General features: G+C 48.1%; 2 protein-coding genes, 1 long non-coding RNA gene and 2 pseudogenes across 6 annotated transcripts; 2 read left to right on the forward strand and 3 right to left on the reverse strand.

The window, feature by feature from the left end:
- Window positions 1-8155: 8155 nt before the first annotated feature.
- On the reverse strand, window positions 8156-13853 carry LOC139355357 (UL16-binding protein 2-like; annotated as a pseudogene).
- Window positions 13854-22386: 8533 nt separating this feature from the next.
- On the reverse strand, window positions 22387-31483 carry LOC105489012 (UL16-binding protein 1). The gene is made up of 4 exons (XM_024795107.2): window positions 31236-31483; window positions 23658-23921; window positions 23168-23443; window positions 22387-22520 (listed from the first exon to the last, which is right to left on the reverse strand). The coding sequence occupies exons 1-4, from the start codon at window positions 31318-31320 to the stop codon at window positions 22411-22413; spliced, it is 735 nt and encodes a 244-aa protein (XP_024650875.2). The 5' UTR covers window positions 31321-31483; the 3' UTR covers window positions 22387-22410.
- An 11465-nt stretch (window positions 31484-42948) lies between these two features.
- Window positions 42949-57650, forward strand: LOC139363327 (uncharacterized). 4 transcript variants are annotated; one of them, XR_011623454.1, is made up of 5 exons: window positions 42949-43168; window positions 44917-45044; window positions 47790-48060; window positions 48765-48963; window positions 49152-49650. It is a non-coding gene; the product is annotated as an uncharacterized lncRNA (long non-coding RNA). The 4 variants fall into 4 exon arrangements; XR_011623455.1 differs by lacking the exons at window positions 42949-43168; window positions 49152-49650 and adding exons at window positions 43974-44097; window positions 57265-57650 and having other exon boundaries at window positions 44766-45044; XR_011623452.1 differs by lacking the exon at window positions 42949-43168 and adding an exon at window positions 43974-44097 and having other exon boundaries at window positions 44766-45044.
- Window positions 43977-56717, reverse strand: LOC105489014 (UL16-binding protein 2-like). The gene is made up of 5 exons (XM_071096599.1): window positions 56422-56717; window positions 48753-48883; window positions 45886-46149; window positions 44773-45054; window positions 43977-44107 (listed from the first exon to the last, which is right to left on the reverse strand). The coding sequence occupies exons 1-5, from the start codon at window positions 56469-56471 to the stop codon at window positions 43998-44000; spliced, it is 837 nt and encodes a 278-aa protein (XP_070952700.1). The 5' UTR covers window positions 56472-56717; the 3' UTR covers window positions 43977-43997.
- A 7966-nt stretch (window positions 57651-65616) lies between the features above and the next one.
- Window positions 65617-70370, forward strand: part of LOC105489164 (T-complex protein 1 subunit eta-like) — a 10816-nt pseudogene continuing 6062 nt past the window's right edge.

Below are 70370 nucleotides of genomic sequence, written 5' to 3' on the forward strand. Positions count from 1 at the left end.
TAGCTTGGATTACAGGCATGCACCACCTCGCCCAGCTAGTTTCTTGTTTTTCTAGTACAGATGGGGTTTCTCCATGTTGATCAGACTGGTCTCCATCTCCCCACCTCAGGTGATCCGCCAGCTTCGGCCTCCCAAGCTCCTGAGATTACAGGCGTGAGCCACCGCGCCCTGCCTGCATTCTTCTGATGTCAGTGGGGAAGGGGAAGTCCGCAAACCGCAGTGAGACCGTGACCCCAGCCGGTGTCGGTGTCTTGACACCGCTTGGGAAAATGAATTCAAGGACCAGTAGAAAATAGAGAAAGAATGGATATTTATTGTAAAAGGAAAAGTACACACTCAAGTAAAGGGAGTGCGAGGGAACTCAAGAGAGAGGCAGGTGCAAGGGGGTTTGGGGTTGCCACCTTTATGAGTTTCTTCAACCAAGGGGTGGAATGTTCATGAAAATTCTTTGAAAAAGGAGAGGGTTTCTCACAACTGTGGTGCCCGCATTTTTACACCAAATATGAGTATCCTCAGAGCTGCTAGGGAGCTGGTTGGTGTGGGTTTAGTATGTTAATCAGCATATAATGAGGTCCTAGATGAAACCTAGGTCAAATCCAGGGCTATGCTGGGCCCACTCATTCTTAGGCAGCTTGGTCTACATTCTGGTTTTCAGCATCTTACCAGCCCACAGCCTCTGCAGATATTTGAACAGATTCTTTTTGCTAGTTACCTGAAACTGCTGCCTAAAGTTTTCTATTCTTTTGTGACCACCCTGTAGTATACCTGTCTCACTTTGGAGAAATGTCTATTCCAATTCTCTTGCATATATATAAATTGGGTTATTTCACTTTAGAATATTGACTTGCAAGAGTTCTTTGGATATTCAGGATACCAGTCCCTTACCAGATACATGATTTTCAAATATTTTCCTCATTCCATAAGTTTTTTTCTAACCTTCTAAATGGAGTCCTTTTTGAAGCACAAAAGTTTACATTTGCAGGAAATGAAATTAAAATACCTTTTATTTTGCCATTTGTGCTATTGGCATACGGTACCTAAGCGTTTGCCAAATCCGGGGTCACAAGAATTTACTGCTCTATTTTCTTCTGAGACTTTCATAGCTTCATGTCTTAGGTGGACATCTGCCATTCATCTAGAGCTAGTTTTTGTGTGTGCTGTAAGGAGGGGACCCGCCTCATTCTTCTGCATGTACCATCCAGTTGTCCCAGCACCTTTCACTGTAGTGTAGGATGCACCTGCCCAACCTCCTGTCCCTCCCTCCTGCACTTGGTGTCAGAACTGTGTCCTGCTGAATGGTTCTCCCAGGGTTTCCACCAGTGAAATCCCCTCATGTGAATCCCATTTGCTTCTCAGAGGACCTGGACTAAGGAATGGATTCACCAGAGGAAATTATATTTCATGAGATGGAACATTCTGGGAATGCTGACACTCAGCAGACCCCTTACTATATCAAAAGTAAGAAATTGCATGCTTGGTCATTTGGGTCCCACAAGTCCTCTGTCAAATTTGCTCATTTGTGTTTAATTTTTCTTTGTCATTTCTTATGTTGTTTTTGTTGTTGTTTTCTTTGAGACAGGCTCTCACTGTGTCACACAGTCTGGAGTGCAGTGGCACCACCTCAACCCCCTGCAACCTCAAACTCCCTGGCTTAAGTGATCCTCCCACCATAGCCTCCTGAGGAGCTGGGACTACAGGCTTGTGCTACTACACTTGGTCTATTTTTAAAATTTTCTGTAGAGACAGGTCTCACCGTGTTGCCACGGCTGATCTCCAACTCCTAGCCTCAAGCAATCCTCTAGCATTGGCCTCCCAAATTTCTGGGATTGCAGGAATGAGCCATCACTCCCGGTCCAAAAAGTTCCTACTTTTTAGGTTTTACTTTTGTCATGGTTGTATGACATTATGTAGATTTTTAAAATTCTGTATCATTAATGTGGGCAATGCTATACAATAAAATGTTTCTTCAGCCACAGCTTCTTAAAAATAGAAGTGGCATGAAAATGTTGTGCATTTGTCAAATCTTGAAGAAGTTTCAAATATTTAGGGTAATTCTGAACTCTCATTTTGGTTGACACAATAATCCATAAAAACAAGTAAAACGCCCACTCTGATCTGGAAGGGGTAAGGAGGTGAAAGCATTGATAACCCAAAGTGACAGCCTCTTTTGTAGACACCATCCTGCCTAAATTTCTCATGCCCCACAAAAGAGGGTCCTGAACTCCTCACTTCTCCAGAGCTCCATGCAGTCCTTGAAGCACTCTCTGGCTGTCTCTGCAAGTGGCTGAACAGCTCCTCCTGGTCTCTGTGGGGCTGAGGAGGCTCCAGGTCCCCTAGGCCCGAAGCTGTTGTGCTTATCAGGTCCCAACAAGGGTGCACCCCACCATGGGTGGTGGAGGAGACCAGGTGTAGCTGCTCCTGCCCCTACCCCTCTTCTGACTGGCCAATCTTAATTGGAGGAAGGAGTAAGCATGAGTGGAGTCATGGAGGTTGGTGCTGGATAGAACAGAAATGAAGACATTTGTCCAATCCCCCAAATTATGGGGATCCCTTTCTGAGTTCTAGCAGCCCTGGGGTAGTCTGATGATTGGATTCTTCCCATGTGTCTTAAACCCTATCATAAGGCAGCCACTGTGCTAGGTGCTGGGTTTACATGTGGGTGATGGCTGTTTCCTGTCTTCCAGGAACTTAGTATCTAGGGACAGAAACAAACACCCATGTGGCTGCTGCTGCTGATGTGATGTCCTTGCAGTGGTTGGGGCTATCAGAGGGCAGAAGAGGGGGTGATTCATTCTGCCTGGGGAGTTGCATGGAGGCTTTTCAGGAGGTGGCATTTCAGACTGTTCTTGTAGGAATAGAAAGAATACAGCGTGTCCAGATGGGAGAAGACAGGGCACCTGGCAGAGGGACGAGCATGAGGAGGAGGCCTGGGAGTGCAAATATCACAGAAGTTTGAGGAGCTGTGAGAAGTCTGCAGTAATGAATCCTCAGTTACTGGGATAGATTCTTTCCACAGGGAGGAGGGAATGTCAGGCGGGATGATAGGCTAGGTGGATGAAGAAACTTCCTTGGAGTCCCTGTCTCCCTCCACAGCAAATCAACCAGGAAATCAATTCACCATTCATACATGTATGTTATCACACACACACACACACACACACACACACACACACACAGACACGCACACACAGGCACACACACATTGGCACACACGCTCATAGAAACAAACATAAACACATGCACACATACAGACACAGGCACACACACACACATACATGCACACACACACTCACTCACAGACACATATAGGCACACACACAGACGCACGGGAGAAACTGGGTGTCATCTCGAGAACTGTCATGTCCAGCCAAACCTGCCTACTCTCCTGTCACCTCAGGTGCTGTCTCTCAGCTCTCCAAGGATTTCTGAAGACATCAAGTAGGATGTCACTGTGTCATCTGAAACAACTTGGCTCTGGGATGAAGCAGCGTCCTGTTTGTTTTCGCTGCAGCAAAACAGAAACCTCTCCCCTGGGGCAGAACTGCTGGGTCACCAGAGAGCACCCCTCTGCTCTTTGCCCTCAGGGCATCTTGATCTGCAGGATGGGAGGAACTGCCCCAACTCTCCCAAAAAGGAACTCTTTATGGACCCCTCATCTGCCATGATGTCACCGCCTCTTTTGTCCTCTCTCTAGCCCATGGCTGTGGATCCCAGGCTGTGTGCCAAGGAACTCAGCACAAACTCACTGTGAGAAAACACTCTGGGGTTACTGAAATATTTGAAGGATGAGCAGTCACATCTGCAGGACACCTCAGGAAGTGCTAGTGCAAGGTATTTCACAGTTTCAACCTTAAGACTATGCACCATTGCTTTAGATGTAATTTTACAATCTGTGCTTTCAACAGATGGTGCGATTAAAAAACAAGAACCCCTGTAAAAATCTGTATGAAATAGGAAATGATGGCAACTGTGTCCAATCGGCTCCCACGGTTTGAGAAGTTGTTCAGTGCCCAGTAGGTACACATGTCCATTAGTAAACACTTGTGATTATTTAAGAATGAAACAAACATATTACTTTTTCAATTTATGTGAAATATTTTCTTAAACGGTGATGAAATTGCTACGTCATAAATATATATTGTTTCGTCCTAACTACTTAATAGATACATTCTTGGTTATTTCTTTTGTTTTAGGGCTATCTTGAAAATGTTACGGAGGCACCTTCTGGGTTTTCCCTGGACCACTCCAGGCCATTTCTCGGGCTCTGCCTCCTGCGGGAAAGCTCACCTCCATGAAGCCAGGACTCACATGTCACCTTCTTGAGAGACCTTTTTGTTCTGGCTACTGAGGACCTGGGGCCTCCCCCTCTCTCTCTTCCTTCCCACATCCTTGTTCTCCACCCCCTAAGTCATCTGTCACTTTCCTACATTCTGGAACACACCTGCTCATTATGTTCACCTGCTGTCCCCACTGGAGCAGGGATTTTGTCTGTTTTCCTCAGGGAAGCATTTATGGCACAGCCCATTATCAGTGCTGAGGCTGCACTTACCCTGTGAGTGAATAAATGAAAGGACAGTCATTGGAGTAGGGGCCTCTTTGTTGCCCATTTGTTCGCTACACTTTAGATGGTAACTTAGGACATGGTGGAACCAGTGTTTTCTGGGCACAATAAACCAGAATATATTGTGAAGGCAAGAAGTAGAAATAAATGTTAGGAGGAAGAATATGAATTTTCATCCAGGAGTTGAAAAGAGTGAGAAAAAAAAAACAATCAGGAAAGGGGCAAGTTTGTCTTGGTTGTAGATAACCTGGTGGAGAAACACAGCTGTCTGTGATAGAGATTGGGCTCTGTTAGTTTCCTCTGCAATGCGAGACCACCTCCACCACCTGCCCTGTGTCCTCCTCTATCCAGAGGCTGAATGCAGCTCTTGTGCCTTCAGTGCTGAGGAAGCCACAATCCCAGGCCAGAGGAAGGACTGAGGTGGACAGTGAAAAAGGAGGTGGTGGATGCAGAAGGGGAAGCCTGAGGATAAACAAAAAATGTCACTTGAAAATGGGACAAAAAGGAAGGGTATAAAGAACAAGGTGGAAATCATCTGATATTCCATCACACAGTGTTTAATGTTAGGGTTTTGGTGCAATCATATGTAATTTTTATACAATTATGATCATACACCTTAGAATTATTTTAAATCACTAGAGTATATCTTTTTTTTTTTTTTTTTTTGAGAGAGAGAGTCTCTCTCTGTCGCCCAGGCTGGAGTGCAGTAGTGCGATCTTGACCCACTGCAGCATCCGCCTCCCGGGTTGGAGCAATTCTCCTGCCTCAGTCTCCTGAGTAGCTGGGATTATAGGCATGTGCCACCACACCAGGCTAATTTTGTTTTTTTTTTTTTTTTTTTTTTTTTTTGTATTTTCAGTAGAAATGGGTTTCACCATATTGGCCAGGCTGGTCTCAAACTCCTGACCTTGTGATCCATCCACCTTGGCCTCCCAAAGTGCTGGGATTACAGGTGTGAGCCCGACCAAGAGTGTGTATTTTTAGAGCAGGGATAGAGTTCATAGTGCAGAGCTCTCTCTTGCTCCTGTCAGTTAATTCTTCTTTTTTTTTTTGTTGGCCTCATGTGATTTTATTTTACTTATTAATTTTTGATTTCAATTCTTATTGTAAAGGGTACACATGCAGGTTTGTCACATGGGTCATTTGTGGGAGGCTGAGGCTTGGGGCCCCAGTGATCCCATCACTCAGCCAGTAAGCATGGTACCCAACAGGTGGTTCTTCAGCCCATGTTGCCCTCCCCACTCCCCTGTCTAGTGATCTCCAGTGTCTCCATCTTTATATTCATGTGTATTCAATGTTTAGCTCCCACTCATAAATGGGAACCTGCAGCATGCGGTTTTCTATTCTTGTGTTAGGTCACTTATGATAATGGCCTCCAGCTCCATCCATGTTGCTGGAAAGAACTTGATTTTGTTGTCTTTTATGGTTGCAAAGATTTTCATGGTGTGTGTGGACCACATTTTCTTCATTCAATCCGATCTCACACAGTGAAATCCTCTCACTGTGGGTTCAGGACACAGGAGCGGGGAATACTTTAGCCTAGGGAGGTGTGATGTGATGTGTCAACCTGGAAGGTGATTTGGATGAGATTGATGTTTAAATTGGTGAATGTTGAGTAAAGCAGATTACCCCCGTAACAGAGGTGGGCTTGATCTAATTAGTGGATGTTTTGAAAGATCTAAAAGATTGACCTGTCAAAAAAAAAAAAAAAAAAAATTCTCCAGCAGACTGCACCTGCCCCATCAGCTCTCCTGGGTCTCCAGCCAGGTGACCCACACCGCAGATGGTGGGCTTGCCAGCCACATATTGGTGTGAGGCAATTTCTAATAATAAATCTTTCTGTCTCTCTCTCTCTGCCTACACACATGCACACACGCACACACACACACACACACATACAGTTGCTTCTGTTTCTCTAGAGAATCCTAATACAGGAAGGTATGGCTAACCTAATGAGAGGTGACATTTGTGCCCAACTTTTAAATCATGACTGCCTCTGAGCTGGTGGGAAATGGAATACTTGCCAGAGGATGCGCCAGAACAGAAAGCCTGGAGGCAGCAAGATAGGACCAGGAGTAGGCCAGGAGAGTTTGACCATAGAGGATCAGAGAGGAAGAGATGTCAGGAGGTGAGAAGGGACAGGGAGGATGTATGGGAAATTTCTATTATAGTCATGAGTTTCAGGCAGAAAATCCATGGAAACTTACATACACACACAGACACAGACACACATGCACACACACAATGCACACCACATGCACATACCTACACAGCTAAGACAGCTGGTCTAATCTCGGAATAGTTGCTGAGTCTTTGCTCTGATTCGCCTCCTGCCAGCTCCGGCGTTCAAGTGAGGATCAAGGCCTGTGAACCTGAATGACCCCAGCTCCTGTTTGGACTGAGCTGCTTCAGTCTCTAGAAGGGCCTGGGAGTTGCCTCCAGAAGAGGAGAAGGCAGGAGAAGCTGCCCAAAGCAGAGAACAGAGAGTGAGAGGGAAACACCTGGAGGCCCTGGCTTTGGAGGAGAAGGAACCGTAGTGGATTTATTGAGGTACTCATCTCTTTACATCAGTTTCTTAAAAGTATGTTTTTCTTACATTCCCACTTTCAACTAGTAAAACAAAACAAAACAAAACAAACAAGAAAACCAATGTGAAACCACCAAGAATTGCAAAGTATTTGCAAGCAGAATCCAGAGAACTTCTCTGCCTGCACTACTTGAGAGCGAGCTGCCACGCTGATGCCTCATCTTTAATGATGCCACCTCATGCACCATACTTTAGTGTTCTTCCTACAAACCACAACACTCTCCTAATAAGCACAATACAATCACCAAAACAGATTTCACATCCATACATTACATCCATCTCATGCTCAGACACTACTCAAGATTCACCAGTTGTTTCGATTATCTTTTACAGACAAGGATCTGATGGATTTAGGCATTTCCTATCTACTCATTTTACTGAAAATATAGATCAGTGTGCTTTCTTTGCCCCATTATTTGATCTCTATATTTTTGAAACTATGTGGAGAGATTTGGATTCATGTGGTACTTCTTATTGTGTGTCTTTCACAAGTCCTCATTAATATATTTGAAAGATTTAACATTTTTTTAATCCAGCATTTGGGTTGCTTAATCTTTTGCTAGTTCAGATGTTCTAGTCTGACATAGAAACAGAAATGTAATACCAACATAGAAAACATACTGCACTTTAGTGGAATATTTTTCTGCTAACTTTATATTATGATGGACATGCTGCCAGCAAGAATAAAGAGTTTGAAGGAGACCATGCTCACAGTGCCTCCTTGGGAACATGTTCACCCTTCCAAAAAGACACAGCGTTGGTTTATGTTGCTGAAGAAATCCTGGGTCATTTGTCCTGGGAAACCCCTCCATAGTCACTACTCCCCATCTCACAGCCCCTGTCACTAAGGGGTAGGTTTTTCCCTGCACACCCAGCCCTGGCCCTGAAGCCTGTACCAACCATTTCCTTGATGTACCACATCAGAGAGCTTCCCACATCACCTTGAAGTGGCACCCATAACTCTGAATGTGACTGTCCATGGCCTGTGCCATCCATTCCTGGTGAGCTCAATGGTAAGCATGAAACTCCAGCAGCAGCTCACCCGCCCCCATGTGCCACCATATCCCTGGTCTCTGAGTCCACTCTGCTCCAGACAGAGCCATCAGCTGGCTCAGGATCTGGAGTGTGATGGAGGTGGGATGGCAGGGGCATCAGCCCAGGGCCCGGCCAGGAATCCCATGTGTCCAAGGGGTTTGGGCTCTTTCTAAACCTCGTCCTGGACACTCTCTTCTCTTCACTTTCCACATTACTTGCTGGTACCTGAACTGGTTTCTCTGGAATGAAGCCCTGAACTTCTGCCATAGGAATTGAGTGTGCCCAGGAACTCAAAACTCCCTCCTCTTGGGATTACCTCAGATCGCTTTCTTCTGAGCCTCCTCCAGGGATACCCACTTGAGATCCCCATTTCTCTTTCTTCTGTTACCTCCTGCACTTGGCTCCAGGGTGCTGTCCGTGCCCATCAAGAAGTCCCCAAGTCATCTTGTGCAGTCTCCTATTGAGATGTAATGGAAGGACATGGTCACATCCTTGTCATTCTCTCACTTTTCTTTCATCTTTCTGGCTCCAGGATGAACCGTTGTCCACATTCTGTTCTCTGAGTCAAAGAGGAGGAAGACCTGTCCATCGAAACCGAACTGCCAAGATCCACTGCTGTGTCCTTCAGCTTTCTGCTCACAAGACATCCGGGCCTGCAGGGTGAGGGGTTCTGCCCCCATCAGAGACAGATCAGCTCTGGTCTTGACAAATTTTGCACCCCTATCCTGTTCCCCTTACAATTTCCTGGCCTTACTCTCTCTGCCACATCTTAGCCTTGCCTCTAGACCTCTTGAGGGGTAAGATGACCTTCCTATTTGTAATTTTTTTTTTTTTTGAGACAAAGTCTTACTCTGTTGCCCAGGCTGGAATGCAGTGGCACAACCTCAGCTCACTGCAGCCTCTGCCTCCTGGGTTCAAGGGATCCTCCTGCCTCAGCTTCCCAAGTAGCTAGGATTACAGGTGTGCGCCGCCACACCTGGCTAATTTTTGCATTTTTAGTAGAGACAGGGTTTCACCATGTTGATTAGTCTTGTCTCAAATTCCTGACCTTGTGATCGGCCCACCTCAGCCTCCCAAAGTGCTGAGATTACAGGCATGAGCCACAGTGCCCAGCCCCCATTTGTATTTTTATGTGAAAACTATAAATGCCTCTAACCTACCACTGTACCTGCTCCCTCCTGTCCTGGGCCATCTGAAACTTACCCCTGGGTATGTAATTCTCCAGCTGAATGTCAAGCAGTTGCTCTGTGAGCATGTCTACCACCTCTCTCAGTACTGGGTTCTGTGCTTTCCAGGCCTTTGTGACATTTAGTTTCTTCCCCAGGGGACTGATGGGTGTGACTGTCTTGTTGCCACAGTCATAGTGAAGAAAAGTCTTTTTACCCACCTGGTCTTGAACTGCATACCACTGTGGTCCAGGTCTAAATTTAGGGATGATGGTGATGTCATAGCAAAGAGAGTGAGGGTCTGTGGAGAAAGGCAGGTGAGGGGTGGGTGGGGAGAGAAAGACCCCTAGTTAGCCCTCTTCCACACTGTGACAATAAGAGGACGCCTCTGGCAGGCTTGGCTGGCCCAGGAAGGAGAGTTCCTCCAGAACTGTGGTGTCCACAAGTTTAAGGCAAGTGCTCACCCTTTGCATGAGGACAAGGAGGAGGAGGAGGAGGAAGAGGAGGAGGAGGTCTCTGCCTGCTGAGAAACCACATGCCCCCAGACATGTCCCACTGCCCCTCTGTCCACATCGGTCAACACATGAGGGGTGCCAGACCTGCTAGTGGAGGAAGGGCCTGGATGGCAGAGGATCTTCAGCAGCAGCCCACGTAGACTGTGGGACGTGGGAGAGGGTGTGGGTCCATCCCTGAAGGTGCTGGTGCCTGGTAGGATGGAGTGAGGATGGAACCCCGCTGGATAAAGAAGAATTAATTATCATGGTCACAGGATTTAACATGTTGGCAAAGCCCCTGGTGATGGTGCTTATCTGCTATGAGGATGCCTTCCTGAAACATTGGGCAAAGGGATGGTCCACACAGCAAGAAGTAGAAAATCTGAATATCTAAGGCCAGTAGTAGAGGGAGGGAACACAGATTCAGAGAAGTGCCCATGTCAGAGGGATCTGTGTGTGAAAATTCAGAACAATTTCCATCCACTGTGCTCATGGGAAGCCTGGAGGACTCCCGTTTACCTGGCATATAAAGAAGGCCCCATGAGAAGGCGCCAGAATGGGATGAAGCTCAGGGATGCCTACTGCAGAAGGCCAGGGTTGGGGGTAGGAGATGCTGTTCCTAAAATGAACTCCCAGTAGTAATGGGATGAAAAATCCTGAAATAACAGATTCCAGGTGGAGGCTGTGAACTGTCAGAAGCAAGGAGTGTGCAATGATGGAAATGGTTAGAGAAGTCACAATGCCAGCTGGTGACCTCAGCCATACAAAGCTTTGCCCATGGCTCATACAACAAAGGGGTCCAAGATCCAAAAGAGATGGAAACCCAACCCAGGTACTGCTGGATTTAAATAATCACAACAAACACAGATAAAACAAATGATGGATGACCAGGAGGCTGAAAGCAGCCACTCCATCAAGAACAAGGCTGCTTTGCCCAATTTGCAGAATTAAGTCACTTCTCAGACCATGAACCCATGACTAGAAGAAGACACCAGTTTCCAGTGAGGAAGGACCCTTTAACCCCACTGCAAGTGGAATGATTCTTTGTGACCTTCTCCAAAGATATTTATGGCCACTAGAGTTTGCTGTGAAGGGCAATTTTGTAAATATGTAAAGGTGTGCAGGGAATATATTCTCCATTGTGACTACTCAATGCTGCTGGTGTAGCTCAAAAGCAGCCATAGACAATCCATGAATGATGAGTGAGGCTGGACCTGCCTTAAGTGCCCAGTGACCCAAGGCCCCCTAAGATCCTAGAGGTACATGTGGTTACAATGTGTAATTGGTGAATCACAACAGAGATTCCATGTGAATGTTCAGAGGCAAGGCAATGCCACGCACAGCAGGGAAATCTTCACACATTAAAAAGTGGCTCGTGTAGAGTACCGTGCCTTGGCAGAGATGGCCTTTAGCCATAAGAGGGCAGTGACCATGTAGCCTCAGAGCTGTCCATTACAGATGCGCTCCTCACCCTCTAGGTCATTAAGAAGATAGGCCCAGCAGTGAGAAGAGGCAGGTGGTTCTCCTGGGATGGGCAGGAGTAGGGCCACAGGGAAGCAAGAAGCTGCACAAGAAATTGGCCCCAATCCCCAGGACACCACATGGCTGCACCCTCTCACCCTCAGATCACAACTGAGGCTTCAGGGAGGGTCCCTGATGGCCCTGGTGGACCACAGATACCACTCAGCAGCAAAAGAAGGGAGAGTAGACCCCGAACCATGGGAACCTGACTCCCATCACATCCACACCACCCAGAAGCCACAGGCAGGGCAGAACTGGTTCTGACTTTTGGAGTTGCACCTGAGACCCCATCTGGAGATGCCACCCTAGGGGATGGTCCATCCACTGTTGTGTCACTCTGTGTATACTCATCTGGGGTCAGTAACCTAGGATAGTGTCCAATTCTGTTCCCTCTTTTATTTTCAGGTGGTCCTGGACTGCTATTGCTCTACAAACGGATAGGACTTGACACAGAGTCAGAGAACCCATGCCCTGAAAAGACCTAAGTGTCTCCTGCCTTCCTTTTCTAGAAAGGGTTTGCCACCTCCAGCCTACCATTCTATATGACGCTGGCTCCTGAATAGGAAGAATAGGCAGGTCTTGGTCCAAGGGCAGAAGTGGGTGCCTCTACTCACCTGCATTCCCAGGGTCATCCTGTGGGGAGTGGTACTTCCCATCCCCCCTGCACAGGTTCTGGGGTGTGTGGGTGTGTACTCAGCAAGGGGGAGAAGGTGCCAGTTGGTGGGAGAGGTGGTGAGAGCACCCTCATGGATGGGGAGGTGAGGGAGGCCTGTGGGGTGAGAGGGCTGGGCTGAGATTGAAGGTAAAAGGATGTGACCTGTTTGGTGGCAGTGGGTGGTGAGGCGATTGGGAGGGAAGTGTCTGGTGAGCCCCTGGTTGCAGGTGAGTGCAGCAAAGTGCAGGGCAAAGTTTAAGGGCAGGGAGCCCTGGGGGTGCTGGAGGGTTTGTGTGGTGGAGGGCCAGTGAGAAGACAGCATCTCTGTTTGTCTGGGATGTGTGTGCTCCCATTTCTGCGAGATCCCCTCCCTCACCTCTGGTCATGCCTGTGTCCTGGTAGCTCAGGCTCCTTCTGCCCTAGGGCATGGTGGAGGTGCCGGCCTCACCAGACAGTCCCACTGTGCCCTCTGGCCCCCTCCAAAATCTCGTCCCTCCCATCCTCCTGCTACTATAGGAAATAAGAAAGAAATCATTCAGGTAGACAGGGTAAAGAGAGTCCCCAGCAAAAAACTTTCCTTCTAACAAAAAGCAGCTCAGAAACTGCTCCCTTTCTAACCTCAAGCAGTTTAAAGAAATCACTTGTCTTCAAACAAAGAGCAGCCTAGAAGATCAGGCTGTAAAACACAGATAAGCAGCTTGGGCACAGAAGGAGGAACTAGCTGGATAATGATAGAACTTCACATACATAGGATGGGTCCCTGCAAAAACAGTGGGGCTCAGTGAGCATATTCCTGTCCATTTCCCTTCTTCCTTTGTTTTGTTTGTTTGTTTGTTTGCTTTTTGTTTTTTTTTTCTTTTTTTTTTTTTGACGGAGTTTTGCCCTTGTCGCCCAGGCTGGAGTGCAATGGCGTGATCTCAGCTCATCCCACAACCTCTGTCTCCTGGGTTCAAGTGATTTTCCTGCCTCAGCCTCCCAAGTAGCTGGGATTACAGGCGAACGTGACCACGTCCAGCTAATTTTTGTATTTTTAGTAGAGATGGGGTTTCGCCATGTTGGCCAGGCTGATCTCGAACTCCTAACTTCAGCTGATCCACCCGCCTTGGCTTCCCAAAGTGCTGGGATTACAAAGGTGAACCATGGCGCCTGGCCCCTGTCCGTTTCTTTAGGCACACTGAGATAGGGAAGCCGGAAGCGTGCACAGGGTGGGGATGCCTGCAGCTGCAAGAAGGTGCCTGGGAACAGGCACAGAAACTCACCATCCCCTTTTATCACAGGCAGGTAAGTAGCGCAGAGCCGCACAAAGAGCCTGCCTGCATGATTAAGAACGGGGTGGGGGCTGCTAGTGACTGCCCTATGCAGGTGGCATACCTGGTCCTAACCGGCTCTTCGGGCCACATGGGCCTCTCTGTGACAGAGAGCTGTTCTTTCCTTTCGCCTATTAAACTCCTGCTCCTATCTCACTCTGTGGGTGTTCGTCCCGATCCTTGATTTCCTTGGCCGCCAGACCAAGAATTTTGGCATTTATCCCAGACAACGAGCTGTTTTACTGCGCTTAGTTTCTGGCCTCGCTTATGCCACTCTGTTTTCTCAGGCAGGGAGAATCAACCCCAGGGACGCGACAGAGGCAGAAGGAGCCCTGCCTGGGGAATTGAGAAGGGCGCGGCGCGGTCACAAAGATCCGTCCTCCGCGACGCCCCTCTCCTCTTTCTCCGACCCATTCCTGGAACTCACCGACCCGCAGCTGAAGCAGAGCCAGGATGCAATGAAGGAACGTGGGGCCCTCAGCCAGCACCTCTGGGACCGGGACGTGGTGACGGAATGCAGAGGACATCGCTGTTCACCGCGCGGGGGAAACGTCTGAGCCTCCAGCTGAGCGGTCCAGGGCTTTGGTCTCCCAGGTGGAGCCGAAGCGCGGAGAAAATCCCTGTTGTTTCACTCCGCCTTTCTCCTACTTCCCACCTTTCCCAGGAGGTCATTTCACTTCATTGTTTTGCAAATATTTCCTCCCCCTTGAGCGCTGCTTCTTTTTGTTCTTAAATGCCTGTTTCATAAAGAGCAGGGATTGGGTTTTGTACTTCTGCTGTGTTCGTTTTTGTGTGTCTGTGGGTGGTAAAATACGGTCGGGGTCGCTCTAAAGTCATTTTTGTCTCTTGCGCGCCTCAGGGAGGATATTAAAGGCATTTGCGGATTTCAGCTGCAAAAGGCTTTCGTCAAAGTTCGTTGCGGGTGGTTTCAGTTTCGCTCCGCCTAGTTCTTCCGGGTTCCGCGCGCTCCTCCCGTGGCGCCTGCAACGCTCGAGCTCAGGCCGGGTCCTGCCTGAGTGATGCCCCACAGGTGGCGCCCGGCTGCCACCGATGTCCCACCGGGAGGTACTCGGCGCCTGGTGGGTACCCGCGGGGCGGAACCGCCTTTGGAAGATGTGTGAGGACTCCACCCATCGCGGTAGGGGACAATGTTTGTCTGCGGGCTTGAGGAAATGGGAAATCAGAGATAGCTGATGGTTTCCTCCTACAGCCTGGTGCGGGGGGCGGGGAGGATTTTACACGCGGCTGCTGCGGAGATGTGACCTTACAGCTGGGGTCCTTGGGGCTCCCACAGCGAGGCTCCAGCGCGGATCCCCGGCCTGACTGCTTGAGGCTGCTGGTGGGCGGCGCCCTCGCAGGGAGTAGTTCTGTGCCCCGGTTCCTTACTGATCTTCTAGGATACTCTTTGTTAGAAGACAAGCGATTTCTTTGAACTGCTTGAGGTTAGAAAGGGAGCACTTTCTGAGCTGCTTTTTGATAGAAGGAAAATTTTTTGCCTAGGACTCTTTTTACCCTATTTACCTAATAATTTCTTTCTTATTTCCTATAACAGCAGGAGGATGGGAGGGACGAGAGGATTGGAGGGGGCCCGGAGGGCACAGAGGGTCTCTCTGGTGAGGCCGGCACCTCCACTGCGCCCTGGGGCGGAAACAGCCTGAACTACCAGGACACAGGCATGACTAGAGGTGAGGTTGGGGATCTCGCGGAAACGGCAGCACAGACATCCCAGACAAACAGAGATGCTCTGTTCTCACCGGCCCTCCACCACACAAACCCTCCAGCATTTCCAGGGCTTCCCGCCCTTGAACTTCCCCCTATACTTTGGGTCCACGGGTCTGGCCAGGAGCTTCTTTTCGTTCCCTCCCCGACCCCGTCGCCTGTGGTCCAGGGCTCCTGGTTACTCCGCTGGGCTGGGGCCCCTTCCAGGATGGACGTCCTAAGGCTGAGAAAAGCCCGGGATGTGTGGAAAAGCTAGGTTCGGAGAGAAAACGGGAAAAAGGGAAGAAGCAGCAGGTGGCAGGAGAACAAGGAGAAACCCCCGCCCCAAAAATGGGAAGAGAGTGACAGAGGGACAACTCCCACCCCCAGGTTACTCAGGGTTCCCCAGAGTGACTGCACCAACAGGACACAGATATATACATATATGTATATATATATGAGTTTATTAGGGAGAATTGGCACACGGGATTTCAAGGTGAAGTCCAATGGTAGACCGTCTGCAAACTGGGGAAGAGGGAAGCCAGTAAAGGCCAGTCCAAGTCTGAAAGCCTCAATACCCGGGAAGCCCACAGGGCAGATTTCAGCCCCCGCCAAAGCTCCCAGAGCCCCCGGAAGTGTGAAACTGCTGGTGCAAGTCCCAGAGCCCTAAGGCAAAAGAACCTGCAGTCTGATGTCCAAGGAGGAAGGAAGCAAGAACCCCCAGGGAAGACAGAGAGAAGCCAGAGAGCTCCGCCCACAGGGTCACCCCACCCTCTCCTGCCTGCTCTCTTCTAGCCCAGCTGGCAGCCCATGGTATGGTACCCGCCCACACTGATGGGGGTCTTCGTCCCCCAGTTCCCGGACTCAAATGTCGTTCTCCTCTTGCAACACCCTGACAGACACGCCCAGAAAGAATACATTACCAGCCACTTAGGCATCCCTTAATCCAATCCACTGGCCAGCTAATATTCACCATCACAGCCCGCCAGGCCACACTCTCATCCACACTCCACCCCAACTCCAGCTCCCTGCGCTCTGCCTCTGGCAGGGGTGAAGGATCCAGTCTCTCCATGTCCTCACTGTGATTATGATGACAGCCATCCTACTAGGTGTGAGGTGGCATCTTCTTGTGGCTGTGATTTGCCTTTCCCTAATGGCTACAGATGTTGAGCCTCTTTTCATGGGCTTAGTGACCAATGTATACTTCTCTGGAGAAATGTTCATTCAAAACCTTTCCACATATTTATATTGCATTATTTCTCTTTACAATATTGAGTTGTAAGAGTGCTTTATATATTCGGGATACCAGTCCCTTACCAGGTATATAATTTGCACATATTTTCTCCATGCTGTAAGTTGTCTTTTCACTTTCTAAATGCCATTCTTTTCGAAGCAAAGAAGTTTCACCTTTGGAAGAAGTCAAATTAAACTATTTTTCTTTTGTCAGTATTGCCTTGGTATATACTACTTTAGCAGCCTTAGCCAAACCCCAAGTCACAAAGATTTACTTTCATGTTTTCTTTTCTTTTTCTTTCTTTCCCTTCCTTTCTTTTCCTTTTTTCTTCCTTCGTTCCTTCTTCCTTCCTTCCTTCCCTTCTCTTTCCTTCCTACCTTCCTTCCTTCGTTCCTTCCCTCCTTCCTTCCTTATTTCTTTTCTTGACAAAGTTTCACTCTTGTTCCCCAGGCTGGAGTACAGTGGCGCAGTCTTGGCTCACTTCAACCTCTGTCTCCCGGGTTCAAGCAATTCCCCTGTCTCAGCCTCCTGAGTAGGTAGGATTACAGGCACCTACCACTATGCATGGTTAATTTTTGTACTTTTAGCAGAAATGGGGTTTCACCATGTTGGCCAGGCTGGTCTCGAACTCCTGACCTCAAGTGGTTCACCCACTTCAGCTTCACAAAGTGCTGGGATTACAGGCGTGAGCCACCATGCCTGGCCATCCAGCCCCATTCTTGAGGGCTTTTCTCTCATAACATAATAACCGATCAAATCCTCCCTCTCCTAGTACACATTAGGCACTATGTTTGGGGGGACATACACATTCCGTCTCTAGCACCACCTCTGCTGAGTCCTGTCTCCATGGAAGTGAGGAAGCTGAACAGTCTCCTCCACACAGTCCCCCCTTGACTGCCATTGCCTCGGAGTGACACTGAGAACTCACTAAGGCCAATGGCTGGGCTTCCTTAGGGACAGTTCCAGGGACTGGTTCCTTGTTTGTATCTGGGGATCCTTCCCTGCTTCTTTGCACCTCTTGTGTTTTTTTGAGATGAAACTGAATGTTTACAAGAATACAATGTGACAGCTCTGGAAATCAGATGTCCCCTCTCTTCAAGGTGTGTTGCTGCTGCTTGTTTAGTGACTTTCTGGATGGATCTTATAACATCGGTATTCCCTGTCTCAGGTGGACCCTGAAGTCTCTGCTCAGTTAGGTGAGCTTGGACAGAGGTTTGCATCAATGCCTTGAGCCGGCGACTCTCTGCCCAGTGCGGAGAGCTTTGTGTGTGTGGTGCACTCCTGCCCCTGCCGCACTCAGGCAGGCAGCTGATGTCACCACTGCAGCTCCACTTCCTGCCTGAACAGAACCTCCAGGTCAGCCAAAGGTCAGAGATGTGGCCTTCTCAGGTGCTTCCTGGGCATGTGCCAGCCTCTATGCTCATCTCATTGCGCAAATATTTATCTCAATTTCCCCCACTAGCCTCTTGTTTGCCCCACATGCAAACGGTGGGGTTGTACAGTTGCAATTATTGCTTTTAGCCAGTGCTCTGAGGCTCTGGCTTTTTCCTAGAAAGAGACCTCAGCGGGTCAAACAATGACAAGCCCAACGAATGGGGCTTTTCCAGGGAGTCCCAGACAGGCCAAATAGAGTTCTCTGGGGCTGGGGCTTTTGAAGGGCTCCAAACCCCATGTGCCCTTCCAGCAAGTGGAGACTGTGATCTTGTAGCTGTCACTGACATGGTGAGTCCAGTGTTTTCTGGGCATAATAAATCAGGATATATTGTGCAAACAAGAAATGGAAAGAAATGTTAGGAGGAAGAATATAAATTTTCAAGTACGAGTTCGGGAGTATTAGAAAAAAACAATGAGGAAAAGGGCAAGGCTGGCTTGGTTGTAGTTAACCTGATGGAGAAACGCAGCTGTCTGCAATAGAGGGCTCGAGCTGTTAGGTTCCTCTGCAATGCCGAGAGCACCTCCACAACTAGCCCTACATCATCCTCTCTCCCGAGGCTGAATGCAGCTCTTGGGCCTTCAGTGCCAAGGAAGCCACAGTCCCAGACCAGAGGAAGGGCTGAGGATGACAGTGGAAAAGGAGGTGGTGGGTGCAGAAGGAGAAGGCTGACAGCAAGGATTTCCTGTGGATAAGCAAAAACGTCACGTGAAAATGGATAAAAAAGTAAGGGTATAAAGAGCAAGGTGGAAATCATCTGTAATTCCATTATGGAGTGCTTAATTTTAGGGTTTTGGCACTTTCTTATATAATTATTATACAATTATCATCATACAAATTTTTATACAATTATCATCAGACAACTTATGATTATTTTCAATGACTAGAGTTTATCTTTTTGAGCTGGGTTTGGGTTCATAGTGCAGAGTTCTCTCACTTTGGTCAGTTAACCCCATTTGCTTTTGGCCTTGTGTCATTTTATTTTTTCATCTTTAATTTCAACCTATATAATAAAAGGTACATATACAGATTTTTTACATGGGGCGATTCTGGGAGGCTGAGGCTTGGTGTCCCAATGATCCCATCGCCTAAACAGTAAGCATGATACCTAACAGGTGATTTTTCAGCCCAGGTGATCCTCCTTTCTCCCCGGTCTGGTGATTTCTAGCATCTGTGGTTCATGTGAATTCAATGTTTAGCTGCCACTTTCAAATGGGAACATGCAGTATGTGGTTTTCTGTTCTTGCATTAGGTTGCTTAGGATAATAGCCTCTAGTTCCATCCATGTTGCTGAAAACAACATGATTTTGCTGTGTTTCGTGGCTGCATAGATTTCCATGGTGTCTATGTACCACATTTTTTTCATTCAATTCACTGTTGCTGGGCACTTAGGTTGATTCTGTGTCCTTGCTAGTAAGAATAGTACTGCAATGAATATATTGATGCAGTTGTCTTTTTGATAAAATGAATTATTTTCCTGTGGATATATCCTGAGTAGTGGGATTGCTGGGTAGAATGGTAGTTCCATTTTAAGTTCTTGGAGGAATCTCCAAACTGCTTTCCATAGTGGCTGAACACGTTTGCTTTCCCACCAACAGTGTCTGTTTCCTTTTCTCTGCAGCCTCACCAACATCTCCGACTTTATGACTGGTAAGAGATAGTAACTCATTGCAGTTTTGATTTGCACTTATCTGATGATTAGTGATATTGAGCATTTTTTATGCTTGTTGACCAATTGTAGGTCTTCTTTTGAAAAGTGTCTGTTCATGTCTTTGCCCAATTTTAATTGGGTTTTTTCTTCTTGCTTGTTCAATTGTTTAAGTTCCTTGTAGATTCTGGATATTGGACCTTTGTCAGATGCATACTTTGCAAATAGTTTCCCCCATTCTACAGGCTGTCTGTTTAGTGTGTTGCTAGTGTCTTTTTCTGTGCAGAAGCTCTTTAGTTTAATGAGGTCCCATTTGTCAATTTTTTTGTTGTTGTTGCAATTGTTTTTAGTGTCTTCTTCATGAAATCTTTGCCAGGTCCTATGTCTGCATTGGTATTTCTTAGGTTATATTCCAGGATTTTTGCAGTTTTAGTACTTACATTTAAATCTTTCACCCATATCAAGTTATTTTATATATATGGGGAGAGCTAGGGGCTCAGTTTCCTTCTTCTGCATATGGCTGGCTGGATATCCCAGCACTAATTTTCGAATAGGGAGTCTTTCCCACATTGCTCATTTCTGTTGAAGATTAGATGGCTGTAGGTGTGCAGGTTTATTTCAGGGCTTTACATTATTTTATTTACTAAATAAAATAATCATGAATGTAATATTTTCATATTAAATAATTAAAAATTTCTACAACAGGCACTGTGGTTCATGTCTGCAATCCCAGAGCGTTGGGAGGCCAAGGTGGGAGGATTGCTCAAGGCCAAGATTTGAAGACCATCCTGGGCAACATAGGAAGACTTTATCTCTACCTAAAATAAAACAATTTGCCGGGCCTAGTGGCATGCGCCTGTAGTCCCAGCTATTCCAGAGGCTGAGTCTAGAGGATCACTTGAGCCCAGAAGTTGGAGATTACAGTTAGTGATGAGTATGCCGCTTCACTCCAATATGGTTTACAGAATGAGGAACTGTAAAAAGCCATAAAAAAGGATTATAGCAATTCTTGGTCAGCAACACACTAAACAGCTTGTAGAATGGGGGAAACTATTTGCAAAGTATGCATCTGACAAAGGTCCAATATCCAGAATCTACAAGGAACTTAAACAATTCAACAAGCAAGAAGAAAAAACCCAATTAAAATTGGGCAAAGACATGAAAGGATACTTTTCAAAAGAAGACCTACAATTGGCCAACAAACACGAAAAAATGCTTCATATCACTAATCATCAGATAAGTGCAAATCAAAACCGCAATGAGTTACCATCTCTAACCAGTCACAAAGTCAGAGATGGTGGTGAGGCTGCAGAGAAAAGGAAACAGACATTGTTGGTGGGAAAGCAAATGTGTTCAGCTGCTATGGAAAGCAGTTTGGAGATTTCTCCAAGAATTTAAAATGGAAAGGATCCCTGAGCTCTGAAGTCCAGCATGCTATTTTACTAGCGATACTGTTTGGAAGAATAAGGTCATGCTTCAGAGAAGTGTCTGCTTTTCCACAATCAAAGAAGTAGAAAGAAAATGCGTTTTGCTGGGATTTCTTGTTCAGTTAAAACTTGCGCAGAAATTCCATCCGTTAGCACTGAGAGAAAGTGGCAGAAGACGTTAAGAAAGATTGCTGCTAGGATCATCAGCAAAGGTAATGAGTGGCATGAGACGCTGAGTCTACAACGTCCTCATCATCTCCTGGGGGCCGGTGGGCTTGCTAAGGCTTGCACTCCTGCTTTCCAGAAAGGCACAGTGGTGAGTAGACAGGCGGCCTCCCTGAAGGGAGAGCAGGAACCAGAACAGGCTAACAGAGGCTTCTTGATATCATCTTCCACCTTCAGAAAAGATGAAGCGTTGGTTTAAGTGGCTGAGAAAAACCTGGGTCTGTTCTCCTGGGTGATCCCTCCCAGGCCCTCCCCATTTCGGAGCCTCTTCCCCAAATAAGGAACATGTTTTTCCCTCCAAACCTACCCTTGCTTCTGCAGCCTGTCCCAACCTCCACCCTCCTTCACCACACCACAGAGCCAGCCCAGGTCCTGTTACAGCGCATGAGGGCTCAGAATTGAGGCTGGTAATGAGGGTTGTGCACCCCCAGGGAGGGCCTGCTCCCCCTTCTCACGGAGGGGTCTAGAGGACCTGGGGGAGCGCTGTCCAAAGAGAGGTCTTTGTATCCGTGTTCCCTGGCCTTGGGTGGGCTTGCAGGCAAACCTCCTTCTTTCCCCTTTGCTCTCAACCTCTCCTCTCCCTGGGAGCTGCACCCATAGCTTTGAATGGGACTGCCCCTGCCCCGCCCCATTCATTCCTAACCAAGTTCAGTGGTGGGCATGGAACTCCAGCAGCAGCTCAGCTGCCCTGCTGAGTCCACTCTGCTCCAGGCAGGGCCATCAGCTGGCTCAGGATCTGGAGTGTGCAGGAGGCAGAATGGCAGGGGCATCGCCCCAGGACCTGGCCAGGAATCCCACGGGTCCAACGGGCCTGGCTTTTTCTTGAACCTCAGTCCGGACATGCTCCACTCTTCACCTTCTACCTTAACTGCTGGGACCTGAGCTGCTTTCTCTGGGAATGCAGCCTTTGGAATTGGGTGGGAGAAGGCCCTCACAGCCCCCTCGTCCTGGGATTCTTCCAGATCACTCTCTTTGTAGCCTTCTCCAGGGACACCCTTTCTCTTGACATCCTAGATGAAGTGGTCATGCTGCTCCTCTCCTACTGTGCAGACTGCCCACACCTGAGTTCCTGCTTCCTGCAGGCCACATACCGCTACCCTTCCCAAATAGGAACCTGCTCTGAAACAGGCCTGAACTGGCTGAACCCTCTCAAGCTCAATATGCCTTAAGCCTTGGTATGGGCCCCTCCCTTTCCCTCTGGCCTCTGACAGTGAGAATCCATCAGAACTCAAGGTTGAGCTGCCCAGGTCATTGCCAACAGGTGACACCAGGTCTCATTCATCTGTCTCATGTCAGGATGAGAAGTTCCCGGCCTCTGGGACTCTGGGAATTCTCCTTCCACGTCCTCCCATCTCACCCATCTGCCCCTTGCTCCCCTCCCAATATTGCCCACAGTACCTGTCACTCTAAACAAGTCTCCTCAGCTGCCAGCTAGAATGAAGCAGAGGAGGATGATAAGGAGGCTCCAGGGAATGAGAGTGGTGGCCATGGCTTTGGGGTGGGTTGTGCCTTGGGCCAGAGAAGGTGGTTCTGAAATGGAAACACAGGAGTGACAACCCTTGTCGAGGCCGCAAATCTTAGGGGATGCCTCCTCAGCTCCTGCCACCCCAGGTCATCCTGGAAGGCAGAGCTTTTGCTCCCCTCTGCTGTGGGGCAACCTCTGGGACAGGTCCTGGGGTAGGAAGGGAGAGGGGGTGTCCCCTGTCCTCAGGGAGCTCACACAGCTGCTGAGGGAAGCAAGGTGACAACATAGCCCACCCTCCTGCCATGGAGAAAGAGGAGGTGATGTCCCAGGGCCAAAGAGGGGAGGGTCTTGGGCCCTGGCATTGGAGGTGATTTTGATGGATTTACAGAAACAGATGAGGGGAGAGGAAAGAAACGGCAATTCTAGGAGGAAGGAACACTAATGAAAAAGATATGGAAACACTGACATCCACAGATTTGAGGTTGGTGAGAAATGCACCGTGGGTGGAGCACAAGCAAGTGCAGGGAGGAAGAGGAGTCAGGAGGAAGAAGTGAGAGGAGGATGAGATAGCACAGGCATGCCAGCACCCCCAGGAGGAGCCCCCCATGAGGGGGTCATGTTCACACTCACTCAAACACTCACACACATGCAGTCACACACTCAGACACCGGACTGATAAGATCTGAACTCCTTTTTTTCCCCTCTCACTTACTTGTTGGATCCAGCATTTGTTCCCAGTACATCAAAAATTCTTCAAGCCATGTCTTACAATCCCCCATTGAAATCTTCTGGAAGAACATGGTCACCTCCGTGTTCTTCTCCCACTTCTCTTTCATCTTCTTGGCTCCAGGATGAAGTGCTATCCACTTTCTGTTGTTTGAATCAAAGAGGAGGAACGTCTGTCCATTGAAGAGGAACTGCCAAGATCCTCTGCCATGTCCATGGGCTTCGTGCTCACAAGACATCTGGGCCTGCAGAATGAGGGGCTCTGCCCCATTGGAAAGAGATCAGCTCTGATCTTGACAAGTCCTGAGCCCCACCCTGCTTCCTTTCCTGGCTCCTGGACTTGCTCTCTCTGCTGCATCCTGTTCATGCTTCTCAGACTCTTGTGTGACACAAACTTCTGATTTATTTTTTACATGAAACCAATAAATGCCTCTAAGTTACTACTGTGTCTGCTCCCTGGGCCATTTTAAACTTACCAATGGGCATTAAATTCTCCACTTGAATGTCAGGCAGTTGCCCTTTGAGGAAATCCACCACGTCTCTTAAGGTTTCAGTCTGTTCTTCCCAGGTTTTTGTGACATTAACTTTCTTCCCCAGAGAAGCAAAGGCTTTGGCCTTGTGGTTAACACAGTCATAGTGAAGAAAAGGCCTTTCATCCACCAGGCCTTGAACTTCACACCATCGTGGTTCAGGTCTGAACTTAGGAGTGATGATGAAGTCATAGGAAAGACAGTGTTTGACTGTGGAAGAAAAACACAGGAGGGGGTTGGTGTGGTGGGAAGTGGAACCTAAATCCCCTCCTCCCCCTTATAGTGACTGCAAGTAAATACTTCTGAGGAGCTGGGCTGGCAGAGCAAGATGTGCCAGCCAGGACTGTCATGAAAACTAGCTAATGACTAGAGCGTCTCCCTTGCTTGAATACATGGAGGGGAAGGTTCCTGCAGCCGTGAAACCACATGGCCCCTCCAGACATGTCCCACATGCTCCGTGCCCACATCGGTCAGCACATGACCTTGTCGTGGAGGTGCCAGGCCTGTTGTGGCAGGAAAAGGCCTGGATGAGGAGGACCCACAGCAGCAGTCTGTGTGGACTGCAGGAGGCGGGAGAGGGTGTGGGAGCTGCCCTTGGATGCTCCAGCACAGTGTGTGGGTGGGGAGGGCAGAATTCAGTTTTGATAAGCAAGTGATTATTGTCACGGGTCACAGGATTTAATACGTTGGCAAAGCCCCGACGAAGTTGCCCATCTGCTATGAGCATGAATTCCTGGAACCTTGGAAAGGGATGGTTCACAGGGCAGGAAGTGGAAAATCCAGAACTTCTAAGTCAGGGTATAGAGGAAAGAACCAAAAGGCTCAGAGAAGCGCCCATGCCAGAGTGACTGCAGTATGAAAATCCAGAACGATGTCCATCCTCTGGGCTCATGGGATGCCTGGAGGACTCCTGTTTACTCAGCATATAAAGAAGGCCCTGGGATAAGGCAGCAGACTGTCAGGAAGCCCAGGGATGCCTGTTGCTGAAGGCCGGGATTGGGGGTAGGAAATGCTGTTCCTGAAATGGGCTCCCCAGTAGTAATGGTGATGGAAAATCCTGAAATAAGAGATCTCAATTGGAGGCCATCAACTGTCAGGAGGAAGGAGGGTGCAATGATGGAAATAATTAAAGAAGTCACAATGCCAGCTGGGGCCCTCAGCCATACAAAGGTATGCCCATGGCTCATAGAACAAAGGAGTCAAAGATCCAAAAGAAATGGAAACTCAACCTGAATACTGCTAGAGTTAAATAATTACAGCAAACAAAGACAAAACGCAAGGATGGATGACCTGGAGGCTGAAAGGAGTCACCCCAGGAAATAACTGAGCTCCTTTGCCCAGCTTTGAGAACTGAGTCACATCTCAGACCCAGAGTCCATTACTAAAAGGAGAGTCCAGAGGCCCTGGTGGGCTCCTTCAACCCCACAGCAACTGCAATGACTCCTTCAGACTCTCTCACAGAGCCAGATAGGGCATTCGCTCTGGTAAGTGTATACTATGAAACAGCAAATACCCAGACACTCCTGGTGGACACAGTGTGTGGTCTGACATCCTCACAGGGACCAGAAGCATTAACTTGCTCCTCTATTACTCATGAGGTGCATTTAGGGCAAAGTAACAGACGGACACCTGTGTCAGGTCCAGCTTACAGGGATGTGCTGGGTTCCTAGACCCATTCAATAGTAATTTCACATTTCCTGGATTCGTACTGGGAATGGATAGTGTTTGTAGTTAATGTAGTAACTATTATAGGTTGTGCTGGTCATATGACCTCCCCTGTCACTATTCAACTCTGCTCTTGTAGCTGGGATGCAACCATACACACTCTGTGATGAGGGGTGTCGCTGGACCTACCAATATGGCTATTTGACCCTGGAGTCCCTAAGATCCCAGAGACGTGTGGTTGGAAAAGGTGCTATGTGGATTTCATGGCAATTGCCAACTGCAGAATCACAACAGGGTCCCCTAGTGCTCAGAAGCAAGGCTGTGCCACTCACAGCAGCAAAATCCCCTCACTTGAAAGAGGCTCCAGGTGTGGTCCTGGGCCCTGGTGGAGACGGGCCTCCAGCTATGGGAGGGCAGTGACCACACAGCCTCAGGGCTGCCCATCACAGGGTGTGCTCCTCACCCTTTAGGTCATTAGGAAGGTAGGCCCAGCAGTGAGAAGACACAGGTGGGTCTCGAGATGGGCAGGAGCAGGGCCACAGGGAACCAAGAAGCTGCACAAGCAGTTGGCTCTGATCCCCAGGACACCACATGGGTGCACCCCTCACCCTCAGCTCACACCTGAGGCTTCAGGGAGGGTCCGTGATCACCCTGAGGGACCGATGATGCCACCCAGGAGCAAAGGAGGGGAGCAGTAGGCCTGGAACCATAGAACCTCCATTCACATCCATCACATCCACACCACCCAGAAGCCACAGGCAGGGTAGGACACACCTGTGACTCTTCAACTTACATTACTTGGAGATGACACCCTGGGGGATGGGGCAGCAATTCTGAGGACACAGCATGTACCCTCATCTGGGGTCAGCAACCTAGGATGGTGTCCACATCTGGTCTCCCTTTTATCTGCAGGTTGCCGTTGCCTGCTGTTGCTCTACAAAGGGACAGGACTTGACACACAGAGTACCCATGGCCAGCAAGGACCAAAGTGCCTTCAGCCTTTCCTTTTTAGAAAGGGTTTGCTGACTCCTCTCTGTGTAGTGACTGTTCTGTATAACCCTATCTCCCCAGTAGGAAGAACAGGCGGGTCTGGGACCCAAGGGCAGTAGTGGGCGCCTCTACTCACGGGTGGTCCCAGGGTCATCCTGGGGGAAATGGTCCTTCCCATTCCCCCTGCACTAAGTTATGTGGAAAGTGTGGGGTGTGTTTGCTGGGGTGTGTCCTCAGGCAAAAGGGGAGAAGGTGCTAGTTGCTGGGGGAGGTGCTAAGGGCTCCTTCATGGATAGGGAGGTGAGGGAGGCCTGTGTGGTGACTGGGGTGAGCTGAGATGGAGAGTGAAAGGATGCGACCTGGGTGGTGAAAGTGAATGGTGAGGGGAGGGGTAGGAAGTGTCTGGTGAGTCCCTGGGTGCAGGTGAGTGTCTGCCCCAAAGTGTAGGGGGAAGTTCCAGGGCAGGAAGCCCTGGAGGTGCTGGAAGGTTTGTGTGGTGAAGAGCAGGTCAGAGCAGAGCAGGGCTGTGGATGGTGAGGGGGTCTGTGATCGCGTCCCTGTGGAACTTCCCTTCACCCCTGTCCTGACCCCAGTTAGGGTTCGGGGATCTGGTGTTTTCTTCCCTAAGGTGAGTGGGGCTGCGGGTCTGCACCAGGGATCCCCGCCCCACCTTGCCCTCTGTAGCCCTTTGTCCCCTCCACCCTCCTGCGATTCCTTTTCAGCCTTCTTTGACACTCCCCTGGCCTGCGGGGCTAGCAGCAGCTGCAGAAGCGGACTCAGTGGAAAGGAGCCCCAGAGGGGAACTGAGTGCCTTCAGCCGGGCATGTTCAGGGAGATAGCGATGTTCAGAGACATCGCAATGTTTGGGGAGACTGCGATGTTCGGGGGGATCGCGGTGTTCGCGGTGTTCCGGGAGACCGCGATGTTCGGAGAGAGAGCGATGTTGCGGGCACCGCTATGTTCGAGGAGACCGCGATGTTCGGGGGAACCGCGATGTACGGGGAGACCGAGATGTTTGGGGAGACCATCAGCGATGTTCGAGGAGACCGCGATGTTCAGAGAGACAGCAAGGTTCAGGGAGACCGCGACGTTCCGGGAAACCGCGATGTTCGGGGAGATCGCGCGGGTCCATCCAGAAGCTTCCTGACCTACGGGACAAGCAGCAGCCGGAGGAATTGGACCTGGCGTAAAAGAGCCGCGGAGGGGAACTGAGTGCCTTCAGCCGGGTGTGTTCGGGGAGATGGAGATGTTGGGGGAGATGGCAACTTTCGGGGAGACCAAGATGTTCGGGGGGACCGCGATGTTCGAGGAGACAGATGTTCAGGGAAACCGCGATGTTGGGGAGGACCGAGATGTTCGGACGGATAGCGATGTTCGGGTAGAACGCGATGTTAGGGGAGATGGTGCCGGTCCTTCTGAAGAAGCCTCCTGGGGCAAGCAGCAGCCGCAGGAAGCCTACTAGGTGGAAAGGAGCCGCGGGGCGGAACTGAGTGCCCTCAGCAGGGCATGTTCAGGGAGATCGCGATGTTCCGGGAGACCAGGATGTTCGGAGAAACCGGGATATTCCGGGAGATGGCGATGTTAGGGTAGAAGGCGATGTTCCGAGAGATGGCGCGGGTCCTTCCAGAAGCCTCCTGGGGCAAGCAGAAGCCGCAGGAAGCCGACTGGGCGGAAAGGAGCCGCGGAGGGGAACTGAGGGCCCTCAGCAGGGCATGTTCGGGTTGATCGCAACGTTCGGGGAGACCGCAACGTTCGGAGAGATAGCGCCGGGGCACACAGAAGCTTCCTGGCCTGCGGGGCAAGCAGCAGCTGGAGGAATGGGACCCGGAGGAACGGAGCTGCGGAGGGGAACTGATTGCCTTCAGCCGGGCATGTTCCGGGAGATCGAGATGTTCGGGGAGATGGCGATTTTCGGGGAGACCGAGATGTTCGTGGGGACCGCGATGTTCGAAGAAACAGCGATGTTCGGGGAGACAGCGATGTTCCGGGAGACAGCGATGTTTGGAGAGATCGCGATGTTCGGGGCGACCGCGATGTTTGGGGAGACCCCGGTGTTCGGGGGAACAGCGATGTTCCAGGAGACCGCGATGTTCCGGGGGAACGCTATGTTCGGGGAGACCGCGATGTTCGGGGGAACCGCGATGTTCGGGGAGACAGCGATGTTCGGAGAGACCGAGATGTTCGGGGAGATAGCGATGTTCGGAGAGACCGCGATGTTCGGCGCGACCGCGATGTTCGAGGAGACAGCAATGTTCGGGCGAACAGCGATGTTCGGGGAGACCGCGATGTTCGAGGAGACAGCAATGTTCGGGCAAACAGCGATGTTCGGGGAGACAGCGATGTTCGGGGCGACCGCGATGTTCAGGGGAACCGCGATGTTCGGGGAGACAGCGATGTTCGGAGAGACCGCGATGTTCGGAGAGACCGCGATGTTCCGGGGAAACGCTATGTTCGGGGAGACCGCGATGTTCGGGTAGAACGCGATGTTAGGGGAGATGGTGCCGGTCCTTCTGAAGAAGCCTCCTGGGGCAAGCAGCAGCCGCAGGAAGCCTACTAAGCGGAAAGGAGCCGCGGGGCGGAACTGAGTGCCCTCAGCAGGGCATGTTCAGGGAGATCGCGATGTTCGGGTAGACCGCGATGTTCGGGGAGACCAGGATGTTCGGAGAAACCGGGATATTCCGGGAGATGGCGATGTTAGGGTAGAAGGCGATGTTCCGAGAGATGGCGCGGGTCCTTCCAGAAGCCTCCTGGGGCAAGCAGAAGCCGCAGGAAGCCGACTGGGCGGAAAGGAGCCGCGGAGGGGAACTGAGGGCCCTCAGCAGGGCATGTTCGGGTTGATCGCAACGTTCGGGGAGATCGCAACGTTCGGGGAGACCGCAACGTTCGGAGAGATCGCGCCGGGGCACACAGAAGCTTCCTGGCCTGCGGGGCAAGCAGCAGCTGGAGGAATGGGACCCGGCGGAACGGAGCTGCGGAGGGGAACTGATTGCCTTCAGCCGGGCATGTTCCGGGAGATCGAGATGTTCGGGGAGATGGCGATTTTCGGGGAGACCGAGATGTTCGTGGGGACCGCGATGTTCGAAGAGACAGCGATGTTCGGGGAGACAGCGATGTTCCGGGAGACAGCGATGTTTGGAGAGATCGCGATGTTCGGGGCGACCGCGATGTTTGGGGAGACCCCGGTGTTCGGGGGAACAGCGATGTTCCAGGAGACCGCGATGTTCCGGGCGAACGCTATGTTCGGGGAGACCGCGATGTTCGGGGGAACCGCGATGTTCGGGGAGACAGCGATGTTCGGAGAGACCGCGATGTTCGGGGAGATAGCGATGTTCGGAGAGACCGCGATGTTCGGCGCGACCGCGATGTTCGAGGAGACAGCAATGTTCGGGCGAACAGCGATGTTCGGGGAGACCGCGATGTTCGGGGCGACCGCGATGTTCAGGGGAACCGCGATGTTCGGGGAGACAGCGATGTTCGGAGAGACAGCGATGTTCGGAGAGACCGCGATGTTCGGAGAGACCGAGATGTTCGAAGAAACAGCGATGTTCCGGGAGACAGCGATGTTCCGGGGGAACGCTATGTTCGGGGAGACCGCGATGTTCGGGGGAACCGCGATGTTCGGGGAGACAGCGATGTTCGGAGAGACCGCGATGTTCGGGGAATCAGCGACGTTCGGAGAGACCGCGATGTTCGAGGAGACAGCAATGTTCGGGGAGACCGCGATGTTCGGGGAATCAGCGACGTTCGGAGAGACCGCGATGTTCGAGGAGACAGCAATGTTCGGGCGAACAGGGATGTTCGGGGAGACCGCGATGTTCGGGGAGACAGCGATGTTCGGGGAGACCGCGATGTTCGGAGAGACCGCGATGTTCGGGGCGACCGCGATGTTCGAGGGAACCGCGATGTTCGGGGAGACAGCGATGTTCGGAGAGACCGCGATGTTCCGGGGAAACGCTATGTTCGGGGAGACCGCGATGTTCGGGTAGAACGCGATGTTCCGGGAGATGGCGCCGGTCCTTCCAGAAGCCTCCTGGGGCTAGCAGAAGCCGCAGGAAGCCTACTAGGCGGAAAGGAGCCGCCGGGTGCAACTGAGTGCCGTCAGCGGGGCAAGTGTGGGGAGACCGCGATGTTCAGGGAGACGGCGATGTTGGGGGGAACCGGGATATTTGGGGAGACGGCGACGTTCCGGAAGACCGCGATGTTCGGGGAGACCGGGATGTTCGGGGAGATCGAGTTGTTCGGGGAGATAGCGATGTTAGGGGAGACCTGGATGTTCTGGGAGGATCGCGATGTTCCGGTAGAACGCGATGTTCTGGTAAAATGCGATGTTCAGGGAGATCGCGCCGGTCCTTTCAGGAGCCGCCTGGGGCAAGCAGAAGCCGCAGGAAGCCGACCCGGCGGAAAAGAGATCGCAACGTTCCGGGCGACCGCGACGTTCGGGGAAACCGCGATGTTCGGGGAGATAGCGCCGGTGCATCCAGAAGCTTCCTGGCCTGCGGGGCAAGCGGCAGCCGGAGGAATCGGACCCGGCGGAAAGGAGCCGCGGAGGCGAACTGAGTGCCTTCAGCCGGGCATGTTCGGGGAGATCGAGATGTTCCGGGAGACCGCGATGTTCGGGGAGATGGCGATTTTCGGGGAGACCGCGATGTTCGGGGAGACCGGGATGTTTGGGGAGATCGCGATGTTCAGGGGGACCGCGATGTTCGGGGGGACCGCGATATTCGGGGGAACGGCGATGTTCGGGAGACCGCGATGTTCCGGGAGATCGCGCCAGTCCTTGCAGAAGCCTCCCCTCCTCTGAAACCCTCTGCAGTGCTCAGCCCACCAGGTTTGGACCCCGCCCCACTTAGGCTCCATCCCCGAACTCACCGGCCCGCCCTGCCCCGGACCAGCCGGACAGCAGGTGCAGAAAGGAGAGGCACAGAAGGAACGCAGTGCTGGCGGTCGCTGCCATTGTAGACCTGGAGCGCAGGGGACAGGAGGCGCGGTCGAAGTGGAGTCCGGCTGATGAATCGCTTCGGAGCTCCCACGCCGGCTAATTATAAAGGCTGCCCAGACCCTCCCCTCTCCGCTTCGCGGCACCCCGCCCCGCCGTGGGCTGGGATCCACTGGGCGGGATCCTAGCCTGCCCTTGTTAGGCATGCTCCACCCCGTCACGCTGTCTTCTGGCAGCGGCCTGGCTGACGAAACTTTCGCCTCCAACCCGCCCCCCCGAGGCTTGGTGGCGGCTTGCACAGGCCCCGAGCGGGCCAGAGCGCGGTTCTTTCCATGGCCCCATCACCTAAGTTTTCAACACAGCATGTATCATTACCACAATGTAAACACTTACTCACAGGAAGGTGAAGAAACTTCCACAGGAATACTCAGTGCCGGCAGTGTCTCCCTGTCACCGCCTGCACCAGCGACAGCCGCCCTCCCTCCGCCTGCGTCGCTGAGTCCCCGCCCCTCTCCGTCCGGAGCCGCTGCAACTGGCCACAACTTGGAAATTTGAATGCCCACCTGGGTGTCCACAAAGATTTTCCAAGAAAGAGTAACTCGTTTTCAACCAGTCTGGGGGTGCTTCATCAGGATAGAATCTTCTAGAAAACATAGCAGCATGATGATGGACAGCAAACTGCTGTCTTCAGCTGGTTTGATTGAGCCTAGAGTGCACCGGGGCCAAAAGAATCTTGCCTTTTTTTTTTTTGAGACGGAGTCTCGCACTGTTGCAGGGGCTGGTGTGCAGTTGCACAATGTCAACTCGCTACAGTCTCCGCCTCCCAGGTTCAAGAGATTCTCCTGCCTCAACTTCCCGAGTAGCTAGGATAACAGGCGGCTGCCAACACACCTGGCTACTTTTTTTGTATGTTTAGTAGAGAGAGGGTTTCACTATGTTATGTTGGACAGGCTGGTCTTGAACTCCTGACCTCCTGATCCGCCCACCTCGGACTCCCAAAGTGCTGGGATTACAGGCATGAGCCACAGTGCCCAGGCGAAAATCTGTGTTTTAAACAAAGAAGGAACGAGTCTGAAAGCAGGAATGGAAATGGGAAAAGATAAGGCGGCCAGGAGGAAAGGGAAGGAGAAAAGAAGGGGTGGGGTCTGAGAAGGAGCAAGAATCCAAGCACTTCGCTACCCATGGCCTGGAGTTGCAAGGGGGCGGGGCGGGGCCACTGGAGCTGTGACAGCCTTGAGGGCTGGGGTGACTCATGCAGGGGCCCTCTGCTTCCTCCAGGCATGTCACACCCTGGGCTCCAGTCCCCAGTGGCACAGTTGCTGGCGCAGAGTTGGGTGTTTTTCTCCAGCCTCTACTGCTACCAGGCTGGTCCAAAGTGGGTCGGGTTGGCGAGTTCCAGACTGGACCCTAAGTAGGGGTCCTGGGCTAACAGGGGAGGTCTTGGATTTCAGGGGTTGGAGGTCAGGAGGAGGGGAGGCTTCTGGAAGTTTCTGAAGGTCTCCCTGGTATTTATGCGGCATTGCTAACTGGAGCCAGTTTGGCATGGGGAGAGAGATGTAAGACTGATGAAAAGTGTGCAGCCTGATTTAAAACCAAATCCTGAGCCCTTTCCAAGAACAATAAAGCATATTGTAGTGGCTAAAACAAACAAACAAACAAAGTAGCCTTTCTTGAGAGATATGGCACCTATGATTTTTAAACTTTACATTTAACATTGTCTTTTGAAAATAGTGTATATTATTTGATATTTTAAAATCCAGCCTGGGAGTTTCAGTGATTTATGTGATGAGTTTAGTAATTCACCTTTATTGTAATTATTACTGTTTAGGATTTAGCTATGCCATCTTTTTTGTTTGTTTATTTTAAGATACGGGGTCTTCCTCTGTTGTCCAGGCTGGAGTGCAGCGGCGTGGTCATAGCTAGCTGCAGCCTCTAACTCCTGGGCTCAGGCCATCTTACTGCCTCAGCCTCCAAGTAGCCAGGACTACAAGCATGCGCCACCCACTGGGCTAATTTTCTATATTTGTTTGTAGAGATGGGGTCTGCCTATATTGCCCAGGCTGGTCTTGAACTCCTGAGCTCAAGCAATCCTCCCACCTCAGCCTCCCAAAGTGCAGGGATTACAGGCATGAGCCACTGTGCCCGGTCCACGTGTATTTATTGTTTTTTTATTGCTGGTATTTCCCCCTCCATACCTGTGCTCCATTTAGTATACCGAGGTTTTCTTTGGTTGGTTAAAAGTTATATATTCTAGTTTTCTTCTCAGGGTGGCTGCCCTTAACCTATGACTCATACCAATATGTATCACATTTATTGGTGTTATTGGTTTTGTTTTATTCCTAATTTTAGAACTATCAGCACGTTTTCCTATCCCTTTCTTGTGCCACCTCCAGCCCCATTTTCCTGATAATTTTCCTAGCTGTAATTTCCGGTTATTCTTAGTTACCCTTCCTTGTTTCTGTGATCCTAACTTCACATTTCCCTTGTTGTGAGGTAACAGTAATCTGGAACAGATTCTTTGGTCACTCGTCCTCCTCGGTTCTCTTGTCGAATCTCCTGTGTTTCTCTTGCTCTATTGAGGTACCTTCCTCTAAACTATTTCCAACTTGGATCTTTAGGAGGCAAATATCCTTCAGGTTTTGTATGTTTTGAATAATTCTCATACACTCTGGTGGGCAGGATTCGGAAGCTGCCCCTTCAAGTTTCCTGTACCTTTTTTAGAACGTTATGTTCTAGAAAACACTGATGATAGGACAACTAGCTGCTGTCTTAGCCTGTTTGTTTGAGCCTGGAGCGTACCAGCAGCAGGAAAATCCAGTATGTTAAGCAAAGAAGAAATGATTATGAAAGTGGGAATGGAAATGGGAAAGGAAAGGGGGCCAGGAAGAAGGGGATGGAGAGAATAAGGGGTAAGGGGCCTTGAGAAACCAGCTACTCCTAGTCTAGGTACTGTGAGTCTAGGCACCGCTAGTCTAGGTACTGTGAGTCTAGGTACCGCTAGTCTAGGTTCTGCACAGGCATAATTAAAGCTACTAATCAGTTGACCTTAAAATAGATTTTCTTGGGTTCTCTGGGTGGGCCCAGTGCCATCATATGAGCTCTAAAAAGCAGAGAATTTTCTCAGGCTGGAGCCAAGAAAGATGCGTCCAATGTCACAGAGATTCTAAGCATGGGAAGGATTCCATGCACTGTTGCTGGCTCTGAGCTGTGGGGACCATGAGCAAACTGGAGAGGGGCCTCTAGGAGTTAGGGAAGGGCTGCAGCTGACAGCCAGCAGGGAAGCTGGGACCTCAGTCCCACAGGTCCAAGGACTGGATTCTGCAAGCAACCTGAATGCACTTGGAAGCAGATGCTTCCGAGAACCTCCCAATCAGAGCCCAGTGGGTGGACACCTTGATTTTGACCTTGAGGACTGGGAGCAGAGAAATCAGTCATGCCATCTCAGGCTTGTGACCTAGAGGACTGCGAAATAATAAAGATGTACTGATTTAAGCAGGTAAGTATGTGGCAATTTGTTATCACTGCAACAGAAAAGATACCTTCCTATTTAAATGAGAATTTGACTGGATATAAAAGTCTAGGCTCAAGTTCTTTTCCTTCATATTTTAGAAACAATACTCCGTTGTTATCTTGCAACCAGGGTTGCTGTTGTGTAGTCTGTTGGTCAGGTGTTTCCTTCTTCCTTCCATTGTTTCTCTGGAGTAAGTTGGGAAAGGGAGCCAGAAGCCTGAGCTTCTTTCCTGTCTTCATCCAGTGGATTTGTACCATTCCAGGCTGTTAGTCACAGCCTCAAGGAGGTAGAAAATGGGTTGACTTTAACCTAGCTTTTCACAGATGCACTTGTAGATTGGAAAAGCTTATTGTTTTTCTCTTATTCGACTAGTGCTAGTCTTCTCCTATCTTTTATAAATATTAAGCTTATTGAGATGTAATTTACAGACAATACTCCTTTCTGAACTTATGAGCTTAAAGTCTCTTATATTTAGGAGTATATTGAAACATGTAGCCTTTTGGTCATATTATAAGGCATGTTCCCAGGCTATAAACGTTAAACAGATGAATGATACTACTTCGGTCATGTTTCATCTTACCAACCTGTCAATCACGTTTCTAGCATTACTTGCTTCAGGTTTTCAGAAGAGAAAAACGTTTTCACTGAACATTGGCTTTCAGACAAAATAAATGCTAGAACTATGTTAAATTCATTTACTTCCTATCATTTCTATATAGATTTCATAAAATTGGCCCACAGTCTTAAATTTATTATAATTATGATGAATATATTAGTAAAATACTCCATCCCTTTCAGTTTATTAGAAGCACTAATGAATTCTAGGCTTAAACAATAAATAGCACATTGTAGAACAATAGTACTGTTTAAAAACTGAACTCAGTTGAATTAATCAGACATGACATTTTTATGATTTTAACAGAAGCTTAATGAACAATGTTGAAAAGATTTAAGCACTTTTTAAATAATATATCTAAATGGTGTGAATTATGGTAACACTGCCTTTGAGAAGAAATCATCAATTTTGGATTTAACATACAGGATGGCACCCTAGGAAAACGTTAAAAAGTCAGGAGAATTGTACCTTTAAGAGTGGAATTGACTAATGAAAACATACATTACCAGAGTCACCTCCTGGGATGACTAGATATTTACTTATGATGAGAGCATTTTCCTGCCTAGAAACAGCAAAACTGACTGTTTAGCTCTAACTGGCAGGCCCCACATGCCATAGCGACAACAGAGCAAGAAAACCCGGAAAATGTTTTACTCAATGATTTTTTTTCATTTTTTAAAAGCTATTGAAACATAGTAAGCATAGTTATTTTTAAATCCCTCCCTGATAATTCTAATTTATTTATTTATTATTAATTTTTTTTTTTGAGACAGAATCTCACTCGATGGCCAGGGCTGAAATGCAGTGGCATGATCTTGGCTCACTGCAACCTCCACTTCCTGGGTTCCATTGATTCTCGTGCCTCAGCCTCCTGAGTAACTGGGACTATAGGTGTGAACCACCATACCCAGTTAATTTTCGTATTTTTAGTAGAGAAGGGGTTTCACCATGTTGGTCAGGATGGTCTCGAACTCCCGACCTCAGATGGTCCACACGCCTGGGGCTCCCAAAGTGCTGGGATTACAGGGGTGAGCCACCGTGCCCAGCCAGATAATTCTAAAATCTAAAGCTGCAAAGTCTAACCCAGCAGTACTAGCTACATAAGGCTATTGAGAGCTTGCAATACAACTAGTTTAAATTGAGAAGTACTGTCAGTATATGGTGCACACCAAATTTCAAAGGTTTACTATAAAAATGTGAAATGTCTCATTATTCATTTTTCCATTGATGACATGTTGAAATAATAATTGTGGTTATAAATATTTAGTTAAAACATATTGAGTTAAAAATGTTGTAAAAATATATTTCACCAGTTTCTTTTTATTTTTTCAATGTGTTCACTAGAATATTTAAAATTCCCTGTGTGGCTCATACTTGTGGCTTGCATTTTATTTCTATCAGAGTGCTGATCTAAAAGTTCCATGTGTTTTCTGTCTCTGTTGCACATTTCAGTTGGTTCTTGTTGTTGCTATCTTACTTCCCTATGTAATTGGTTATCTTTGTCTACATTCTGGATACAATGTTTTAAAAATTGCTGTTGACAGAATATAAAGTGTAGGATGGGCTGGGCATAGTGGCAACCAGGGCGAGTCATTCTGCCAGGCTTGGGAACTCTGCTACTCAGGAAACTTTTCTTATCACTGGCCCCAATCCTGTCCCAGATGGGAGGAGCAGTGAGTGCTGTGCCTAGGCTCCCTACATTCCCAGTGCTCCCAGCATCACACCAGCTCCTCCCCAGTTGCTGTGGGGTCCCGACTCTCCATGTTCACCATACTCCCAAAATTGGCTTCCCATCTTCACTGCCCACCAAGCATCATCCCAGGCCCTCCAGGGTCACTGCCTGACCAGGTGGGGGTTGGGTGAAGAGGCAGAGATCAAGACAAGACACCTGGTCCAGTTTGACTTTAGGTTCCTCTCTGAAACCTGACTGCATTCTACATCCTGTTCCTCTGGCAACCTCAGCTGGGAGGATGTGTAGGATCTTGGCCGGTGATGACCAATTCCTGCAACCATGGCTTTTCAGCTACATTGATGTTTCCTAAAATGGACAAACAGACTGGCAATAAGTTATGGAAATACTGTTTTCGTTACTAACAATAGGGATGTGTACATATATCAATGATGGTTTTTAAAACAAGTATAAGCCCGTAGGCACTCTGCTGAATGCAGATTCTATCTCAAAATAACACACTTTTAAGATCTTCCAATACCCGCACATATAGATTCCTTTCCTTTTTATCTCTGCACGACATTACACAGAATGACTGCCTCACAACAAATGTAACCAGTGTCTGTGTATGAAGATCCAGATGGTCTCCAGTCAGTTACTTTTAGAAAAATGAAATGCTGCAGAAACTGCTTCCATGAATCTGAATTTAATTGTGTAGAATAGATTTGCAGACACAGAATTGCTGTGCAAAGTAATGCACCGTTAAAGCGTCTCATGTCACAGATGGCAATGCTGGCGACACCCTTGTCTGTGATTGTGAAGACCCAGCTTGGGCAGAGGATGGTGAAACATTCATTATAAAAGGAGGGGAAACTGAAGGACAGGGTGACAGGTTTCATCAAGAGTAAAAAATATCCAAGTCTGAATTAAGAATACCTATGCATACGCGTTTGAAATAGCATAAAGACTCCCTGGAAAGATTCAAAGAATCCAATAATGTCTCATTCTGGGCTGTGGCCAACGAGAGTGGACCCAAGCAGGGGCGGGGGGAGCCTTTCACACATGACTTTTCATGGTTTCGATCCTGAAACAGGTGAAAATATGTAGGTGAAGAAGTAAGAAAGAGTGGGGCCGGGAGCCCCAGGGAGGGTCACCGGATGGGCTCGCCTGATCTGTTGTGGGCCCCGAGGGTCCTGGGACGGGGAACACAAGCAGAGGCGTGCGGGGCTGCCTCAGTGAGGAGGCACTAGTTCTAGATATCTACCAAACGGTGTTGTCACAGGGGGGATATTATAGGCGATTGCTGATTTCAACCACAGATGACTTTGGGGGAAAGTTCCGCTCCTGGGAGTTTCAGTTTCCACCCCTCCGCGTCCTCTCTGGCTTCTGCGAGCTCCGCCCAGGGCGTCTGCTTCGCGGGAGCTCCGGACCCAGGTCCCGCCCTGTGGAGACCCCGGAGTGGGTGCCCCGCTGCCGGCCGATACCCCCGGGCCTCCGGGTCCACAGTGTCCGGAAAAAAACGGCCTTTCGAAGACCTGGGATGACTCACTGGTCGCGGCAACGGACCCGCGGTTCCCGTGTCAGAAGAATCAAGGAAATGCGGGGCCTGGTGGGGAGAGGAGCATGAGGCTCCTGCTTCATCCTCGCCGGGACTTTGTCACCGGCTCAGTGTGTAGACCTCACTGTCCCGCTCGAATCCGTGGGGCTCCGACAGTGTGGGCCCTGCGAGGACCCCCATCCTCCTTGCCCTGGGGCTGCTATAGGAGGGCGCCGGGATGCACTAGGTCCTGAGTGTCCAGGGTCCGGAAGGGGCGTCAAGTTGTCGCCTCCTGGATCCCGCCGCTCGCAGTCCAGGGCTCCTGGTTTATAAGCTGGGCTGGGGGTCCGGAGCATGGATGCCGTGGAGCGGAGAAAACCTTGGGATGGTTGGATATGAAGGATGGGAGGGAGAACCAGAGAAAGGGAGAAGAAGAAAGCAGGTAGGGCCAGAGAACAAAGGGAAACCTCTGCCAGGAAAATGGGAAGAGGATGACATAGGCATAGCCCCACACTCCACCAACTCTCCCTCTCCTGCTCTCTGCCTTGTAAGGAGCGCAGGCCCCACCCCCTCCATCCTCACTGTGTTTGGGGTCACCCATTCCATCGGGGTGAGGCGTCCTCTTGTGGGTGCGGTTGGCATTTCCCTGAGGGCTGTGGGCACTGAGCGCCTTTTACTGGGCTCACTGCCATTTGCATTCTTCTTCTGATGCCGATGGGCAAGGGGAGGTCCCCAAACGCCTGTGGGACCGCGACCCCAGCTCTTGGCGCCAGGCTCTTGGCAGCGGTTGGGGAAGTGAATTTGAAGACCTGTAGGAAAATAGAGAAAGGATGGAGATTTATTGTAAAAGGAAAAGTAAATACTCAAGGGAGTGCAGGGGAACTCAAGAGACAGGCAGGGGCAAGGGGGCTTGGGGCTGCCACCTTTCTGGGTTTCTTCAATCAACGGGTGGAATATTCATGAAAATTTCTGGAAGAAGGACAGGGTTTCTCAGAACTCTGGTGCCTCGAATTTTTACACCAAATATGAGTATTCTCAGAACTGCTAGGGAGCTGACTAGTATGTTAGTCAGCATGTAATGAGGTCCTAGGTGAAACCTAGGTCAAATCCAGGGCCATGTTGGGTCCACTCATTCTTAATCAGCTTGGTCCACACGCTGTTTTTCAGCATCTTATCAGCCCAGAACCGCTGCAGATATTTCAACAGATTCCTTTTGCTTGTCACCTGAAACTGCTGCCTAGAATTTTCTATTCTTTTGAGACCACCGTGTAGTTTACCTGTCTCACATTGGAGAAATGTCTATTCAAATTCCTTGTATATATTTAAATTGGCTTACTTCACTTTATAATACTGAGTTGCAAGAGTTCTTTATATATTCAGAATAACAGTACCGTACCAGATATATGATTTTCAATTATTTTCTCTCATTCTGGAAGTTTTTTTTTTCTTTACCTTCTAAATGGAGTAGTTTTTGAAGCTCAAAAGTTTTACACTTGCATGAAATGAAATTAAACTACCTTTTATTGTGCTATTTGTGCTACTGGCTACACAGAAGGAGGGGTGGGCAGGAAGCGCCCTGGAGACCCTGTCTCCCTCCACAGCAACTCAACCAGAAAACCCATTCACCATTCATACAGGCATGTTATCACACACACACACACGCACACACACAGAGACATGCAGGGACAGTCTCTCACACACACTCACACCACACAGGCATGTGCGCGCACACACACACACACACACATGCAGAAATACAGACACAGCCATGCACATACACGGGCACACACAAAGACACACAGAAACACATGGGAGAAACTGCGTGTCATCTTGAGAGTTGTCATTGTCAGGCCCATCCTGCCCACGCACCTTTCACCTCAGGGGCTGTCTCCCAGTTCATGAAGGAGTTCTGAAGCCCTCAAGCAAGCAGTCACTGTGTGATCTGAAACACTCAGACAGCTCTTCACTCTGACCTATCTTCCTGGTCCCCCCGGGATGAAGCAGCGTCCTGTTGGTTTTCACTGCAGCAGAAGAGAATTCTCCCCGGGGCAGAACTGCTGGGCCACCAGAGAGTACCCCTCTGCTCTTTGCCCTCAAGGCATCTTGATCTGCAGGGCAGAAGGAACTGCCCCAATCCTCAAAAATGAACTCTTTATGGATTCCTCTTCCACCATGATGCCAATGTCTCTTTTGTCTTCTCTGTAGCCCTTGGCTGTGGATCCCAAGCTGTGTGCCAAGGAGCTCAGGGCACAAACTCGCTGTGCGCAAACCCGCTGGGCTTACTGAAATATTTGAAAGATGAGCAGTGCCATCTGCTGGAAAACACTAGAAAGTACCAGTCCAAGGTATTTTATAGTTTCAACATTAGACTATGCACCATTACAAGTTACAGGTGTGCGCCATCATGCCTGGCTAATTTTTGTATTTTTAGTAGAGACGGAGTTTCACCATGTTGGTCAGGCTGGTCTCAAACTCCTGAGCTCGTGATCTGCCCACCGCGGCTTCCCAAAGAGCATTTTTTCATGTTTGCTGACCACTTGCAAGTCTTCTTTTGAAAAGTGTCTGTTCACATTCTGTGCTTATTTTTTAATTGGGATTTTGTTCTTGCTTGTTGAGTTGTTTAAGTTCTGTGTAGATTCTGGATATTAGAGCTTTGTCAGACACACAGATTGCAGATATTTCTCCCATCCTATAGGCTGTTTACTGTGTTGCTAATTTTTTTTTTTTTTAAACTGTGGAGAAGCTCTTTAATGAGGTCCCATTTATGAATTTTTGTTTTTTGGTTGCAAATGCTTTTGGTGTCTTCATCACGATATGTTTGTCAGGCCGTATGTCCAAAGTGGCATTTCCTAGCTTATCTTCCAGAATTTTTATAGTTTTAGGATTTACATTTAAACCTTTAATTCACATCGAGTTATTTTACATATATGGTGAAAGGTAGAGGTTCAGTTTCATTCTTCTGCACATGGCTAGCCAGTTATCCCAGCACCATTTGTTGAATTAGGACTCTTTCCCCATTGTTTGTTTTTGTTGATTTTGTTGAAGGTTAGAAGGTGTGAAGGTTTCTTTCTGAGCTCTATTCTGTTTCACTGATTTGAGTGTCTATTTTTGTACCAGTACCATTCTGTTTTGATCACCGTAGCCTTATATTATAGTTTGAAGTCAGGCAATGTGATGCCTCTGGCTTTGTTCTTTTTGCTTATGATTGTTTTGGCTATTTGGGCTCTTTTTAAATTCCAGATAACTTTTAGATTAGATTTTTCTAATTTGTGAAAAGTGACATTGGTATTGATAGAGACAGTGTTGCATCTATAAATTGCTTTTGGAAGTATGGCCATTTTAACTAAGTTGATTCTACCATCCATGAGCATGAAATATTTTTCCATGTATTTGTGTTGTCTCTGATTTTTTTCAGCCATGTTTTGTAGATTCTCTTTTCCCATACAAAATCTGGTAGAATCACTCATTTATTACTCCATATCATGGAGGAAAAATGAAGTAACATTAATCCTCTACTGAGTAATAGAACAAAATTCCAAACTCTGTAGGTTTTTGGGAAATATAACTTTTTATTTAAATATCAGTACAAAATAATACATTAAAGGAAATTACACTAAAGGAAAGTATCATTAATATAAAATTTTTTGTTATTAAATAATTAAACAATTCTCTTTCAAAACATGGAAGGAATCCCTGGAGGTCCGAAGTCTAACATGATTGTTTTACTGACAATATCATTTGCAAGAAAGAGATCATCATTGAAAGAAGTACTTGATTTTCCAAACAAAAGCAGAAGAAAGAAAATGTTGACATATCTTGTTTAGTCAGCCAGGACTTTAAGTGCAAAAATTCCATCAGGTAGCACCAAGAGAAAATTGCATAATATGTTAGGAATAACCACTGGTAAAATTGTTGGCAAAAGGAATCAAGGCAGTGAATGAGCTATTGGGTCCATGGTGTCATCACGATCTGCTGGAGGCCTCTGGACATACACAGTAGGTGGTGGGCAAGTCGCCAGCCAGAAGGACGAGTTTGATTGAGAACCTGCTCACAGGGGCTTTTTGGTGTCATCTTTAACCTTCAAAGGGGACACAAATGTTGGTTTAACAGGCAGAGAACCCGGATCACTTTTCCAGGGTAATCTTTCACTGGTCACTCCATGTCTCAGAGCCCCCTGCACTAAGGGACCTATTTTTCCCTTGTGCCCCAACCCTGGCGACTGCAGCTTGGACCAACCTCTTTCCTCCTTTGTCACATCACAGAGTCAGTCCAGGCCCTGCACCTGACCAGGGCATGGAGTGGAGGGGCCCACAGGTCTGAAGCTGGTAGTGATGGGTCCGCACCCTCACTCAAGGTCCTCTCTATGATCTGATGAGAGGGCCTAAAACATGGCAAGGAGTGGGGCAGACATCCAAAGACAGGGTTCTGTATTCCTGTGCCCTTGGCCTTGTGTGGACCTGCAGGCAAACATCATTCTTTCCCCTTCTTCTTGAGCCTTTCCTCACACTGGGAGCAGCACCCATAGCTCTGAAGGTATCTGTCCCTGTTCCACCTTATCCATTCCTGGTCCAGCCCAGTGGTGCCCGTGGAACCCCAGCAGCACCTCAGACCCTCCTTCCTCTGAGTCCACTCTGCTCCTGACAGGGCCATCAGTGGGCTCAGGATCTGGGGTGTGCAGGAGGGTGATGGCAGGGGAGCTGCCTCAGGGCCCAGATGCAAACCCCATGGCTTCATGTGACTGACTTTTAAAAAATCCTTCTCTTGAGCATCCTCTACTCTTCACCTTCCACCTTAATTCCTGGAACCCAAGCCACTTTCTGTAGGAAGGTAGCCCTGCACTCCCACCTTTTCCATTAGGTGTACCAAGGCTCTCCCAGCCCCCTCCTCCTGGGATTACACCCAGGTCTCTCTCTTAGCCTCAGAGATGGAATCCCCCTTCCCTTGTCACACCTCATGTAAAGCTACCATGATGCACCTAACTCAATTAAGAGAACTGCCCATGTCTGAATTCCTGCTGCCTGCAGGCCACACACCCTTCCTGAATAGGAATCTGCTCTGAATCATGCCCGAACTTGTTAAACCTCAAGCTCAACAGACTCTGAGCCTTGGTATGGGCCCCTCCATTTCACTCTGGACTCTGAAGGTGAGAATCCATCAGTACTCAGGAATGAGCTGCCCAGGTCATTGCCAACAGGTGACACAAGGTCTCATTCACCTGTCTCATGCCAGGATGAGAAGGTCTCAGCCACAGGGAGGTGTGGGACTCTGGGAATTCTCTTTTCCCGTCCTCCCTCCTCACCCACCTGCTCCTTGCTCCACTTGCAATTCTGCCCACAGTACCTGTCACTCTAAACGACTCTCCTCAGATGCCAGCTAGGATGAAGCAGGGGAGGATGATGAGGAGGCAGCAAAGGATGAGGGTGGTGGCCGTGGCCCTGAGTTGGGTTGTGCCTGAGGACATGGTGAGTGATGCTGAAATGGAAACACAAAAGTGGCAACCCTTGTCCAGGCCCCAAATCTGAGGAGACACCTCCTCAGTTCCAGCCACCCTAGGTCATCCCGGAAGGCAAAAGTTTTGTCCCCTCCCCGCTGGTGTGGGGCAGCCAGTGTGACAGGTCCTGGGTTAGGAAGGGAGAGGGGGTGTCCCCTGTCCTCAGGGAGCTCACACAGCTGCTGAGGGAAGCAAGGTGACAGCACAGCCCACCCTCCTGCTGTGGTGGAAAGGGAGGTGATGCTCCAGAGTTGGGGAGGGGAGGGTCTCTGGGCTGGTGTTGGAGGTGGTTTTGATGGATTTCCAGCAGACGAGGGAAAGGAAAGGAAAAGTGATTATAAGAAGAGGAAACACTAAGGAGAAAGGTCTGAAAACACAGTGACACCTGCAATTTCAAGGCTGGTGAGAAATCCGCAGTGCGCGGAGCAGTAGCAAATGTAATGAGGAATAGGAGTCAGGAGGGAGAAGGGAGAGGAGGATGGGAGAGCACAGGCATGCCAGCACCCCCAAGAGGAGCGCCCCATGAGGGGGTCATTTGAACATAAACATGTACACTGGGATGACTGAAACTGAACTCAAGAACTAGTTTCTTCAGATCACCGTTTCTGATCTCATTCCAGATCCCTGTTTCTTTTACAGCTGTTACCTCCTGCACTTGGCTCCAGGGTGCTGTCCATGTCCATCAGGAAGTCCCCAAGCCATCTTGTGCAGTCTCCCATTGAGATGTAATGGAAGGACATGGTCACATCCTTGTCATTCTCCCACTTTTCTTTCATCTTTCTGGCTCCAGGATGAACCGTTGTCCACATTCTGTTCTCTGAGTCAAAGAGGAGGAAGACCTGTCCATCGAAACCGAACTGCCAAGATCCACTGCTGTGTCCTTCGGCTTTCTGCTCACAAGACACTCGGGCCTGCAGGGTGAGGGGTTCTGCCCCCATCAGAGAGAGATCAGCTCTGGTCTTGACAAATTTTATACCCACATCCTGTTCCCCTACAATTTCCTGGCCTTACTCTCTCTGCCACATCTTGGCCTTGCCTCTAGACCTCTTGAGGGGTGAGATGACCCTCCTTTTTTTTTTTTTTTTGAGACGGAGTCTCGTTCTGTCACCCAGGCTGGATGGAGTGCAGTGGCACAATCTTGGCTCACTGCAAGCTCCGCCTCCCGGGTTCACACCATTCTCCTGCCTCAGCCTCCCAAGTAGCTGGGACTACAGGTGCCCACCACCACGCCTGGCTAATTTTTTGTATTTTTAGTACAGATGGGTTTTCACTGTGTTAACCAGGATGGTCTCGATCTCCTGACCTTGTGATCCGCCTGCCTTGGCCTCCCAAAATGCTGAGATTACAGGCTTGAGCCACCGCGCCCGGCCTTTTTTTTTTTTTTTTTTTTCGAGATAAAGTCTCACTCTGTTGCCCAGGTTGGAGTGCAGTGGCACCACCTCAGCTTTCTGCAGTCTCTGCCTCCTGGGTTCAAGGGATCCTCCTGCCTCAGTCTCCCAAGTAGCTGGGATTACAGGTGTGCATCACCACACCCAGCAAATTTTTGCATTTTTAGTAGAGACAGTGTTTCACCATGTTGGTCAGGCTGGTCTCGAATTCCTGACCTTGTGATCGGCCCACCTCGGCCTCCCGAAGTGCTGGGATTGTAGTCATGAGCCACCGCGCCCAGCCCCCATTTGTATTTTTACGTGAAAACTATAAATGCCTCTAACCTACCACTGTATCTGCTCCCTCCTGTCCTGGGCCATCTGAAACTTACCCCTGGGTGTGTAATTCTCCAGCTGAATGTCAAGCAGTTGCTCTGTGAGCATGTCCACCACCTCTCTCAGTACTGGGTTCTGTGCTTTCCAGGCCTTTGTGACATTTAGTTTCTTCCCCAGGGGACTGACGGGTGTGACTGTCTTGTTGCCACAGTCATAGTGAAGAAAAGTCTTTTTATCCACCTGGCCTTGAACCGCACACCACCGTGGTCCAGGTCTGAACTTAGGGATGATGGTGATGTCATAGCAAAGAGAGTGAAGGTCTGTGGAGAAAGGCAGGTGAGGGGTGGGTGGGGAGAAAGAGACCCCTAGTTAGCCCTCCTCCACACTGTGACAATAAGAGGACACCTCTGGCAGGCTGGGCTGGCCCAGGAAGGAGTTCCCCCTCCAGAACTGTGGTGTCCACAAGATTAAGGCGAGTGCTTGCCCCTCGCATGAGGACAAGGAAGAGGAGGAGGAGGAGGAGGAGGAGGAGGAGGAGGAGGAGGAGGTCTCTGCCTGCTGAGAAACCACTTGTCCCCAAACATGTCCCACTGCCCCTCTGCCCACATTAGTCAAGACATGACCTTGCTAAAGGGGTGCCAGGACTGCTAGAGGAGGAAGGGCCTGGTTGGCAGAGGATCTTCAGCAGCAGCCCATGTGGACTGTGGGAGGTGGGAGAGGGTGTGGGGGCTGCCCCTGAGTGTGCTGGTGCATGGTAGGATGGACTGACGATGGAACCAGTTGGATAAAGAAGAATTAATTATCATGGTCACAAGATTTAACATGTTGGCAAAGCCCCTGGTGATGGCGTGCATCTGCTATGAGGATGCCTCCCTGAAACCCTGGACAAAGGGATGGTCCACGCAGCAAGAAATAGAAAATCTGAATATCTAAGGCAGGTAGTAGAGGGAGGGATCACGGGCTCAGAGAAGTGCCCATGCCAGAGGGGCCTAAGTGTGAAAATCCAGAACAATTTCCATCCACTGTGCTCATGGGAAACCTGGAGGACTCCTGCTTACCCAGCATATAAAGAAGGCCCCATGAGAAGGCATGGAATGAAGCTTAGGGATGCCTATTGCTGAAGACCAGGTTTGGCAGTAGGAGATGCTGTTCCAGAAATGGGCTCCCAGTAGTAATGGGATGAAAAATTCTGAAATTACAGATTCCAGCTGGAGGCTGTCAACTGTCAGGAGCAAGGAGGGTGCAATGATGGAAATGATTAGAGAAGTCACAATGCCAACTGGGAACCTCAGTCATACAAAGTTATGCCCGTGGCTCATAGAACAAAGGGGTCCAAGGTCCAAAAGAAATGGAAACCCAACCTGGATACTGCTGGATTTAAATAATTACAAGAAACAGATAAAACAAATGATGGATGACCAGGAGGCTGAAAGTAGCCAGTCCATCAAGAACAAGGTGGCTTTGCCCAATTTGCAGAATGAAGCCACTTCTCAGACCCTGAACCCATGACTAGAAGAAGACACCAGTTTCTAGTGAGGAAGAACTCTTTAACCCGGCAGCAAGTACAATGGGTCCTTGTGACCTTCTCCAAAGATATTTATGGCAACCAAGAAACTGCACAAGCAGTTGGCCACGATCCCCAGGACACAACATGGCTGCACCCCCTCAACCTCAGATCACACCATCAGGGAAGGTCCCTGATGGTCCCCGTGGACCATAGATGCCACTCAGCAGCAAAGGAGGGGAGAGTAAGCCCCTAACTATGGGACCCCCACTCCCATCACATCCACACCACCCAGAAGCCACAGGTAAGGTAGGACCGCTCTCCAACTGGCCCCCGAGACATCACTTGGAGATGACACCATAGGGGATGGGGCACTATTCACTGGGACACTGTAATCCCCTCATCTGGGATCAGCAACCTAGGACAGGGTCCAAATCTGGTCCCCCTCATTTGCAGGTTGCCGTTGCCTGCTGTTGCTCTACAAAGGGACAGGACTTGAGGCAGAGATGGAGAATCCAAGGCCTGCAAAGATCACAGGGCATCCTTCCTCCCTTTCTAAAAAGGCTTTGCTGACCTGTGTCTACACAGTGACTGTTCTCTATGACGCTGGCTCCCCAGTAGGAAGAACAGGCGAGTCCAGGCCCCAAGGGCAGAAGTGGGCGCCTCTACTCACCAGAGTTCCCAGGGTCTCCTGGAGGGAATGGTGCTTCCCATCCCGCCTGCACAGGTTCTGAGGGGAGGGGGTGTGTTTGCTGGGGTGTGTCCTCAGGCAAGAGGCAGAAGGTGCCGCATGGTGTAGGAAGTGGTGAGGGCCCCTTCATGGATGGGAGACCTCTAGGGTGACCAGCTGGGCTGAAGTGGGGAGTAAGAGGATGTGACCTGGGTGGTGGCAGTGGATGGTGAGGGGAGGGGTGGGGGTGTCTGCTGAGCTCCTGGGTGTAGGTGAATGTCTGCAGGAAAGTGCAGGGAAACATTCAAGGGCAGGGAGCCCTGGGGGTGCTGGAGGGTTCCTGTGGTGGAGAGCGGGTGAGAGCAGAGCAGGCCTGTGTCCCTGTGGAACGCTGCTTCACCCCTGTCCTGTCCCCAGCTCCGGTTCCCGGGGCTCTGATTTTTCCTTCCCGAAGGCGGCGGGGCTGCCAGGCTGCACCAGGGATCCCAGTTCCACCTCGCTCTCTGCAGCCCTCTGGCCCCTCCACCCTCCTGTCAGCCTCCTTTCCTCCCCCTGCTCCATTTCGCCTCTCCCCTGGCAAGAAGCAGCCTCGGGGAGTGGACCGGGCAGGAAGGAGCTGCCGATCGGAACTGAACGGGCGCTCAGTTCGGGGAGATCTCCCCCGTGCTTCCAGAAGCCTCCCCTCCTCTGAAACCTGCTGCCCCCCAGGTTTGGCCCCCGCCGCGCTTAAGCTCCATCCACTAACTCACCGTCTCCCCCAGTCTGGGACCAGCGCGGCAGCAGGAGCAGAAGCGGGAGGCACAGAAGGATCTTGGTAGCGGCGGCAGCCGTCATTGGGGAACCAGAGCGCTGGAGACAAGAGACTTGATGGAAGGGGAGCCTGGAAGATGAATCACCTCAAGGTTGAAAAGTCGGCTTATATATGGGGGCGCTCCATCCACGTTTCCCGCCGTTACAGAGGTTAGAAATACGGTTGTCTGCCCTGCAGGTGTCCCTCCCCTTTCCGGGTGTCCCTCCCCTTTCCGGGTGTCCCTCCCCTTTGCCCCAGCCCCCTTCGGGTTGGTGTCTGAGTGTCGGCCCGGCCCCTGCCAGGACACGGTTCCTTCCACGACAGATTCATTTAATCATCACAGCATTTTTTATTGAAGGTGAAGAAACTTGCAGAGGAATATTCAGCGGGGGCGGCGTCTCCCTGTCCCCGCCTGGGCCCACGACACTCTCCCTCCCCCTGCTTGCGCCGCGGGGTCCTTGGCTCACCATGCTCTGGGGGCAGCCATAGGCCTGATGGCGTCCCTTCCACTACTTCCCCAGTTCCCAGTGGACGTGATTACAGTCCGGGCTAGGTTTTCTTATTTGTTTATTTATTTACAGACGGAGTTTCGCTCTTGTTGCCCAGGCTGGAGTGCAGTGGCCTGATCTCGAATCACCGCAACCGCTGCCTCCCCGATTCAAGGGATTCTCTGGTCTGAGCTTCCGCAGTAGATGGGATTACAGGCGCCCTCCACCACGCCTGGCGAATTTTTGGTAGAGATGGGGTTTCACTGTGTTGGCCAGGCTGGTCTCAAACTCCTGACCTCAGGTGATCCACTGAGCCTCCCAAAGTGCTGGGATTACAGGCGTGAGCCACCGCGCCTGGCCCGGGCTAGGTTTTATTACAGGAACAGCAGGCAGGGTTTCAGAGGTTTAAAACAACACATTGTACACTAAACAATTGGTCAAGATGGTAAATATTATCTTCTATGTTTTTACCAAAATTAAACAGCTTTACAAATTATCTTAAATATTTATGTCTTGCTCCTGCTCTGCCCAATGCAGACTGTTCAAAAGAGTCTGCTCATTAAAATTGAGGACAACATTGAGGACCTCGTCCCTAAAATCTCAACCTGTGACACACTTGCTGATTTAGAAAGCTCCTCAGACCGAGACGGGCGGATCACGAGGTCTGGAGATCGAGACCATCCTGGCTAACACGGTGAAACCCCGTCTCTACTAAAAAATACAAAAAACTAGCCGGGCGCGGTGGCGGGTGCCTGTAGTCCCAACTACTTGGGAGGCTGAGGCAGGAGAATGGCGTGAACCCGGGAGGCGGAGCTTGCAGTGAGCTGAGATCTGGCCACTGCACTCCAGCCTGGGCGGCAGAGCGAGACTCCGTCTCAAAAAAAAAAAAAAAAAAAAAAAAGAAAGCTCCTCAGGGAGATGGGCCCTGAGCTCCCAGTTCAGCAGCTTCCCTTGCCCAGGTCCAGGGATGGCGCAGCGGGCTCAGCAGAGCAGGTTCTAGAGAAAGTTCCTGGTGGTTCCCCACTGTCAGCGCATTCTGCTGGCCTGTTCCCCCTGGGCAAAGGGCCAGCCACCTTTAAAGCTGGGCACAAATACCCCCTCCCACTTGTGTCCCCCATCTCCCCACAATACAGAACACCCTCCTGCTCCCTGAGACCTGGATCCACAGTGAGCGCATCTGGATCTCCCTGTGTGACAATTGCTCACACAATTTATGTGTGTGAGCATGTGTGTGACAGAGTCATGCTCTGTCACCAGTCTGGAGTGCAGTGGCACGATCATAATTCACTGAATCCTCAACCTCCTGGGCTCAAAGCTTCCTCCACACTCAGTATTGGAGAGTGTGGGGCGAGGTAGTCTGAGCCACTTGCTGAGCCGGCCTCTAGTTACTGTTTCCTATGCCCTGGCAGGTGCTTCAGTAGTATTCACTCCTGAATTTACCATGCCCTGTGTTAGACTGGTCCGGGGGCCAAGTGCGTCTTGGCTGTAGTGCAACTGGGGCGAGTCATTCTGCCAGGATTAGGAACTGTGTTACTCGGGAAACTTTTCTCATCACCCACCCCAATCCTGTCCCAGATGGGAGGAGCAGTGAGTGCTGTGTCCAGGCTCCCTGCCTTCCCAGTGCTCCCAGCATCACACCCAGCTCCTCCCCAGATGGTGTGGGGTCTGAGCTCTGCATGTTCACCATGCTCCCACCATTGGCTCCCCATCTTCACTGCCCTCCCAGCATCATCCCAGCCCCTCTAGGGTCACTGGCTGACCAGGTGGGAGTTGGGTGAAGAGGCAGAGGTCAGGGCAAGACCCCTGGTCCAGTCTGACTAGGTTTCTCTCTGAAACGTGACTACATTCCACATCCTGTTCCTCTGGCAACCTCAGTTAGAATCATCTGTAGGGCAGTGTAGAATCTGGGCCGGTGATGACCAATTCCTGCCACCATGGCTTTTCAAGTGTATTGATTTTTCCTAAAATGGATAAACAAACTAGCAATAAGTTATGGAAATGCTGCTTTCCTTACTAACAGTAGAGATGTATTTATGTATTAATTCTGGTTTTTAAAACAAATATAAGTCCATAGGCACTCTATTGAACGCAGACTCAATCTCAAAATAACACACGTTGAAGATCTTCCAATACCCGCACATATAGATTATTTTCCTTTTTATCTCTGCACTACATTACATAGAATGACTGCATCACATCAAATGTAACCAGTGTCTATGTATGAAGATCCAGATGGTCTCCAGTCCATTACTTTTACAGAAACGAAATGCTGCAGAAACTGTGCTTGTATGAATCTCAATTTAATTGTGTAGAACAGATTTCCAGATACAGAATTGCTGTGCAAAGTATTGCACCTTTAAAGCGTCTCATGTCACGGGATAGCAGTGCTGGTGACACTCTTGTCTGTAATTGTGAAGGCCCAGCTTGTGCAGAGGAGGGTGAAACATCCACTGTAGAAGGAGGGGAAACTGGTACAGGCTTCCTGAGGGACAATGTGACAGTGTTCATCAAGACTCAAAAATATCCAAGTCTGAATTAAGAATATGTATTTATATTCATTTGAAATGGCGTAAAGACTCCCTGGAAAGATGAGAAGAATCCAATAAACTTTCCTCCCAGGCGTGTGGCCAATGAGAGTGGAGGCAGGCAGGGGCGGGGAGCCTTTCACACATTGACTTTTCATGGTTTCGATTCTGAAACACGTGAAAATGTGGAAGTGAAGTAGTAAGGAAGAGTGGGGCCAGGAGTCCCAGCGACGGCCACAGGGTGGGTTCGCCCGATCTGTTTGGGGCCACAAGGGTCTGGGGACACGGAACCCGGGCAGCGGCGTGAGGTTCTGCTGCAGTGACGAGGCACTGGTTCTAGATATTTTCCCAACGGTGTTGTCACAGGGAGTGTATTATAGGTGATTTTGATTTCAACCACAGGTGACTTTCGGGGAAAGTTCGCACAGGGAGTTTCAGTTTCAACTCTGCTGCGTCCTCTCCGGGTTCTGCGCCCTCCTCCCAGGACGCCCGCTCCGCCCGAGCTCCGGACCCGGGTCCCGCCCGGTGGAGACTGCGGAGAGGGTGCCACGCTGCGGGTCGATGCTCCCGGGCTTCCGAACAAAACGGCTTTTGGAAGACCTGGGAGGACTCGCGGTCGCGGCAAGGAACCGTGGCAGGAGGAGACAGGAAACGCGGGGCCTGGTGTGGTGAAGAACACGAGGTTCCTCCTTCATCCTCGTGGGGACTTTGCCACCGGCTCAGTGGAGACGTCCCCGTCCCGCTCGGATCTCTGGGGATCCGACAGTGTGGCCCACGCGAGGACCCCATCCTCCTTGCCTTGGGGCTGCTGCGGGAGGGTGCCCGTGGCGCACTAGATCCTGAGTGCCCAGGGTCCAACAGGAGCTTCCCGTTGTAGCCTCCCCGACCCTGCCGCTCACGGTCCAGGGCCCCTGGTTTCTCCACTGGGCTGGGGGCCCGGAGCAAAGACGTCGTGAGGCAGAGAAAACCTTGGGATGGTTAGAAATGAAGAATGGGAGAACCAGAGAAAGGGCGAGGAAGGAAACAGGTAGGGCCAGAGAACAAACAGAAACCTCCGCCAGGAAAATGGGAGGAGGATGACACACACACAGACCCTACACTACACCAACTCTCCGTCTCCTGCTCCCTGCTCTGTAAGGAACGCAGGCCCCACCCATCCACCCTCACTGTGTTTAGGGTCATCCATTCCAGCGGGGTGAGGAGTCCCCTTGTGGGTGCTGTTGGTATTGCCCTGAGGGCTGTGGACACTGAGCACCTCCTCCTGGGTTCACTGCCATTTGCATTCTTCTTCTGATGCCAGTGGGCAATGGGTGGTCCCCAAACTCTGATGAGACCTCGACCCCAGCAGGTGTCGGGCTCTTGACACCGCCTGGGGAAATAAATTCTAGGACCAGTAGGAAAATAGAGAAAGGGCGGAGAGTTTTTCTAAAAGGAAAAGTACACACTCACAACAAATGCAACCAGTGTCTCTGTCTGAAGATCTAGATGGTCTCCAGTCAGCTACTTTTACAGAAACGAAATGCTGCAGAAACTGTGCTTGCATGAATCTCAATTTAACTGTGTAGAATAGATATCCAGAATCTATTCTACATATTCTTAATTCATTCTTAATACATATTCTTATTTCAGACTTGGATATTTTTGACTCTTGATGAACTCTGTCACACTGTCCCTCAGGAAGCCTGTACCAGTTTCCCCTCCTTCTACAGGAGTGCAGGGGAACTCAAGAGAGAGGCAGGTGCAAGGGGGTTTGGGGCTGCCACCTTTCTGGGTTTCTTTAACCAAGGGATGGAATATTCATGAAAATTCCTGAAAGAAGGTGGAGATTGCTTAGAACTGTGGCGCCACCCAGTTTTACACCAAATATGGGTGTTCTCAGAATTGTTAGGATGCTGGTGGGTGTGTGTTTAGTATGTTAATGAGTGTATAATAGGGTCCTAGGTGAAACCGAGGTCAAACCCAGGGTCATGTTGGGTCCACTCATTCTTAGCCAGCTTGGCCCATACTCTGTCTTTTAGGGTCTTAGTAGCCCACAGCCTCTGCAGATATTTCAACAGATTCCTTTTGCTAGTCAACCTGAAACTGCTGCCTAAAATTTTCTCTTTGGTGGCCACACTGTATTACACCTGTCTCACTTTGGAGAAACATCTTTTCAAATTCTTTGCATATATTTAATTGTGTTATTTTGCTTTATAATGTTGGGTTGCAAGAGTTCTTTATATATTCAGGATACCAGTCCCTTATTAGATATATGATTTTCAAATGCTTTCTGTCATTCTGTAAGTTTTTAACCTTCCTAATGGAGTCCTTTTTGAAGCACAAAAGTTTACATTTGCATGAAATGAAATTAAACTACTTTTTATTTTGCCATTTGTGCTATTGGCGTACAGTACTTAAGAAGCATTTGTAAAATCCGGGGTCACAGAAATTTACTGCTCTGTTTTCTTCTGAGACTTTCATTGTTTCATGTCTTAGGTGGACATCTGCCATTCATCTAGAGCTAGGTTTTGTGTGTGCTGTAAGGAAGGGGTCTGCCTCATTCTTCTGCATGTGGCATCCAGTTGTCCCAGCACCATTCACTGTAGCGTAGGATGCACCTGCCCAACCTCCTGTCCCTCCCTCCTGCACTTGGGGTCAGAATTGCATCCTGCTGAATGGTTCTCCCAGGGTTTCTCCCAATGAAAACCCCTCATGTGAATCCCATGTAGGCACCTGCTTCTCAGGGGACCTGGACTAAGGAGTGGATTCACCAGAGGAAATGGTATTTCCTGAGATGAAACATTCTGGGAATCCTGACACTCAGCAGACCCTTTAATTCATCAAAAGTGAAAAATCGCATTCTTTGGTCATTTGGGTCCCACAATTCTCCATCAATTTAGTTTATTGGGGTTAAATTTTGTTATTTCTGCTGCAGTTGTTGTTGTTTTCTTTGAGACGGGCTCTCATACTGTCGCCCAGGCTCAAGAGATCCTCCTACCTTAGCCTCCTGAGGAGCTGGTACTACAGTCACATGCTACTACACTTGGTTAATTTTTAAAATAATGCATAGAGACAGGGTCTCACCATGTTGCTTGCCATGGCTGACCTCCAACTCCTAGCCTCAAGTGATCCTCCAACATTGGCCTCCCAAAGTTCTGGGATTACAGGAATGAGCCACCACTCCTAGCCCAAAAAGTTATTGCTTTTTAGTTTTTACTTTTCACATGGTTGTATGACATTATGTAGATTAAAATTCCATATAAGTAATTTGGGGAATGCCATATAATAAAATGCTTTATTCAGCCACAGCTTCCTAGAAGTAGATGTGGCATTAAAATGTGCATTCGTCAAATCTTGAAGATGTTTCAAATCTTTAGAGTGATTCCGACCTCTCGTTTTGGTTGACACAATAATCCATAAAAACAAGTAAAGCACCCACTCCAATATGAAAGCTGTAAGGAGGTGAAAGCATTGATAAGCCAAAGTGACAGCCTCTTTTGTAGACAAAATCCTGCCTAAATTTCTCAGGCCTCACAAAAGAGGCCCTGAACTCCCCGCTTCTCCAGTGCTCCATGCAGTCCTTGAAGCACTCTCTGGCTGTCTCTGTAAGTGGCTGAACAGCTCCTGCTGGTCTCTGTGGGGCTGTGGAAGGTACAGGTCCCCTAGGCCCAGGGGCTGTCATGCTCACCAGGTCCCACCAAGGGTGCACCCCACCATGGGTGGTGGAGGAGACCAGGTGTAGCTGCTCCTGCCCCTACCCCTCTCCTGACCTGCGAATCTTATTAGGGGGAAGGAGTAGGGATGAGTGGAGCCATGGAGGTTGGTGCTGGAAAGAATAGAAGTGAAGACCTTTGTTCAGTCCTCCAAATTACACAGATTCCTTTCTGAGTTCTAGCAGCCCTTTGGTAGTCTTATGATTGGATTCCTCTGATGCATCTTAAACTCTATCGTATGGCAGGCACTGTGCTAGGTTCTGGGTTTACACGTGGGTGATGGATGTGTCCAGTCCTTCAGGAACTTAGAATCCAGGGACAGAAACAAACACCCACGTGGCTGCTGCTGCTGATGTGATGTCCTTGAGGTGGTTGGGGTTATGAGAGGGCAGAAGAGGGGGTGACTCTTTCTGCCTGGGGAGTTGCATGGAGGCTTGTTGGGAGGTGGCATTTCACATTATTCTTATAGGAATTGGAAGAATACAGTGTGGCCAGGTGGGAGGAGAAGACAGGGCACCTGACAGAGGGACAAGCATGAGGAGGAGGCCTGGGGGTGGAAATATCATAGAACTTTGGGGAGCTGTGAGAAGTCTGCAATAATGAACCCTCAGTTACTGGGTAGACTCTTTCCACAGGGAGGAGGGAATGTCTGGAGGGAAGATAGGGAAGGAGGGGTGGGCAGGAACCTGTCCTGGGGTCCCTGTCTCCCTTCACAGCAAAGCAACCAGGAAATCAATTCACCATTCATACATATACATATAGCATATGCTCCCACACACACACAGACACACACACATACACAAGTTCATGCACAAATACAAACACACACACATGCACGTGCACACACAGACATACATAAACACACGGGAGAAACTGGGTGTCATCTCGAGAGTTGTTGTGTCTGTCCCTTCCCGCCCACTCACCTGTCACCTCGGGGGCTGTCTCCCAGCTCATGGAGGATTTCTGAAGCCATCAAGCAGGATGTCACTGTGTGATGTCACTGTGTGATGTCACTGTGTGATCTGAAAGACTCAGACACCTCCTCACTCTGACCTTCCTTCCTGGTATCCTTGGTTCTGGGATGAAGCAGAGTCCTGTGGGTTTTTGCTGTAGTAGAAGAGAAACCTCTCCCCTGGGGCAGAACTGCTGGGCCACCAGAGAGCACCCCTCTGCTCTTTGCCCTCAGGGCATCTTGATCTGCAGGGTGGGAGGAACTGCCCCAACCCTCTAAAATAAACTCTGTATTGACCCCTCATCCACCATGATGTCACAATTATGTGCCAAGGAACTCAGGGCACAAACTCACCGTGAGCAAACACTCTGGGCTTTTTGAAATATTTGAAAGATTAGCGGTGCCATCTACTGGACACCACAAGAAGCACTGGTCCAAAGTATTTTATAATTTCAACATTAGACTATGCACCATTGCTTTAGATGACATTGTAATTTTACAATCTGTGATTCCAACAGTTGCTGTGATTTAAAAAAAAAAAAAAAAACAACCCCTGCAAAAATAGGTATGAAATAGGAAATGAGGGTGGCTGTGTCCAATCCGCTTCCAAGGTTTGAGAAGTTGTTCATGCCCAGTAGGTACTCATGTCCATTAGTGAACATTTGTGCTTATTTAAGAAAGAAATGCACATACTACTTTTTCAATTTATGTGAAATATTTTCTTAAATGGCAATAAAATTGCTAGGTCATAAATATTTATTGTTTGCTTCTGACTACTTAATGAATACATTATTGGGTATTTCTTTTGTTTTAGGGTTGTCTTGAAAATGTTACAAAGGCACCTTCTGGATTTTCCCTGGACCACTCCAGTATATTTCGTGGGCTCTGCCTCCTGTGGGAATGCTCACCTCCATGAAGCCAGGACACACATGTTACTTTTTGGGGAGTCCTTCCTGTTTAGGCTATTTGGAACCTGGGGACTCCCCTCCCACTCCTCCTCTCCACTACCTTGCTCCCCGCCATCTGAATCATCTGTCACCTTCCTACGTCCAATGCAATGCACCTGCTCATTATGTTCACCTGCTGCCCCCACTGGAGCAGGGATTTTGTCTGTTTTCCTGAGAGAAGTGTCCACAGCACAGCTCACTGTTGGTTCTGAGGCTGTACTTACCCTGTGAGTGAATACATGAGAGTCAGTGATGGGGAAGGGGCCTCTTTGTTGTCCATTTATTCACTACACTGTAGATGGTAACTTAGGACATGGTGAGACCAGTGTTTCCTGGGCACAATAAATCAGAATATATTGTGATGACAAGAGGTAGAAAGAAATATTAGGTGGAAGAATATGTATTTTCAAGTAGGAGTTGGGAAGAGTGAGAACCAATCAGGAAAGGGGTAAGTTTGGCTTGCTTGTAGATAACATGTGGAGAAATGCAGCCATTTGCAATGGAGACTGGGTGCTGTTAAATTAGTCTGCAATGCTGAGAACATCTCCACTACCTGCCCTTGTCCTCTCTCCTGAGGCTGAATGCAGCTCTTGTGCCTTCAGTGCCAAGGAAGCCACAGTTTCAGGCCAGAGAAGGGCTGGGGTGGACCCCGGAAAAGGAGAGGGTGGGTGCTGAAGGGGATGGCTGGGGGCAATGACTTCCAGAGGATAAACAAAAAATGTCACTTCAAAATGGAACAAAAAAGAAGGATATAAAGAACAAGGTGGAAATCATCTGAAATTCCATTATACATAGTTTAATGTTAGGGTTTTTGTAGAATCATGTGTAATTTTTATAAAGCTATGATCACATACCTTACAATTACTTTAAATTACTAGAGTTTATTTTCGTAGGGCAGGGTTAGAGTTTATAGTGCAGAGTTCTCTCTTGCCTGAGTCAGTTAAACCCACTTTTTTTTTGCCTCATGTCAATTTATTTATTCATTTTTATGTTTTCATTTTACTTTAAGTTCTTGGACACATGTGCAGAATGTGCAGGTTTGTTACATAAGTATACATCTGCCATGGTGGTTTACTGCACTTATCAACCCGACATCTAGGTTTCAAGCCCCACATGCATTAGGTATTTGTCCTAATGCTCTCTCTCCCCTTGCCCCCAACCCCCTGACAGGCCCCAGTGTGTGATATTCTCTTCCCTGTGTCCATGTGTTCTCACTGGTCAACTCCCACTTATAAGTGATAATATTCAGTGTTCAGTTTTCTGTTCTTGTGTTAGTTTCTTGAGAATGATGGTTTCCAGCTTCATTCATGTCTCTGCAAAGGACATGAAGTCATTCTTTTGTATGGCTGCATAGTATTGCCTGGCACATCACGCTTTCTTTATCCAGTCTATTATTCATGGGCATTCCAGTTGGTTCCAAGTCTTCGCTATTGTAAACAGTGCTGCAATAAACATACCTGTGTATGTGTTTTTATAGTAGAATAATTTATGATCCTTTAGGTATATACCCAGTAATGGAATTGCTGGATGAAATGGCATTACTGGTTCTAGATCCTTGAGGAATAGCCACACTGTCTTCCACAGTGGTTGAAATAATTTACACTCCCACCAACAGTGTAGAAGAGTTCCTATTTCTCCACATCCTCGCCATCATATTTATTCATTTTTAATTTCAACTTTTTTTTTTTTGAGATGAAGTCTCGCTCTGCTGCACAGGCTGGAGTGCAGTGGCGTGATCTCGGTTCACTGCAAGCTCCACCTCCTGGGTTCACACCATCTCCTGCCTCAGCCTACTGAGTAGCTGGCACTACAGGCGCCCACCACCACTCCCGGCTAATTTTTTGTATTTTTAGTAGAGACGGGGTTTCACTGTGTTAGCCAGGATGGTCTCAATCTCCTGACCTTGTGATCTGCTCGCCTCGGCCTCCCAAAGTGCTGGGATTACAGGCATGAGCCACCATGCCCGGCCTGTTGAGGGTTTTTATTATAAAAGGATGCTAAATTTTGTCAAATGCTTTTTCTGTGTCTGTTGAGATGATCGTATAATTTTTATCCTTCACTATATTTATATGGTATGTCACATTTATTGCTTTACATGTTGAACCATCCTTGCATCCCAGGGATAAATCCCACTTGATCATGGTGTATGATCCTTTTAATGTGCTGTTGAATTCAGTTTGCTGGTATTTTGTTGAGAATGTTTGCATCTGTGATCGCTGGGGATATTAGCCTATAATTTTCTTTTCTTACAGTCTTCTTATCTGGCTTTGGTGTGGGAGTAATTCTAGCCTTGTAAAAGGAGTTTGGAAGTGCTGCCTCCCCTTCAATTTTTTTGGAAGATCTTGAGAAAAATAGAGGTTATTTCTTCTTTAAATGTCTTGTAGAATTTACTCATGAAGCCATCTGACCCAGGCCTTTCCTTCATGAGGAGATTTTTATTATTATTATTATTGTTATACTTTAAGTTCTAGGGTACATGTGCACAACGTGCAGGTTTGTTACATATGTATACATATGTCATGTTGGTGTGCTGCACCCATTAACTCTTCATTTACATTAGGCATATCTCCTAATGCTATCTTTCCCCCCTCCCCTGACCCTACAACAGGCCCTGGTGTGTGATGTTCCCCTTCCTGTGTCCAAGTGTTCTGTGAGGAGATTTTTGATTGTTGATACAATCTTCTGACTCACTAATCGTCTATTCTAATTTTCTTTCTTCATGATGCAGTCTTGATAGGTTATGTTTCTAGCAATGTATCCCATTTATTCTAGGTTATCCAATTTGTAGGCACACAATTGTTTATAGTAGTCTCTTATGATCCTGTGTCTTTCTGTGATATCAATTGTAATGTCTTTCTTTCATTCATAATTTTAATCATTTGAGTCTTTGTCTTTTTTCATTAATCTAGTCTAGGTCTGTCAATTTTATCTTTTCAAAAAACCAACTCTTAGATTTGTTTATCTCTTCTATTGTTTTTCTATTCTCAAATTCATGTATTTCTGCTCTAATTTTTATTATTTCCTTCCTTCTGCTGATTTTGGGCTTAATTTGATTTTTTTTCTATTTCCTTGGGGTTTAAAGTTACATTATTTGAGACCTTCCTTTTTTCTTTTTTTATTATTTTTTTATTAGACTTAATATTCTTCTGAATCTTTTTTCTTAATCTAGGCATTTATTGCTATAAACATCTGTCTTAGTTTGTTTTGTGCTGCTATAACAAAATACCTGAGATTGGGTCATTTATAAATACCATAAATTTATTTTCTCACAATTCTGGAAACTGAGAAGTTTAAGATCAAGGCACTGGCATTTAGTGTCTGGTGAGGGCCTTCTTGCTGCATCCTCACATGGTGGAAGGCAGAAGGGCAAGCTAGCCAAATGGTACATGGAACCTCTTTTATAAGAGTAGTAATCCTATCAAGGAAGGAGGAGCCCTCATGACCTAATCAACTCTTAAAGGCCCACCTCTTAACACTGTCACATTGGTAACACCTGAATTTTAGAGAGAACACATCCAGACAATAGCAGAACTTAGAACTGCTTTTACTGCATCACATTAAGTTTTGCCATGTTGTGGTTCCATTTTTGTCTGTCTCAAGATACTTTTTGCTCACCTGGCTTTGTATCCTCTATAAACTGATGATCCTGCCTTCTATGTCTTCATACAAGAAATATGTAAAATATGGACTATGAGAAGGCTAAGGGGAGAGCCTTAGGACACTTCATTAAAGACCTATGATATCAATTCATTAATTTGAATCCTCTGACTATGATTATTAGGTATTTATTTATTTATTTATTTAGAGACAGAATTTTGTTCTTGTTGCCCAGACTGGAGTGCAATGCGTGATCTTGACTCACTGCAACCTCTGCTTCCCGGGTTCAAGTGATTCTCCTGCTTCAGCCTCCTGAGAAGCTGGGATTACAGGCATGTGCCACCATGCCTGGCTAATTTTGTATTTTTAGTAGAGACAGGGTTTCTCCATGTTGGTCAGTCTGTTCCAAACTCCTGACCTCAGGTGATCCACCCGCCTCGGCCTCCCAAAGTATTGGCATTACAAGTGTGAGCCACCGTGCCTGGCAATTATTAGGTTATTAATCCACCCAGTTGTCCTTATCCAGCCCATATACTTCCATCTTCTCCACAAACATATCATGCAAAGTTATCGAAAATCTTGGAGTTGAGGCTATTGTATTCTCATACTTGCCAATTTATAACAGCAATTAAAAAAATAAAAATATACTGGGAAATTTAGTAAACAATTTAAGGTTCTGATGAGCATTGTTTCTGTTTTTCAGAATTTTCCAAATAGACCCTCAAAAACTGTTGCTGGAATGTTGTACAGGATTGATAGCAGACATGCTTGTACAGTCTTTGCAAAATAAACTATACTCCCCTCTTGATGTTTGGAATAACTTTTGCCCATTTCTGTAGTCTAGACACCTTTGATAATGTCCATCATCTCTCAAAGGTCACAAACAATGGTCCAGTCCTCTCATTTGCAAATTGGTATCTGGGGCTGTCATTCATGTAGATTAGGAAACCTGGGCTCACCGAGAGCAGTTAGGACTCCCTGATGTTCGTTCCTCCCCTAACTAGTGTTTGTTCTCTCTGGTTAGTCTGAAGATCATTCCCTTTGCCAAAAAAGAAATACTCAATGCCCAAGCACCTAAGTTTCCATGGCACCTATAAAATACTGGAAGCTGACAGTATTTCTGATTGAATAGGTGATAGGAAAGGGGTAGGGACCAGACACTGGAGAGGACTAGAGAGAAAGAAATAAAACTGTTTCTCTTTTCGGATGACATCAATGACTGTGTACGTAGTAAAGCTTTGTCTGCTAGATCCAACATCTGGATTAGTTCAGAGTTTGTTTTTATTGACTGCTTTTTTCCTTGAGTAACATTTTCCTGCTACTTTGCAGGTTGCACTGATTATTTTTGCTTTGTAAAACAAAACAAAACAACTACCCCAAAGCTTAATGGTTTAAAACAACAACCGTTTTGTGGGTTCTCATAGATTCTGTGGGTCAGAAAATTTGGAGAGGGCACAATAAGTATTGTTTGTCTCTGTTCCATGGCTGGAAAGACCAGAAAGTGGTGACTCGATTCTTGGTGGAATTACATGGACATTCCTTTACTAGCATGTCTGATGCCGGGGTTAGGATGATTTGATATCTAGGCCCACTGGCTTTACTACCAACATGTGGCTTGGCTTTCTCACACCATTGGCCTGAGTGGTCTGACTAAACATGTCCCAAAATGCCTCACATCCCAACACTGTTGCACTGGGGATTAAGTTTCTGACACATGAATTTTGGGGGACACATCCAGACTATAGCATCCACCGAGAATCAAGGGGAAAAGACAGAGACTCTGCCTCTTGATGGGAAGTGTGTCAAATAATTGGCAACCATTTCTCAAAACCGCCATACTGTCCAGAGATTTTTCATTATTATATCTTGGCTATCACTGATGACACATTGTAGAAACTCTGGATTCTGTTATCTTCCTCCGAACTGTGTTGATTTTTGTTCCAGTAGGCAATTCAATGACCTGTTAACCATCTTGAACTTTAGAAGGCTTGGTTTTATGCTCTATTAGGTAAATCTGTGGATAGATCAGTTCCTGTGACTTTCTAAATGCAGCCTCAAAACTCTGTCTCCTCTGCTCATCTTGATAGGGATTGATTTTATGCTTTATTGGGTAGATCTCACTCTGGGACATGACCCTTATTTCTAAGCAATGGCCTTAGGATGTTCATGGTGTTAATAAAATACTAACAACATCTGTCCTCTCTCCTCCCCCAGTGTCCTGCAACACTGCTTTGCCTCTACTGTCTCTGTTTCAACCTCATAGCAGTGGTTCTCTGGCAGGCTTTAGGAGGTCTCACTCTGAGCATGCACCACTTGGCCAAAGACTCCCACACAGACTTCTGCCCCTCCTCTCCACTTACCAATTCCCTCTTCGGTGACCTGTCCTGCAAGTTCCAGCCACTTCAGCTGCCCCAAGCTCTGATCTCTCCCTTCTATGCTTAGCGAGACCCCTGTGCTCTGCTTGGACTTCAGCTCATTGCACCATGGGGAACTGTCCCCAGGCAGACAGTTGTAGAACTCACCATGGGAATTTCCCCTCTCTCAAGGATAGCAGTCTTGCACTGTCTGTTGTCTACTGCCTGACAATAGCTGCATATTTTCTTTATTCCTGGGATGCAAGGTGGTTTAACATACGCATAGTAATAAATATGATTCACCACATAAGCAGAATTAAAAGCAAAAACCATATGATCATCTCAATCGATGCAGAAAAAGCTTTCAATAAAATCCAACATACATTCATGGCAAAAACTCTCAACAAACTAGTCATTGAAGGAACGTACCTCAAAACAATAAGAGCCGTCTATGACAAACCCACAGCCAACATCATACTGAATGGGCAAAAGCTGGAAACATTCCTCTTAAGAACAGGAACAAGACAAGGATGCCCACTCTCACCACTTCTATTCAATATAGCACCAGCAGTCATAGCCAGAGCAATCAGGCAACAGAAACAAAGAAAAGACATCCAAATAGGAAAAAAAATCAAGCTCTCTCTCTTTACTGTTCATATGATAATAACTAGAAAACCTTAAAGAGTCTGCCAAAAGACTCCTAGAATTGATAAATGATTTCAGTAAAGTTTCAGGATACAAAATCAATGTACAAAAATTAGTTATTCTATACACCAATAACGTTCAAGCTGAGAGCCAAATCAAGAATGCAATCCCATTTACAACATACACACACCCCTAGGAATACATCTAACCAAGGAGATGAAAGATCTCTACAGGGATAACCACAAAATCCTGCTGAAAGAAATCATAGATGACACAAGCAAATGGAAGAACATTCCATGCTCATAGGTTGAAAGAATCAGTACCATTAAAGGTGGCCATGCTGCCCGAAGCAATCTAAAGATTGAATGCTATTCCTATCAAACTTCCAATGTTGTTTTTCACACAATTAGAAGGAAACTATTCTAAAATTCATATGCAACTCAGAAACAGCCCCATTAGCCAAAGCAATCCTAAGGAAAAAAAAAAAAAAAAAAGCAGAGGCATCACATCCCCTGACTTCAAGCTATCCTGTAAGACTATAGTAACCAAAACAGCACAGTACTGGTACATAGTGAGAACATGCAGTATTTGGTTTTCGGTTGTTGCATTAATTCACTTAGGATAATGGCTGGAACAGAATAGAGAATCCAGAAATAAAGCTGCACATCTGCAGCCATCTGATCTTTGACAAAGTTGACACAAACAAGCAATGGGAAAATGTACTCCCTATTCAATAAATGGTGCTGGGATAGTTGGCTATTTATATGCAGAAACATTTTTAAATTTTATTTGAGGAATCTTGCTTTTGTCGCCCAGGCTACAATGCAGTGGCATGATCTCAGCTCACTGCAACTTCCGCCTCCTGGGTTCAAGCAATTCTCCTGCCTCAGCCTCTTGAGTAGCTGGGATTACAGGTGCCTGCCACTATGCTGAGCTAAATTTTGTGTTTTTAGTAGAGATGGAGTTTCATCATGTTGCCCAGGCTCGTCTCGAACTCCTGACCTCAGGTGATCCACCTGCCTTGGCCTCCCAAAACGCTGGGATTACAGGTGTGGGTCACCACACCCGGCCGGATTGAAGATTTAAATATGAGACCTCAAACTATAAGAATCCTAGAAGAAATTTTCAGAAATACCATTCTGGACATTGGGAAAGAATTTATAACAAGTCCTTAAAAGCAATTGCGACAAAACCAAAAATTGACAAGTGAGACCTAATTAAACTGAAGTGCTTCTGCAGGGCAAAAAGAAACTATCAACAGAGTAAACAGACAACCTACAGAATGGGAGAACATATTTGCAAGCTGTACAGCCAACAAAGATCTAATATTCAGAATCTATAAGAAACTTAATTCAACAAGCAATAACCAAATAATCCCATTAAAAAGTGGGCAAAAATAATGAACAGACAATTCTCAAAAGAAGAAATACAAGTGGTCAACAAACATGAAAAAATTCTGAACATCTCTAATCATCAGAGAAATGCAAATCAAAACCACAGTGAGATACCATCTCATACCAGCCAGAATGGCGATTATTAAAAAGTAAAAAATTAGGTGGGTTGTTGGGCAGACCGGTCACAGAGAAGAGAGGAGAGTAACAGGCTGCTGAATAAGCTTCCAAAATGATGCCCACACTAGTTATCCTATTGAAAGAGGGAACTGATAGCTCCCAAGGCATCTCCCAGCTTGTGAATAACCTCAGTGCCTGCCAGGTGATTGCTAAGGCTGTAAGAACCACTCTGGGTGCCCATGGCATCGACGAGCTTATTGTGGATGGCAGAGGCAAAGCAACAATTTCTAATGAAGTGGCCATAATTCTGAAACTTCTTCATGTTGTCCATCCTGCAGCAAAGACTTTAGTGGACATTACCAAATCCCAAGACACTGAGGTCAGTGATGGCACCACCTCACTGACGTTGCTGGCTGCAGAGTTTCTGAAGCAGGTGAAACTGTAGGTGAAGGATGGTTTACACCCTTAGCTCACATTCAAGCTTTCTGCACAGCCACCCAGTTGGCAGTTAACAAGATCAGAGAGATTTGCTGTGACTGTGAAGGAGGGAGATAAAGTGGAGCAGAGGAAGCTTCTGGAGTAGTGTGCTAGGACCGCTCTGAGCTCCACGCTGATCTCGCAGCAGAAATTTTCTTTGCTAAGATGGTGGTGGAGGCAGTGATGATGCTCAATGATTTGCTGCAGCTTAACATGATTGGAATCAAGAAGGTACAGGGTGGAGCCCTCGAGGATTCTCAGTTGGTAGCTGGTGTTGCATTCAAGAATACTTTCTCTTATGCTGGGTTTGAAATGCAACCCCCTCAAAAATACTACGACCCCAAGATTGCCTTTTTTTTTTTTTTTTTTTTTGATATGGAGTTTTGCTCTTGTCGCTTAGGCTAGACTGCAGTGGCCTGATCTCGGCTCACTGCAACGTCTGCCTTCTGGGTTCAAGTGATTCTCCTGCCTCAGCCTCCTGAGTACCTGAGATTATAGGCATGCGCCACCACATCTGGCTAATTTTTGTATTTTTAGTAGAGACGGGGTTTCACCATGTTGGTCAGGCTGGTCTCAAATTCCTGACCTCATGATCTGCCCACCTCGGCCTTTCAAAGTGCTGAGATTACAGGCATGAGCCACCATGCCTGGCCAAGATTGCCCTTTTGAATACTGAGCTCCAGTGGAAAGCTGAGAAAGATAATACTGAGATAAGAGTCCACACAGTTGAGGATTATCAGATTGTTGATGCCGAGTAGAACATTCTCTATGACAAGTTAGAGAGGATCCATCATTCTGGAGCCAAAGTTGTCTTGTCCAAACTCCGCAATGGGGACGTGGCCACCCAGTACTTTGCTGACAGGGACATGTTCTGTGCTGGCCGAGTACCTGAGGATAATCTGAAGAGGATGGTGATGGCCTGTGAAGTCTCAATCCAGACCAGTGCGAATGCTTTCTCAGCAGATGTGTTGGGTCGATGCTAGGTGTTTGAAGAGACCCAGATTTAAAGGTGAGAGGTACCATTTTTTTATTGGCTGCCCCAAGGCCAAGACATGCACCTTCATCTTCTGTGGCGGTGCCAAGCAGTTTATGGAGGAGACAGAGCGGTCCCTGCATGATGCCATCAGGAATGAGTCAGTGGTGGCTGGTGGCGGCGTCATTGAGAGGGAGCTCTTTAAGTACCTTCAGGATTCTCCAAGGGCTATTCCAGGAAAACAGCAGCTGTTGATTGGGGCATATGCAAAGGCCTTGGAGATTACCCCACACCAGCTGTGCAATGAGGCTGGCTTTGATGCCACAAAGATTCTTAACAAGCTGCAGGCTCAGCACGCCTGGGGGCACGAGATATGAGGTGGACATCAAAATGGACATCAAAAACGAGGACATTGCTGACAACTTTGAGGCCTTCTCAAAGCTGGGAGCCAGCTATGGTATGGATCAATGCCCTGGCAGTATTCTTTCTGTTTTGGCTCAGTTCACCTTTCAGCCTTTCCAACTGCTCTCCTTGTGGCATCCATGACTGGAAGATTTGCTTTCCCTGAATTCATTCTATGCATCTCTGCTTCTGTGCCTTTGTTTATGTTTCCTACCAGCTGGAGTGTCCCTGCTGTCCTCTGAATTAGTTGTATTTATCCTTTGGACCTCCACTGAGCTTTACCTTTCATGTCACTTTTGTTCTTTCTTCTCAGGATCTGGTTTTGTCCTCACCATGCTGAGATCCCAAATTTCAGAGATGGTTTCCTTCCTCTTTCCCTGTAGCACAAAGCCATATTAGTAAACAGTTGCTCAGGAAATATTTGTAGCCTGGGTGAATCAGGCCCACCTGGTAAAATGTAAGGATATCTGCACTTTCACTTTTATAGCTCCCTCTGGTTCTCACTAGGGTGTTTTTTTTTTTCCCTTCAGCATATTTCATTTTCTTTTGAGCAGTCCTCAACTTCCAGAAAGGTACCTGAAGAGAAAGTATCTTCTTTCCTCTATTCAGTGGGGAGACTTGGCAAACACCCAAGCTTTGTCCAAGGCCTGGGACCGAATGAACACCGAGATCCTGTACAAGGTACTGGATTGTGTTCTTCCTTCAGGTCTCCTCTCCTCCTTTCTCTCCCTGTGGCTCACCTCTTTGGAAGCACTAGAAAGATGCCCTTGCTGTGCTTCTGTGTGTTCTATGTTCTCGGGAGAGGTGATAATGCCAGTTTCTCTCTCTTTCTATTTCACACATCCTATTCAATGTTTTCTTCTTCCTGGAAGAGTAAGGAAGCTGTGTTTATCTGGAGACCACGGCACCACAGTTGAAGACTGACATTGCTGCACCCTGATATTTCTAAAGAAACTTCAGTATTTCAATCTGATATATTTGAAATATCAATGTCTCGAACCTGAGAACTGGGTCTTGGGGAGAATTAGTGCTTAGATGTCTGATGTTGGAGCTGCTGCACACCAGGCCATGGCTGAGAGTATGTGAGCCACGCCTTGCCCTTTTCTGAGGCCAGGGATGTGGATGGAGATAGACAGCAGGCAAGGTGGTGCTGAAGAACACAGTGCCTTGCCTCCATTGTAGACTTGAATAGGTGGGAGGCAAGGACAGGAGGCAAAGAGCCCCACTGTCCTTGGCATCATCCAAAGCATTGTCTGTTGAAAGCAGGTCCTAGTTTTGTGTCTTTTGTTAATACCTGAATCCTTGACAAAAGAAAAGTGGTTTTGATGATTTGAAGAAGTAAGGGTGATTTTGACAGAAAATATATTTTAAAAATTTTGGTTGGGCATGGTGGCTCACACCTTTAATCCTAGCACTTTGGGAGGCCAAGGCGGGCGGATCACAAGGTCAAGAGATCGAGACCATCCTGGGCCAACATGGTGAAACCCTGTCTCTACTAAAAATACAAAAATTAGCCGGGCATGGTGGTGCATGCCTGTAGTCCCAGCTACTCAGGAGGCTGAGACAGGAGATTTGCTTGAACCTGGGAGGCAGAGTTTGCAGTGAGCCAAGATCGGGCCACTGCTCTCCAGCCTGGCAACAGAGAGACTCCGTCTAAAAAAAAATTTTTTTTCTTTTTTTGACCAATTGCAATAGTTATCATCAAGCCAATTTCCATAGCCTGCCACCAAGGGGAGGTGGTATAGCATGAATCATTCTGAATGCTTCATCTTTGAAGTGTTTGCCTATTGCTGTTACCATCTCAGAGGAAGTAAATGGGCATGGTGAGACTCCTAAGATGACAGGGTTTTCTTTTTGGCCAAAGCTGGTATCTGACTTGCCACATTCCTCTGAGTCTGGAGCAGCTGCAGGGGTGGGAGAATGCCAGCCCAGAGTCAGTCCATCGGGGTTACATTTCCTAGGACCGCTGCCTTCATCTATGTAAGGCCTGTTACTTTCAGAACTTGCAGCTTCCCAGGGTGTGGTAGAAATCTTGGTCATTGAATGTAAAGGGGCTTAATAAAGGGCATAGATATTTTTCAAAAATGAAAATAACTATTTTCTTATTATAAGTGATATGCTTTTATAAAGATCATAGGAAAACTAGAAAAAATTAGAATGTAGAAAATTGCAAAATAAACTTCATTAGAGATATTTTGATATGTATCTTTTCAGTGTCTTTTCAAAAAATTTTTTAAATAGAGATGAGGTCTCACTATATTGCCCAGCTGAAACTCCTGAGCTCAAGGGATCCTCCCACCTCAGCTTCTCAAAGTGTTGGGAATACAGGTGTGAGCCCCCGTACCCAGCCAATTCACAAAATTTTTTGAAGAACAAATGTGGTATCATCGATACATTCTGTTAGATTGTCTTTTTTAAAAAACCTAATGTAATTTGCTTGTCTTTATATATCTGTAAATGTAGCTCAACACAATTATACCTTTTGTGAATGTATTATATCTTAAAATTTACATTTTATCTTACATTTTACATGCATTTTCCCAAATCTTCATGTTTTCCATCTGCAAAGGTAATACATTGATTATAAAAAATTAAAACGTTACATAGAAATATACCATTATCTACCTACCAGATAACTATTATTAATAATGTGTGTTTATTTTTCCAGAAATTAAAAAAATCTATCTGATGCATGAGTACTGTAAATAAAACTTTAAAAACATTTGAGTGTCAAGTCTTATGTTGGGCTCTGGGGACAGAGATGAAAGAGAGCCCTGGAAAGCTTTACAGTTCAACCAGGGAAAGATTAATGTGCCAATAAATCACTGATATCTTGTTAAAATTCAGATTCTGATTCTGTAGGTCTGGAATGGGGCCCACATTCTTCATTTCAAACGAAGTCCCAGCTAATGTCGATGCTGACAGTCCAAGGACCAGGCTTTGGGTTGCAGAGATTTAAGTTGCAATACAATAATAAAAGTGTTATAGTTAAGGTAAAAACAGGTGCTGTGGGA

This window comes from Macaca nemestrina, chromosome 5, assembly GCF_043159975.1.
Source record: "Macaca nemestrina isolate mMacNem1 chromosome 5, mMacNem.hap1, whole genome shotgun sequence".
Lineage (NCBI taxonomy): Eukaryota > Metazoa > Chordata > Mammalia > Primates > Cercopithecidae > Macaca > Macaca nemestrina.

Excerpts from the sequence above, each read along its gene's own strand:
- LOC105489012 (XM_024795107.2), bottom strand. The coding sequence starts at position 31,320 with ATGGCAGCGACCGCCAGCACTGCGTTCCTTCTGTGCCTCTCCTTTCTG. Across the intron at positions 23,444-23,657 it reads GGAGAATTTAATGCCCATTG|AGCCCCTCATTCTGCAGGCC; the intron begins GTAAGTTTAAAA and ends CCAATGGGGCAG. Across the intron at positions 22,521-23,167 it reads ACAAATGCTGGATCCAACAA|AACCACCTTCTCTGGCCCAA; the intron begins GTAAGTGAGAGG and ends TTTCCATTTCAG.
- LOC105489014 (XM_071096599.1), bottom strand. The coding sequence starts at position 56,471 with ATGGCTTCAGAAATCCTCCATGAGCTGGGAGACAGCCCCCGAGGTGAC. Across the intron at positions 45,055-45,885 it reads GGAGAATTACACACCCAGGG|AACCCCTCACCCTGCAGGCC; the intron begins GTAAGTTTCAGA and ends TGATGGGGGCAG. Across the intron at positions 44,108-44,772 it reads CCTGGAGCCAAGTGCAGGAG|CATCACTCACCATGTCCTCA; the intron begins GTAACAGCTGTA and ends TTTCCATTTCAG.